The following is a 53,126-nucleotide window of genomic DNA, read 5'->3' on the forward strand; positions in this document are numbered from 1 at the left end:
GTGGGGGAGTTCATAGAAGAGTTAGATTTTTTTGTTGGGCATTCTTTGCTTTTACAGCTTTAAAAATCTAAAAGTATTTAAACACATTTATGCTAAACCTTCTTGCGACTGAGTCATCCAGATAGGAACACTACACGGTGGTATTATTGCATGGATGATGCATCATTGGAGCAGAATACAAACCACTATGCAGAAGTCCCCAATGGTAACTACTAATGCCTCCACCCTATTAGCCTAATATTGCAGTTTTCTTACCTGTCATTTTTTTAAATATTTGGATTGTATGAAATTTAACACAGTGGTGTTCACTGAGGGGCTACGGGTGTCTGACCACCTGCAATCAGCATAAAGGGGATGAAAGTGTTCTGTATCTATGAAGTACCTGGTATCAGGATTCATCCTTAAAATGGTTTAACCCCCTCATGACCAAGGCCAAACCAAACCTTAACACCCAAACTCAATTTTGCAACTTGGTATAAAAACACAAGAAAAGGGAAGCGCAACCTAGAGCAGTAAACCTTTTATTACCACTTAAGGCCCGGAAGGTTTTGCCCCCTTAATGGCCATTTTTTGCGATTCAGCACTGTGTTACTTTAACTGACAATTGTGCGGTCGTGCGACGCTGTACCCTAATAAAATTGATGTCCTTTTTTTCCCACAAATAGAGCTTTCTGTTGGTGGTATTTAAGCACCTCTGGGATTTTTATGTATTGCGCTATAAATAAAAAAAAGAGCGACAATTCTGAAAAAAAAAAAAACATTTTGCACTTTCTGCTATATAACATTCCCCCCCCCCCCCAAAAAAATTGAAAAATCAAATTTTTTCATCCTTTTAGGCCAATTTGTATTCTGCTTCATATTTTTGGTTAAAAAATCCCAATAAGTGTATTTTGATTGGTTTGCACAAAAGTTATTGCGTCAACAAACTAGGGGAAAGATTTATGCCTTCAACATTGCGGAGGACAGATTGGACCCCTAACTGACATTTTTGACACTTTTGGGGGGACCAGTGACATTACTACAGTAATCAGTGCTAAAAATATGCGCTGTTACTGTAATAATGACACTGGCAGGGAAGGGGTTAACCCAGGGGCCATGAAAGGGTTAAGTATGAGCCTAGAGGAGTGTTTTCTAACTGTATGGGGGAGGGGCTTGTGGAATCAAGAGACCTGTGATCCTAAATAGGAGGAACACAGGCGCTCCGTGCTTATTCCAGAGAGAACAACAGCAGACCGTCATTCTCTCTTCATGGGGAGGGATCGCGGGTGCCCGGCCCGTGGATTGGCTTCCCTGCTGCCTAATGGGGGTCGGCGTGCGCCCCCAGAAGTGCTCCCGCGAACCACTGTACAGGTACGGCGGTTCATGCAGCCGAGCCAGCCTGCCGCAGTATATTTGCGATGGGCGGTCGGCAAATGGTTAAGCTGACATAAAAGCACACATGATTGCACTCACATGGTTTAAAAGTGAGACACTTCCTAATCATGTCCATGACTCCTTATTTTGAATAAATGCAAAGCATTCTCTGATTGGATGAGGTGAAAAGGCAGGGCGGTAATGTCATGCTCTCAGCCTCGTCCAATCAGAGAACGCTTTGCATTCATTTAAAAATACAAAGCAGCCACTGAATGGAGCTGTGCTTCACAATGCAGTGTGTTCACAATGCAGCAGAGCAGCCAATCAGCACAGGACCCGGAATCAAGTGGAGATCACTGGAGTTGTGGTGTCTACTTCTGTGGTTTCCAGCTTCTGGGGGCATTGGCCAGGTATGGTATATGCATAATAACATTGGTCCAGGCTGGACCAATGTAACTATGTATAAAATATCCATAGTTGGAAATATTTTTAAAACAACCTGACCTCTCTAGCTGCATGTACTGTGAAGCTAATCATCCAAAAGATCATAAGAGAGACTCTAAAATTATGTTTCAGTTGATTTCAATTATATTTTAGAGACATCTATACTGTATTCATTTTGATTACCATCAATATTACTTTTGTAAAAACAAGGAACAAAGCCATACTCCCTAAAAGTCACACTATGACATCTAATCAATGTAGTTGGCTTCTGACACAGCCCTGTTCCTAGGCTGGGCCCCTCTAGAGGGACGTGGCCTGCCCCGAGTCAGAAGTCAACTACATTGATTAAACTTCATGGTGTGAATTTTATGGAGTATTGTTTTTCCTTGTTTTTGCTATATATGCCAAGCAGGATGAGCTTCTAAAAGCCTTCACCTGATGCGGTGGAGGACCTGAGGAACATATTCAGAACTTGAAGTGGTGCAAGCTTTTTACAATATTACTTTTGTGTTCAATTTTACACATTTCATTCTGCCACATGTGGCACAACGCTCATTGAGGTTGATAAACTAAAACTGGAGAGTGCAAAATCTGGCGCAGCTGCACATGGTAGCCAGTCAGCTTCTCACTTTAAGTGGTAATAATTTATTTATTTTTTTTAAATAACAAACATGTTATACTTACCTTCGCTGTGCAGTGGTTTTCCAGTGGCTCCAAACCTCTTCTTTTTGGGTCCCCCCGCCAGCTCTCCCCCCTCGAACAGTGCCCTCAGAGAAAGCCGCTTGCCCTGGGGGCACTGCTGTGTGCTTGCTCCCGAGCTGCTGCTCTATGCGTCCATAAGACACATAGAGCCGTGGCTTGGTCCCGCCCCCCCTCTCTCCTCCAATGGGCTCCCGCTGCTGTCTCAGCCAATGAGGAGGGAGAGTCCTGGACCAGCCAAGGCTATTGTGAACATCACTGGATTGGATGGAGCTCAGATAAGGATTGAGGGGGGCTGGGGGGGCCGCTACACATAAAAGGTTTTTTACCTTCATGCATAGAATGCATGAAAGTAAAAAACATTCAGTCTTTAGAACCACTTTCAGCTTGTTCAGTTAAGCCTTTACAAAAATCCTGGAAGCTGATTGGTTTCTTTGCAGAACTCTACCAGATTTTGCTCTCTCAAGTTTTAGTAAATCAACCCCGGTGGCTTTTTAGTACATCCTTTTCTAATAATCCTGCTTGTAATTTGGGCTTGGTATATTGTAGTGACATTAACCTTGTATCCAGTTTTATTAGTAGTACTACTAGTAAAGTAGTTAATAGTACGTTTTTTCATTTTACGTTTTTTCATTTAAGTATTGTATTAAGTAATATGAAAACACATATGATAAATAACATATACATAAAGAGACTGCATTCAGCCTTCTGTAGAGGAAATCACCAATGTTCATTTGTTGACCTGACTCTACATTTGGTATAGTCTTTCAGGTCTCTGGGCCAGTGTTAGACTGCATCCCTGAGGTTAGTACTATAAAGATCATGTATATTTTAAAAAAAATAGTGTAACTGAAGTCCACCCTTGACTGCCAATGGGGTCATGCTGATGCACCAATGACCTTACACTGTACTGCTTCTTACATCATGGTTCACTATAGTAATTTAATACAGATCAACTGCTCACCAGATGTATGCTCTACCACCTTACACCTGATAGAAGTCTCACACTTTTAACTGGCGTAGTTTTACTTAAAGCAGTAATAAACCCAAAAGCAAACCTTATTATATTGCAGCTTACCAATTCTTAGATGTGATGGCTGCATTACTTTTCTCTTTTTAGACTTTCTTTCATTTTTTTTTCACCTGGTGATCCAGCCATTAAGTTTGTTTTCAACAGAACAAGCTGTCCTACAAATGTAGCTCCCAAGGACATCACTCTGACGAAACGCATAGGGCAGAACTTGTAGCATCATAGCGTCACTTCTGATTTCGGACACTCCGGTCCTTGGAATGCAGGGCATCCCGGACCTATTGTTGATTAAATTGCTGTGACTTTCCAGTATAATTGTAAGTGCGGTTTTTAGCATTTGATCTTAAAAAAAAAAAAAATTATCTATGGACTTACGCTATGAGATGCCTTTTTATCCACCCACCCCTATGTGAGTGTTTCCAGTGGCCAGACCTGGCGAGGAGGAGATATTGGATTGTCAACAACTTATGTGTTGGGCACGAATGGAGTTCACCCATCTTTCACCAGTGATCAATACTGCTCCTTGTTATTTATGCACAAGTCACTTGGAATTGGGATCACTTATATGGTCTTATGGAATTTTTTGATATATTTATCGGTTGATGTAATTTCTGAAATTTTTGGTTGATTGATTTTATTTATGAAATCGGTTTCAGTATATGGATTTCTTTGCACATTAAGCACTTTATCTTGAGTTTCATTTTATTTATTTTTTTGATTGCTAAAATGCATATGGATTTACGGATTCTTTGTGATACATTTATATGTAGTTTCTACTCAATACAATACACGTGTTGTTTTGCACATTAAGCACGTCAGCACTTTGTTCTCTGCATTATATATAATTTTTATTCAGTTGAGTGTATTTAACACATTAGGGACTCGCTTGAGGAGACATAATCATTTACTAGTCACATTTTAAGAGACAGTACACATTTTTTGATTTATCATTTATGAGTATTGCTCATTAGAAAGACCTCTACCTCTCTCCCTACATATATCTTTCTATATATCTCACGTCTGTGGGATTTCTAAGGGAAAGCAGCAGCCACATTGTTTAACCTTAGCTCGGAATTTAAATAATGTTTTGCTCAATGATTAACTTTTCTTTATTCATGTAAAACCTTTATCCCGAAAGAAAAAAAAACTGCTGTAACTGTAGTGCGAGCTGGAATTTGGCTTCAGTTTGTTAGTGTATCTAAATCTGCTAGTCCATCTAACACCCCAGATTAACAATGCTGCTATTTAACCACTTGCCGACCGCCGCACGACTATCTACGTCGGCGGTCAGCCCCTCACAGGCAAACTAACGTAGGGCTACGTTGCTTGCTTGTGAGGGTCTAGGGAGCGAGCGCGCGCCCCCGGAGGCGCGCTCCCGCTCCCGCGTGGTCACGGACCCCCCCCGCGCGTGTGACCAGCGGACCCGATGTCCGCCGGCCACTCGGCGATCGGTGGGGGAGAGGGAGAATGTCAGGCAGCTTGTGTAAACAAACTGCCTGTCATTCTCCTCGCTGCAAAGACACTGATCACTCGGATCTAGTATGTAGATCCGTTGATCAGTGTCCTTACAGCTAGAGCCACAGCCACAGCCAATCACAGTAGAAACCACGCCCCTAGGGACACACACAGCCCCTCCCTCCCAAATAAAGTTAACCCCTTCACTACCAGTGTATTTTTACAGTAACAGTGCATATGTATAGCACTGATTACTGTAGAAATGTCACTGGTAACCCCAAAAGTGTCAAAAATGTCAGTCAAGGGTGCGATCTGTCCGCCGCAATGTCGCAGTACCGCAAAAAAAATCGCAGATCGCCGCCATTACGCGTTAAAAAAAAAAACAACAAAAATGACAAAAATCTTTCCCTTTGTTAGTAAACGCGATAACTTTTGCGCAAACCAATCAAAATACGCTTTTTGCGATTTTTTTTACCAAACATAGGTAGCATAAAACAAATTGGCCGAAAATTTTTAAAAATTTTGATTTTTACATTTTTTTTTGGGGGAATTTCATATAAAAAAATGTGAAAAATATTGCTATTTTTGCAAAATTGACGCTCTTTTTTTGTTTATAGCGCGTGATCAAAAAATCGCACAGGTGATCAAATACCACCAAAAGAAAGCTCTGTTTGTGGGAAAAAAAGGACGTCAAATTCGTTTAGGTACAGCGTCGCACGACCGCGCAATTGTCCGTTAAAGTCACGCAGTGCCGAATCGCAAAATACCCCCTGGTCGGAATGGGGGTAAAATCTTCCGGGGCTTAAGTGGATAAAGATGCCCCTATGCTCCTTCATCCAGAGTGGGGGCGCTCTAAGGCAGGAAGAGTGTTACTGGCCAGATCATCAGGTGAAAATAGAGGGGAAAAAAAACCTACAAAAATATAACTAATCCAGCAATCACATCTACTGAAGGCAAAACTTTTTTGTCAGTTTTAGATAAAGTGGAGAGGGATTCGGTTTCTGTTGCTGTGTCGCGTAAGCACGCGAAACGCGTCGACATCACACGTTGACGCCCCGCCCATCCTTCGTACCCGCAGGAGATCGCACTTGACTGGCTGAACACACCCACCACGACCCGGAAGCAGCACCGGGATTGCACCCGGATACGGAATCGAGTCTGCCCCTGCAGCTTCCTTGATGGTGAAGGCTACAACGCTACTGGCAGTAACAAGTCTCTCGGACAGCCGAATAACCCATCATCTGCTTCTGTTACCCCTGACTGTGACCTAAGTGCGGAGTACGGTACCTCTATCCCTGAAATCACGGATGAGAACGGGTGATATCTGGTAAGACCAACACCTTTCATTATACATATCCAACTTTGGATCACCAGTTAAGTATGGTCGCTACACCACATCCCCGATACCCCTAGCAACTCCAGCCAATGGTCTGACCGGGACTTCTCCTATGCAGACTTAATACTTATGAGCTGTCCCAGTACTGCCACGTTTTGGAATAGCCAGCCAGCAAGCAAGCATCTCTGGCGATCAGCCACCATTTGGGACTAATTTATAGTCCTCTTTCCACCTACACGGGAGATCTCTTTTTGGAGACTATCATTCACTCATACTGCTGTTTAAGCAAATCGCCTGGTTAAGCCCGGATCCCCCCAACACATCTTACCATACATTGTTATTTGCTGTTTAAGCAAAACGGCTGGTTAAGCCACGATCCCTCCAGCACTATTTTACCGTGCACTGCCCCATGGGGCCAGGTTTCCTTGGAGGCTCACAGCCAGGAAATGAGAATTACATCATAGGAAGTTGGCCCGTGCTGTCTGTTACCACATGAGACAATGATGCCTTATTTTGCCCTATTTCTGTGATGCACTGATGACATTTCATGACACTATGTCATATATTTAGCGATTTTTTTCAGTTGCCACTCTATACTTCATGGGCATGCCTATGTGCTTTTTTCTCTTAGGGCTTACTATAGTCCCCTTCCTGGCCATAGCACTGTTGCTCGGGCTTCCAGAGTGATTTCAAGGTCGTGTGTCCTCGACCAATCACACCAAGCCCGTCTACAACAGTGCCTTACTGGGACTGGGTGGGTGGGGACCTCAATGTGTGTTATTGCTGTCTGTACCACCCTGACCCTCTAGGGGTCCACGGAGTCAATCAGTTCACCTGATGAGCTTCCACACCTTTTTACTGATTAGAATTACATGTATATATTGTTTATGTGTGTGCATCTTCACCAATAAAGCCTTTCTGTCTGCACCAATATCCCTGTGAGCCCCTCATTGCAACCATTCACGGAGGGAAACTCTTGTCCCTCCACCTCCAAACCTTTTTTGTCCCCATATCTCAGGTTGCGCTGGGTTCCCGGTCCCTATTGACCGTGTGGTACGTGCCCTACTTGATTCTCGCCGACCTACCCAGTCTGGCTTGAGAATACCTCCTTAGCTACTCAGTTTTTTATATTTTTTCTGCTCTGTTGCTGTGTCCCCTTTGAGAAGATTCACCCATTCTATTTGTCCTTGTGACCTATATCAACAAAAACGAAAGAAAATTTATAGATTTTTGAGTGGTCAACATAAGAGAAAAAGGGGGAAAATAGTTTTTGTGATCCTGGTGACTAACAGAGAATTGCCTCCCTTTGGAGGGATTTCTTCTCTTTTCCTATTGTGGCTAGGGGACAGAAAGTGAAGAGAGACCTCCCCAACAGGACACACATGACAAAATATCCTTACAGGGGTTATTTTGCCTTCAGTTCTACTTTATAGTTTAAGCAGTATTATCCAACAACATATGGCCCTGGATTTACCATCTATTCAAACCAAAAAACAGTTCTACACGATGTTGTAAAAGCCTGGTAACAATACTTCTGTCGGATTTATGAACACGCCAAATTCCACTGCAAACTGTAATTTTAGTATTAAATGGCTCCAGCAAGCATGTTGTTTTCCCCTGCTGACTTCTTAACATGTCAGCAATGCAGTTCCAACCATCCCAAGTTCCAGCTAGTAAAAGGTCACTATGAGTAATAATATATATATATATATATAATATTATACAATGTGCTGACATACCTCAAACAATCCACATCTGCTGGCTGGGTCCTAAACATAAAGTCTACCTTGGGCAGATCTTTTTTACTTAATGTAGTGGGGAGTCATCTCCAACGCAAGATTTTTAGGGGGAACACAATGGACAAGGTTTTTGCTTGTGAAATTGGTGTTCCTCCAAGGGGGCAGCAACTCCAGATGTGGTGACTGTCAAATAACAACTATGTGTAGGCTAGCGTAGTAGAAGTATTTTGGAAAAATGTAAGCAAAGGAGATTGCTCTTTTTGCTCAAAGCAAACAGGCATTTCAGCTGTTATTTGAGTAGTGTGGATGAGAAAATTAAAGCAAATATCTGAACAAGGTATTTGCTTTTATTTTTTACCTACAGCAACAGCGATTGTGGTTTTAAAAGTCTGCTTAGCCTTGTACTTCCACAAAGAATACATCTCTGCCACACAAATATAGGATTTGCTTTTCCTATACAATAAAGTGTGATTTGCATGGGGCTTCCTTTTCAAGATAAAGTCTGTAAAGTACTTCTCACTCTCCGTGTCCAGTGATCCCCTTCATAACCGCTGGCCACAATACCTTTCCAGGTCTGATGATGTCAATGTCATTCAATAACTTCCTGTGAACTTAGATCCCTTTAGGCACAAACCTCGGGGGGGTTCTTTGCAGCACTGAGGACCTCCTTCTGCCAACATCGGAGATAATAAGGAGGGGCCCCAGCTTGTCACGCGACAACAAACCACTTTCCCTGCCTCTAGTTCATAGGGCATGAGAAGCTCTAGCTGAGCTGTCTTGTCATAATGAATCCCTTGCAAACACGTCATCAAGCACTCTGTGATAAATGATTATATCTAAAATATATATTAATAAAACAGTGATCAATTATCAATTTGTCAAACCTAAAAAAAAAAAATACCAAAAACATTTATTTTGCCTTTAATGCACACTAAATCAAAGCAGACAGTTCACCTGTTCTTGTGGCTTTTCACTAATCTCTTGCTGTCGGGGAATACTCCTACCTGTAAAGTTCAAGTATATAAAAGTAGCACATAGCAAGGATCTGAGAAATACATAGTTAGTAGTCTAAAAATACAACCTTTCTTAAATTGATGTCATAAATGTGTCAGATATTAGACACTGCGTGACAAGCCTATCTAATCTTAGAGTTCTTTCTATCTCGCCCAGTTTTTAATACATTTTGTAGCAGTCAAAACTTGTTTTTATTGCCTTAAGACTCTAAAACTGCATATTGTGGCAGTTAGATATTTGTTACAGTTTATTTCATTAGTATAAAGAATCCATTAAAAATATAATAATAAAGAGGAGTAGTACTGTCAAAGCAGGCAGATGGCTTGAAACCAGTATTGTCTGTGGAATTAGGAAACTGATCTGATCTTTTCTGCATTGCTGTCTTATCATGCCTTGTTCTACACTGTATCACTGTGTGGATGTGGACATCTTGATAGAGGCAGGGTTTTGCTTCCTTGTGTCCTAGCCTCCAGCAAGGAGAACAGTGAGCAGTAAAGTAATGACATCATTAAATCTCACTCCAAATCTTTTGAGACTAAAGGGCCGTACACACTTGACGAAAATCGGACGAAATATCCTCCGATTTTTCTCTGTCTGCGTTCATTACCGTTTTTAGTCGACAGTGCATAAATGTTCACGAAATTTCTCGTCCGATTTTTCTTTTTTTTGGCACATTTGTTCTTAGACTTCTGGGTTGTCAGCAACTTCAGATCATGCGTGGTCTTTCGTATCTGATTTTTCACGGACGTACTGCATACACATTAAACGAAAATCGGTCATCTGCGGACAGACGAAAAAAATTTTGGTGTTTGTCCCTCCGAAAATGTCGGCATTGGCTGCTGAACGTTGTGTACACACTAGGTGAAAATCGGACGATTTCACATCAGGGCGGGAATTTTCGGCAGATTTTCTACTAGTGTGTACCCTGCTTTAGGCCTCATGTGCACTGCTGCTGATAAACGTATGTTTAGGAGCAGTTGGGAGTTTTTTTCAGCAGCCCCTGAACTCTCCTCTATGTTATCTTATCTGTCTGTGTACACTGAGACGTTTATAGTTGTTTAGAGGCAGTTGAGTTTAGTGGCATTTTTTTAAAGCAAAAAAATGCGTTCAGACAGAAGCTTGTTCACAATTGAAAGCCAAATGCTTGCAACTGCGTGAAAACGTGTCTAAACGCGGTAACTCATGTTTTTTTTTTTTTTGAAAGGTGTTTATTTAAATTTTTGCATAACAGTAACAAAAAGAAAACACAAGGGCAACATTGCCCATAAAACAAGTGTAAGGCAAGCATGTAAATTACACAAGGGTATCAGAAGACATTCTAACCTAACACCCCAGAAGGGGAGGGGGAAGGGGGGGGGGAACAGAGAGGGGCCCGAAGGCCCAAAACAAGGGGGGGAAGGGGAAAAAACGTGATGCATACCACAAAGAGCCAGGAGGGCCAAGCAACTGCGAGGCTACACTCCCAACCGGTTGTCACAGAGATGGGGGGGGGGGGGGAGGAGAAAGGAACACACCAACAAGACTAACCATACCATACACACCCACACATCCACATTCACACACCATCCCCTACCTCCAGGTACCCACCCCCCAAGATAAGGGGGGGGGGGTATAGAACAAACGACTCATGTAATAAAACAAATATAAATCGCATAACATCCGGGGCTACTCAGACTCAGTCGAGAGATAAGCTGGAGGGCAGAGGGGCATCTGCCCAATACGAGTCTTCCACATCAAGCCAGGGCTGCCAGACATTAGTGAACTTTTTAGGACACCCTCTACTCTTATAAATTAGCTTATAAAGCGGAACATCACTGCGCACCAAAGTATAGAACTCCTGCATGGTAGGCGGTTCAGCCCTCCTCCAATGTAACAAAATAAGTTTCCTGGCATAGAACAGTAAGATGCGGAGCAGGATCCTAGGGCGTACACGATGTATAATGTCATTCAACACTCCCAGCAGGCCTACCTCAGGAGTAAGAGGGACCGACAGGTGCAGTTTATTAGTAAAAAAGGCAAAAATAGATGTCCAGTAACCTTTAACATGGGGACAGGACCAGAACATGTGGAGCAAGTCCGCAGCAGGACAGCCGCACCTAGGGCAAGCGGCTCCCGGGGCTACCCCCATACGGACCAACTTCTGGGGTGTATAATGCAGATGATGGATAAATTTAAACTGTATTAACCTATTATTCGAACTAATGAGATCCTGAAAACAAACCTCCGTGGCCTCCTCCCATGTCTCCTCTGTCAGGCCGGGCAAGAGCGCGACCCACCGGCCCATGGCCGTTTTAAACGGGTCAGCACCCGCCGCCTGCAGCCTCATATAAAACGTAGTGACCATTTTATTAATCCCTTCAATAGACAATAACAGCTCCATCGGGGATTCCCCGAGCTCCAGGGTCAGTCCCGCAAACTGTGCACGGGCGGCGTGGCGTAATAACAGGTATTTAAAGAAAAAACGGTTGCTCACACCATGGTGGGCCTTCAGGTCATCAAAGGAAACAAAATGAGACGACCGAAAGACGTGAGAGACATGGGTCACCCCAAGTCCAGACCACCAGCCCGAATCCGGATGACCATAGAGCTCGGGGAAGTTATGATTATCCCATAATGGGGCATTGGGAGACACAGCAGGCGTCCCCACTAACAACTTATTACCAGCATGCCAGGCCAACCACCCTACCTCCATAGGAGAGTTACGGGAGCAGCGTCTAGGGACAGATCTGTGCAGGGCATCCGTAGCCTGTGCCTGCGAGCCATGCATGGCCAATACGAGAATGGTGGAGGAGATACCCGGAGAATCGCCGAGGCCATCATACAAGTACGTAAGCTGGGACGCAATGAAGTACTTATAAAGGTCTGGACACGCCAGGCCCCCCTGGAATTTGGAGGCCTGGAGAGAGGACCTGGCTATGCGAGGGCGGGAGCCCTGCCAAAAAAAGGAGGTAAGGGCAGAGTCAATTTTGTTGAACAACCGCCTAGGTAGAAAAACTGGGGAAGCCCGAAAAACATAAAGGAATTTAGGTAAGTAAATCATCTTAAAAATGTTAATCCTGCCAATGAGATTCAGTGGCAGTGAAGACCAGGTACGCAACCGAACCTCCATGTGGGCGATAATAGGCTGTACATTCAAAGAGCTATAGACCTGGAGATCCGTGTGTACCCGTATCCCTAAGTATTTAAACTCTGTAGAGAGGGAGACGCCAAAACGCTGTAAAAAACTATAATCCGCGGGTGGGCCAAGCGGAAAAGCCACCGATTTATCCCATCCCACTCTAAGGCCGGACACCCCGCCGAACTCCTCCACCACTCCCAGCAAGGCTTCAAAGGAGGACTCGGTGCCATCCAGATAAATGAGGGCATCATCCGCGTACAGCGAAATTTTCTCCTCCAGGCCGCCACAAAGGATACCACCCACCGTCACCGTCTGCCGCACCGCCAGAGCCAACGGCTCAATGGCAAGGGCAAACAGTAGCGGCGACAGAGGGCAGCCCTGCCTAGTACCACGGTGGAGGGAAAAGGTCGCAGACACATCCTTATTCGTACAAATTCTGGCTAGCGGCCTTGAGTAGAGCAGACGCACCCATCTGATAAACTGGAGGCCAAACCCCATCTTCGACATAACCTGCCAAAGGAAGTCCCATCGCACAGTATCAAAGGCCTTCCGAATATCGAGTGACAACACCAGGCCACTCCTCGCCTCCTTAGTTGCAGTGTATTGGTGTACATGGAGCCTGCGAATATTATCATACGTGCTCTTCCCAGGCATGAACCCATTCTGATCGGGATGGATAAGGGTAGTGATAGCTTTAGCGAGGCGGGTAGCCAAAAGTTTTGCAAGAATCTTCACATCACTGTTAAGCAGCGAAATGGGTCGATATGAGTCACACAGTAAGCCGTCCTTGTCCGGTTTGGGGAGTACCACGATGAGTGCCTCCCGCATAGATGCCGGGAGTTCACCCTCATCCAGGGCCACCTTATATAGGTCCCGCAATCTACTGGCAAGATCCCCGGGGTACTCCTGGTACCATTCCGCGGGCAAGCCATCGAGTCCAGGTGTCTTATTAGATGGCAGGGAGCCAATAGCCGTCTCGATCTCCTTAGTTGTCAAAGGAGCGTCCAACATCAGCCTGTGGGCATCGGACAACACCGGAAAGACCAGCGAGTCCAAAAACCCCACAAGCTCGGTCTCGTCAACCGCCCCCCGCTCCGAATATAAATCAGAGTAAAAGGAGCGGAATGTCTCATTAATTCGCAGTGGGTCCGCCACCACCGAACCATCAGTCGTTCTAATCTGGGCAATCGATCGGTCCACGTAATCCGCCCGGGAGAGAAAGGCCAGAAGTTTACCATTCTTCCCACTATGTTCATGCAGTCTAGCAGCAAGATACAGTTGCTGTTTACGAGTCATGTCAATCAAGTGTAGTTTAAGGGCCGTATGAGCCCCAACCAGGGCATCCCGGAGCACCGGAGTAGGGTCGGCAGCGTAACGAGCACGCGCAGTAGCCAGGGAGCCTTCCAGTTCACGCAAAGCAGCCCGGCTGGAACAGCGATGGGCCGCGATGCGGGAGATGTAGGCGCCCCGAGTAGAGGCCTTAAAGGCATCCCAGCGGGACCCCGCGGTAGAGGAGTGAGCATTAAATTCCCAGTAGGAATTCATATCCTGGAGGACCAAGTCCCGCAGTTCAGGCGCAGAGACCCATAAAGGGCTGAGCCTCCACGTCCGAAAAGCGACCCTGTGGCCCAACATCAATTCAACCGTAAGCATAGAATGGTCCGAAAGCGTCTGAGCAACGTAGTCCACAGTGTGAACCAAAGGTGTCATGTCAGAGGAAGTCAGGGCATAGTCAAGCCTGGAAAGAGCATTGTACGTTCTAGATTGGCAAGAATAAACCCTCGCCACCGGGTGGCGCAGGCGCCAGACATCAACATAGTTACCCGAGGCACACCACTGACTGAACAGCCTAGACTCATGCTGGAGGGGCCGCAAGCGGTCCAGGATAGGGTCCAGGACCGAATTAAAGTCCCCCAACAGGAGAGTAGGAACACAGGGAAACTCAGCCAACCCCACACTCAGGTCCGAGAAGAAGGCAGCCGTAACAGGAGGAGACACGTACACCACCACCAGGAGGAGCTGTACCGCATGTATTTGGCAATGTAAAAATATGTAGCGGCCAAACGGGTCCGTGAGCACCCTGGAACACACAAAGGGCAACCCCTTACGGATCAGTATGGAGACCCCCCTAGCGTAATTAGAGTAAGTGGAGTGGTAGGAACTAGAGACCCAATATTTGTGTAGCGCACGGGTGCGAGAACCAGTCAGGTGCGTCTCCTGCAAACACAGGACATGCGGCTTATGGCTCTTCAGGAAATCAAACAACATGGCCCTCTTAAATTTGGAGTTCAGACCCCTCACGTTCCAGGAGACACACGTGACCCGTGACATAGATAAATCAACAAATAAGCAATGAAGGGCTGTAAATCCCAACAAACCAAATCCCCAGGTATTACAGCGTGATCCCGGAGGCAGAGGAAGGCCACAGAAAAACAGTCACACACATACACCTCAGACACACAAACACACACCCAACCAAACAGAAAAGACATAAGACAAGAGGGGGGACAGGGCTCACAAAAAGAACAGCCCCAGCCCCCCAGCACACAAACAATCAGGGAGAAAAAAGGAGGGGGGAGGGGGGAAAAAACAAAATAACCCCTCAGAATCCCCTGCCCGGACGCCCAAAAGAGAAAGAACAAAAAAAACAAACTAGGCGCGGGCTTTATCCCAAAAACTTGAACTGGAAGCGAGAGAACGTGGCCAGCCAGGGTCAGTCGGCTAAGGCCAACCTGGGCAATGTCCCCAGCATGTAACCAAAGGAAAGTACACAACCGTAGTGTTCAACAAGTCAAGGGGAAAAAAAAAAAAAATGTAGAACAAGGGGGAATCAAAAACAAGGCAGCCCCTAGCTCTAGGAGGGGGAGCTCCCCTCACCAGAAGGGCTGTAAGGCATCCTAACACTCCCAGAAAAAGAGTCCAAGTGGTCCTGGGCGGGAGACGGCCATCACCAAACTGAACCAAAACAGCATCCGAGAAGACAGATCAGGTATCAGGGGCTCGGTGTCCAGACCCCCGGTCTTGGCGAGGCAGGGACTCCAACCAGGAAACAACAGCAGCAGGAGACTGGAAAAAATGTGCTTTATCTTGATAGGTGACTCGAAGGGTAGCAGGAAACATCATGGAGTATTGCATAGCCCTTTCCCGGAGCATCTGCTTGGCTTGTTGATACTTAGCCCGCAGAGTGCGGACCACAGGAGAGTAATCTGGGTAAAGAGAGACCACCGCATTGTTAATCTTCAGGCTCCCTTTAATCCTGGCAGAACGAAGGATAGAGTCCCTGTCCCTGTAGTTCAGGAAGCGAATTATCACTGTGCGGGGGGGGCTGCCCACAGGGAGAGGCCTACCTGGAACCCTGTGAGCCCGCTCAATCACAAAGCATGCGGACAGGGAATTTTGGCCAAATTCCTCCTGGAACCAGCTTTCCAGGAAGGACACAGGGTCAGACCCCTCAACCCGCTCTGGCAGCCCCACCAGCCGTACGTTATTACGGCGTAAACGGTTTTCCAAATCGTCCATCTTGTCCTCCACACTTTTAAGCCTCTTCCCGCACTGTCTCAAATCAGGGACCAGGGGGTGTACAGTGTCCTCCAAGTCACTAATGCGACGTTCCGTTTCAGTAACCCGGTCCCGGACTTTGCTCATGTCCTGGCGCATGATAGTAATGTCCAGCTTGAGCTCCGCCACCTTCCCCATAAGATCGGAATGATTTACCTTGAGGGCCTGCAGAACGTCCTTCAGGGTGGGTTCCTGCACCGGATCGTCATCCATCCCATCCGCGCTGGGGGACGTCTGGGAGAGAAGCTCCGGAGGAGCCGAGGCACCCGGTGAATGCGGTGGAGAGGCTCCGGATGCCTCCCCAAACAGATCCGGAGTGGAGGCCGGGGAAGGCAGAGGCATGGTGGAGCGGCGGCCATCTTGGCAGGACCGGGTGGTAACGCTCATCCTGGCCGGAGGCTGCTTTTTCCTCTTGCCCATCCACTGAAATGGCAACCGGAGGCACCCAGAACACTGCACCGAACTCCCGCAGCAAGAACAAACGAAAAAGGAGCGTAGGATTCCAAGGATGGAGCAGGATTACAGCGAGGGGAGCTCAGAGCCGCCAAAAGCACGTCCGCTCACATGTCCCGCTAGCCACGCCCCCCCGCGGTAACTCATGTTTAAAAGCATTTTGTTTATAGGGGTTTTCGATAGGGATGCATTTCTGACCATTTTACAATGTAAAATTGCTTCTAAATGCAAATGGAGCTAGACGTGCATAAACGCGGCATTTAAATGAGGCAAAACTGATGTTTTTAACATGACAATGTCAATTACTAGCTGTCAAGTTCCAGCATTCAGGAGAGCTTTTCAAACGTCCCGTGTATATGAAGCCCAGAGGTAGAAGGCAAAAGGTAAATTTTTCCCTGCAGTGTTGGGATGCCTGTCTTTACACGCAAATTCCCATAGACACATTCCTAAACCTTGTGGACAGCCTTCCCAGAAGAGATGAAGCTGTTATAGCTGCAAAGGGTGGGCCAACTCAATATTAAACTCTACAGACTAAGACTGGGATTCCAGTAAAGTTCATGTGCGTGTAAAGGCAGGCTTCCCAATACTTTTAACAATATAGTGTATATATAAAGAAACTCCAGGAGGTTTTTATCACTAAAGGTCCCAGTGACAAAGTGTTCATAAACAAACAAATAAATAAAAAAATAAATTAATCAGACCCTCTGAAGAAATCCCCTCCCAGGGGCACAGCTTGTCAGGGTGGAGCCAAGGAGTGACGTCATCACATACAGCCGCTGGTGGTCTGTTTCGGAGCAGCAGTTAGTGTTGGTTTGATCTCATTCTAATGAGGATCCAGGCTTTTTAACGGTTTTATTGTGCCGGCTTTTTAAGTTTCTTGCTCGTGAGTATTTTTGGTTTGTGCCTATGAGGAATAAAGCATTTTACAGAGAGCACTAGATGTGGTATTATTATTATGAGGAATTCTTGCCACATTGAGGTTTTCATTGGGGTGAGCAGATTTACAAGCATTTGTGATATTGTTGGAAGAGTCACACATTGCGGCACTAAGAAACATCGTTTGAAGACACAATTTTATATTGGACTTAAATATTTTTTTTTCCCTTTATGAATACTTTGTCACAGAGACAAAGGGGGCTTCTTTTCTCTCTCTATTTATATATATATATATATATATATATATATATATATATATATATATATGTGTGTGTGTGTGTGTGTGCGTATGTATGTATGATTGTGTATGTCATTTTGTAATATTTCACATTTAGCCCAGGAAGTGCTGGCAGCTGTATCACAATTTTCACATTTTTTTGACATATTGTATATGCACTTTTTTTTCTTTAATAATTTGATTTAATATCCACTTAGTGGACTAAGTATTTAAAAAAAATGTCAGAAAGCACATCGAGGATGCACACCTTACTCTTAACAATAGGAAATACAATTTACTACCAAAGTGTAATAACTAACTGTTACCCAATTTTTGCTAAATAAAATCATAATTCACTTATTTGGCTAGATGTAAAGAGCAATCTCAGGCAACAAGTGAAAATTTGTAATAATTAGTAATAGTAATCGCTAATTTAATGTACCTAAAAAGCTGGCTCTACAGTGCAGGCTAAATTAAAAAAATTAAATATCTAACAGATTCTTTCATCTACACTATACAGTGCAAATGGACGAATCCCCCTGCTGAGCTACAGTATTCTGACTATCCAACTAGGAGCTGCATGTAATTGTATGTAGCCACTGTTCAGCCAACAACTTTCTGCCTGGAACCTTCGATTTTTTAGTTGAACAATTTCAGGCGCTAGTGGGCTGACAGGGCTACCCGCTAAGCCAATTCATTCAGTCATCAGAAGCTGGACAAAATTTACAGTGTATGGCCAGCTTAAGGTTGGGTGCCAGAATTCAGATATCACCTCACTGGGGCACTAGGAATGTGCTTCCTAAAGTCTGGATTGTGAATCACGCTCTCTCAGCTTACTGTATCATCTATCGAATTCCATGTGTTTAAATGTTAGAAATTGTCCTTTTTATTATTAGGCCCATGGTACACTAAAGATCCTGTCATTGGTGGAAAACAGACTGACGTCTCACTTTTTCCATCAGCAAGGGAGAGATGCATGGAATAGATTTTTCTGCCCTGTACGGTAATTGTAGGACTGGCAAGTTTTCCCAAACAACATGATCACTAGTGTGCTATGGCAGTGGTTCCCAACCCTGGTCCTCAGGGCCCACTAACAGGCCAGGTTTGCAAGATAACTGAAATACATCCCAGGTGATATAATTTGCTGCTCAGTGATTGCAGTACTCTAGTCTGCATCTCCCCAAGGTAATACTTAAAATCTGGCCTGTTAGTGGGCCCTGAGGACCGGAGTTGAGGACCACTGTGCTATGGTACTGAGATTTTCCTAATAAGGCTTTCTGTATGTGAGAGACAACAAAGAGCCTATAGTGGATGGGTTTGGGAATTCTTACTTCAAAAGCAGAGGTTCCCAGATTAAAAAAATCACTGACTAGATAAACTCAAATAGACTGGTAAAATTACAGCAATGTCTGGATGAAAAACTGAGGTCTACACTTCCTGTATGTATCTCTAGATGTACAATTCTGTTTTGAGTGTACCTTTAAAAAATAAGGCAATAAAATTATTTATTTATATCTGGAAAAGAGGAACGACTCTTTCTATAGAGCTTCTGCAGATAGGACACATGTGGTTAGGAAGAGCCTGGTAACACAGAAAGCAGCAACATACATGCCCACAAGGCAAGATCACACATTCTCGTGTTCTCGAAATGCAGATCACACATAGTCTTTCAGAATCGACTGGCTCCTCATCAAAGTCCATAGTCTGAATTTGCTGCTCATCCAAGCCTTCTTGTCTTTTGTGTTTCTCCCTATATCGCTGATAGGCTCGATACATGGCAATGCATACCACAACAGTCCCCAGAGCTCCAAAGAACAAAGCTGCACCCCTCCAAATATGAGCTAGATATTCTTGTTGATGCAGTATGTCTTCATATCCAGAAAGGGATAAAAAGTATGTACAACCATCTTCAGGAGGCTCCAATGTAATTTCCCCTTTATTATTCAGGGTCAATTTTCCTATTCCAGTTAGTATGGCGCCCACAGGCAGAATCTCCTCTGTTTCCAGCACGCCTGTAGGCTTTTCCCCACTGAAGTAGTGCCCTAGTAACTCACCTAGGCCCAAAGAGGCATGATGAAACCGTTCATGGACAATCTGCAATGTCAAACCTGAGGCATTCTGCGGATCACAAACTAGCACGGACACCTCATTACCCTCCAGAGGACATAGTTGGAAGGGAATTTCCTTCACACGCTCATAAATTACTCGTACATATTCACTCCTGTAGAATGAAAGCATGTTAGGTAAGTCACAAGCCTTAGTCATAAGTCAGTTATCCTACTATCCTACTATTTTAAAGCTGCGCCCTATCTTCAGCATATGTTAAAGACCAACCTGCTGGCAAAAGTGCCAGCATATGAACACAAAAATCTAATTCAAAGAATCAAAAGCTTTTTAAGCTAAATTTCAATAAATGCTGTAAATTCAAAATCAGTTTGAAGTAAGATTCTGGTCATTTGCAAAGACTCTCCTACATTTCCTCATATGATGAGCCACATCTTGTACTGTTGTACCTTTTTGGAAATATTTAAATGAATCCCATAATGCATTCTTTCAGTAACTGTTAATTATGCAATACTAAAAAAGGGATTGGTGGAGGGGGTGTCACAGTCTGGGTTTAAAAAACAAAAAATGGCAGCGGTTATTGATCATTTTTTATACCTCAGATAGCTGAGCCAGGTTTTCCATGTTTCCATGTGTAAAGATCACCTATTACAGTTCTTGCGGTTTACTAAAGACTACCCATAACAAAAAAAAATAAATAAATAAAGTATAAACCCTTTTGCTTCCTAAACCATTTTTGGATTTTTTTCATGTTAAAAGTATGCCTATTTTAATTTTTCATCTTAGTCTAGATGTATTTATGTAAATTAATACCAAATAACTGAAAAGCTAATACATAACAAACACATCTAGACTAAAACCAAAAATGTAAAAAGGCATACTAAACATACAATTAAAAAATTAATACATGGGGGCGAGACCAAGATGGGGAATGTAGTGGACATGTGATAGAGGAACTGTTACCATGTTAGCCTTTTATGATTTGGAGCACTGGCAACTATCGACAACATCCTATGACTCAGCTTTGCCTGCTCATGATGACCAGGCAAACTTCACAGCTCTTATGCAGGCAACATCCGGCTGGCAGATGACACTTGCCTCTAAAATAGACTTTCCAGACAGAAACCAGATTAATTCATTAGGATATAAAGAAATGTTGCAACCTGCTGTCTGAAGTAGAACGCCTATGAGGAACTTAGCCCAGCTGCACACCCTGTGTACCAAGGTTCAGTCTCTGAAACCTAAGGCGGAGGATGCGGAGAACTGCAATCACAGAAACAACCTTTGCAATCTGGGGCTGGCTGTGGAGGATCAAGACCCAATATCTTTTACTGAGCGCCTCCTTCGCACTCTGCTTCTGCAAGCGCCTTTTTTATCTTTCTTTATCAGTGAGGCTCTCTCATTGGATGTCGGCTGTTAGAGGCCCCAGGGAACCCCGCCGCGGACCTTCCTCCTCTGCCTCCTTAAAGCTGAACTCCGGGCAAAAAATGTTTTTTCTATGCAGTATGGCAGTGCATGCTGCTGGGTTAACTGCTTGTTTTTTTCTAGGGGAGAGGAAAGCAGAGATATGCTTACCTAATCCTCCGATCTTCCAAGCACAAGACCATTCTAGCACCCCAGTGGTCTTGAATAGTGAACTGTTCCTGACACCATCACGCCCAGAGCACACTCCATAGACAAGTAACAGATCTGGGCTTTAACTTCCATTATTCGGACACTGCCCTTTGTGAGGCAATGAAACAAGAGTACCTTCACTACAAAGCTGCCAAGTTGATAATCTTTGTGGATTATTCCTTTGATACGCAGAGGCTCTGTAGGTCTTTTGACCAGGTGAAGCTCGCTCTCAAGGGAATTAAATACAGCATGCTGTTCCCTGCTCGGCTGCAGGTGCAGGATGGGGAATCTACACAATTTTCACCAGAGGATGCTTCCCACTGAATTAAGATGCTACCTAGAAAGTGAGTGGCCCGTTAATGCTTTTTTTGTCACTACCTAGTTGATGCTGCCCTCACCAGCGATGGCGACCATTTTCAGTTTTTGCACTATTCCTGGCTTGCACTCTCTTCCCACTTTCTGTAGAGTCCTATATTGTTATGCCTCTGTTAGGTTAATACATAAATATATCTAGACTATGACAAATATATCTAGACTATGATAAAAAAAATTAAATATACATACAATAAAAAATGAATTCATAACAAATGCATCTATACTAGGAGAAAAAATAAAATAAGCAAAAACTGTATACATGTGACCTAACTTTACTACTTCATCCGTTTAACAAACTAATGAAGACTGTTCTTTAACTGCTAATGTGAGGATTAGGATGTATTGTAGAATACAGGTCTTAATTATTAAAAATATTTTCTGCAGCATTTAATTTAAATGCATCTTCAGATTTCTCTTAGTCCCTCTGCAATGTTTCACAAATATCTGTTGAGGCTGCCAGTGAATTCCACCTAAAGCAGCTTCCTGTGATGGTGTGGCAATGATGCTACACTGCTCTGGAATTCAGAGCAGAGTTCTCCCTAACATGTAGGTAGTCAATCAGAACCTGGCCACACCTACTCCTCCCCCATACTTTCTGGATGGGCAACACTGCCTCAGCTTCTGAAACCACCCCGCTATGAGCTGCAGTGCCTGGGAGAGATGTGTGGTAAGATTACAGTAGTGTCAGTGACCCCATCACCGCACATGATATTGTTTACTTTTTTTAAAATGAACTTTATTGAAATATCAAAGAGTGACATTTCATTAAGTTCTTTTGGCTTCAGCGCAGTGCGAGCCACTGAACTTTATCACACCGCGCTGCACTGAAAGAAAGTACTGCATGTCTACTTTTTCTCAGCACACCCCAACACAACACAGTGTTGTGAACTGGCCAAATTAGGAGACACAAAATTTTGTCTTGTCTTGTCTTGCAGTGGGACTGCAATGGAATAGCCACCTAACACACTTCTACTGCACCTGGTGTGAATAGGCTCTCAGTGAAGGTAAAGTACATTTTCTGTTTACTTTATGAGACTTTTTTATCACCTACTGGATTTAGGTGCTATTTAGACTGTCATACAGGAGACTTTAGATACTTAAATACTTTAAATAAACCTAAAGTGATGCTAAAAACGATGTTAGATTTTCCTGCTCAAGGTTGCTTTCCTTCTCTTCTGGCATTCTATGTCAGCTATTCCCTCATTCAAGTGCCTCCTTTAGCAAGCTATGTGCTAAGGGGGCACCCGCGCATGCGCAGTCCTGAGACAGGCTTTGTTTGTCGTTAGATGCACACTGTGCCAGTAAGCCATGCTCCTGCTCACTCCTCACAGGAATCTGACTGATGGCAGCAGGGCCAATGGCTCCACTGCACAAAGTTTCTCTTGTCAAACAGGAAGTGAGGGCAGCAGGGCTAGATGCGGAGACAGCACTAGAGTGGTGACTTGGAACCAGGTAAGTGTTTAGGGACAAAGGGGGGTAGGTAGGACAAACAGTGAGGGTTTTTTACCTTAATGCAGAGAAAGCCATTTGGGTAAAAACATATTTAGACTTTATTACCATTTTAAAGCACAAAAGGCTTTATTTAAATGTATTCTCCAATAGCAATAAAATCCCACACATTTCATAAAAAAAAAGTATCATCACTGGGTTGCATACAGCCTGTGCAGAAAGCACACCTGTAAGTGAGACCCAGCAGGTCCACCCTCTACTGGGGAGAATAAACCAGTCACCCTTGTACAAGAATAAAGAGCAACAGTGAAGCGTCTTTATTACAGAAAGTTCAGAGTTGTAGATTACCGCATTCATCTGATATAACCACACAAAGAACGCCTAAATTAAAGTACGTTTACACAGGACTCTTGTATTTGTACAATATTTGTTTAGCCTACATTGCAGCTTTAAATGATCCAGATATCTTGTATTTTTAGTCCTTCATGGAATTAATTACTTTAATTTTATAGCCTTTGTGCTGGACACACTTCACCAAACCCCCGCATCCTACTCCACTGGGCATTCAAACTATTAAAATGTAACTGTTATTTCGATTGCTTCTTTAAAACTCATTTTGTCCATTAAAACTCAGTAGACCCTTTCTCAACTTATCTCAAAATGTAGTAGCAAAGTACTCTCACCTGGCTCATTTCTTCTATACCATTCCACGGCTCTCTTTTTTTCACCACAGTAAAAGACTACAAAAATAAGTGCTGCTAAGAGGTTATAGAAGAAATAAGCCATACAAGATTTGTTTGTCAGTAAATTCAGAATGGCAGTGAGAGAAAGGTGTAGAGGGTATTAATAAACAAAGTGAATTTTAGAGAAGAAATAACAGTCACGTTTTTATAAATTGCATGTCCAGTGAAGTAGGATACAGCAGTTTTGGTGAACGCAAACTTTATAAATTTAAGCATATACTTAGCATGTGTAGTATAACAGGGAGATAATATAGCATAACAGGGAGATATTATACTTCTTTACATCCTAATTTTGTGTAGGAATAGTAATGCAAACAAAAGGTTTATATTTGCAATTGTTTTAACTAACTGTTTTTAATTTTACATTACATTAAACTATTTTATGATGTCGTTCTTATTGTTCATTATTATGTATATTCATTACTTAGGGCTCATTCACTCAGGCGGGTGCCTAGTCGTAGAACATGAAGAGCAGTTTGCATGTAAGCATTGGCTGTGCAGACTATCCCGCACAGCTGAGTTTGATTGATATGCAATGTGTATCCATTCACTTTATATAGGCTGCCTGCACGCAGTTCAGTGCTAGTACAAAAAGTAAACAAATGGCTCTTTATGCTCTGTGGGGGGGGGGGGGTAACACCTGTGTGATTGAGCCATTTAACATACAAGCCCTGATGTTACAGTATACATATGGCCTTCAGTGAGCAGACTTGTGACTTTCTGGAACGCTTGGATAATGACATAACCATTACATAACAATTAAGGTCATCTTTTCACTCTTGAAAGATGAACATTACCTTCATTCTTGCACATCAAAAAAAAAATCACTTCTATAGACATGACAAAGGCTGGCCACAATGTTTACAAGCTGGATTGCTTTTGCAAGGTTAGCCCCTTCATTGTCATTAAATGTACATCACACATCATAAGCTACCTTGGAGAGGGACAATCATTACGTACGGTATAAATTACTGTCAGGCATAGGGTTAAAAGTTGCAAGCCCCTGGCTGTCATTCCTATTCATCCATCACTAGTTATCAAGTCATTAAATTGAATGAGGGTGCAAGTCAGGTGTCCTGATAATTCACTGATGGCATAAGCTTGTGCTGAGTTTACGATAAGTAGTGAAGCAAGGACAGGTGAAAGGCTGCATTCGCACTGGCATTTAGCTATGGCACAAATCTAATGATTTCTGTTGCTGGGATAGACAGCTGCATGCTAGTAGCAGTGGCCGTCAAGCCCATACACTGGAATGACAGGCTGTTGGCGGCCCCAGTTATTCGTGCCTATTTGCACAGGCAACAATTACCTGCCGAGATCATGGCTGGATGTGCTTTGTGTAGGTCTAGGATTTTTACCATGGCTAAACGCCTAAGTTATTGCATCCCAACAGCTCCAAAGCATGCACATTTTTCTAATCGAATAGGTTCCCTCTGAAGGCCAAAAATAAAAAAATGATTGTTAGCAAAACACTTGTGTGGCTAATTAAAAAAAAGACAGCACCCTACATTATAACAAATACATTTACCAAACTCAAGAGATTAGAAGTGGGGTACCTATTTAATGGATATTAACATTGGACATAACGAGACGGCAAAATGGTGAGTTAGCCCCCATTGTATAGTGTGTGGCAGGTCAAGCCCGTGCCACTCCTTAAAATGGTGGGGTCTGGGTCAGATTTCCTAAGAAACAGGTACACTAATGGTGCAGCTGTGTGCTGGGTTTATGTTGGAGACAGCGTTAGAGGTCAGAGGCCCCACCCTGCTGACGGGGTCAGTATGTGAAGGGAGCTGTGAGGTGCACATCCCTTCATACTGTCCAGGTCAGGACAGACAAAGGCCTGAGCCTGTGAAGATACAGCAGCTGGGAGCTGCAGGAAAGACAGTCAAGCTGACCAAGGTGCAGCATTTTGTGCAAGAGCCCTGGGACTGTGTGTGTTGACAGTCTGGAGGACCAAGACAGGAGGCCTGAGCAGTGAAGCTGCAAAAAGAGCCACGAGGCTGAATATTGTTTATTGCATTGATGATGAGAATCCCCCTTTGTGGGAAGATATCCATGTTAACTTTTGTGTTTCTTTTTGCTTTGTTTTAAATAAAAGTGGGCAGATAAAGCCCTGAAACATACTTTGGGCATGGAGTAAACTCAATGTTTGGCGCTACTAATGAGCTACAAATTTCTCAACCTGTCACAAGTGTTTTTACAGCTAAAGTGAACTACAGTTTAGTAAATATGTACTTAACAAAACTACCAAATGGAAGTCTTGAAATTAAGTGGTACTTTGGATGCGTCACTCTTCTACACAATATAATAAAAGATTGGGAACTATTGGCAGTAAAAAATTTCCAAACAACCCTTTACAATAATGAGCAGCACAAGATGAGGCTCTAATCACTGTCCTGTCATTCAAATACAGGCCAATTGCTAGTGCTCTAACTGCCCAAAATGCTCATCTCACCAGCTTCTGGTTAGGCTGTTCCAAAACAAGCGGTGCTCTACCATTTGGTGCTTCTGAATCACAGCCTGGAGATAGGGGTGGTTCTCACTACTGATAGCTTTACCCACTGACTCCACTCTTCCTGTAAAGAAAAAAAATAGGATTTATTTACTCTGTTAGTGTATTACAAGAAAAAGAAACATGAATGCAAAATTAGGGAAGAAAAAAGCAAGAAAATCTCCCTATTGCTGATTGTGGTATAGCAGTGTAAAAAATAGTTTCACAAAACCACCAGGAGGTTACGAGTTTCTTGAAAGAAAAGTCAACTAATCTATTGCTTGTTTTCCTAACCAGCAATTATGGCTTAGTTTAAATTAAAAAAAAAAAGTTTAGGATGTAACTATCAAGTCATCTACTGTAGAAATTTTAGTATACTCCACTATTAAAAAATGATTCCGAACGCACAAGCCATGCACAAGCCAGATAAAAGACAAGGATAAAAGTCTGAAAAATGTTAAGGGAAATGTTTTATTTACATAAACCAATAAAGTAGAGCTTAATGCAAAAGGTAATACAGTAATTCCCCTACATAAGAACATTCAACTTGCAAATTTTCAAAGATGCGAACATGTGTTTGCATGACCAATCCTGTAAAGCTGGGTAGACACTTCATTTTTTTCGTTCAACCCAGTGGGCTGATCTCCCCTGGTGGCCCTTTGTGTTCTAAAAGGGGGACTCCCCCCCGACCAAAACAGACTGATCAGCTTGTAAACAAGCTGAACTTACGAAAGAGCTTGCAGAACGGAACTCATTTGTAAGTAGGGGACTTACTGTACACAGTTCAAATATTTATATCTGTACTGTTTTTCCTACCAAAGAATCTGTCATTCTGGTTGGACATTATGGTTATACGCACATCTGCATAAGATCAATACAAAGCCCTTTTGAACAAAATAAAAACCTGAAATAGATACCACATTTCAGTTTAGGCAGCCACTCTCATCTTTCTGGAGGCCTAGAGTGATAGTTAGAGCCTGGAAGACCCCCACAGTTCCTTTTGCAGAAGTCCTACCTTCCATAGAGACTCCCTAACAATGTACCTTCCATGGATCGTGACATCTTTGCTGTCTGTTTATTCAGGGGTCTTTAATTGAACCCCTGGAGTGATTGTGATATTACTTGATAAATGTTACTCCTTGACACCATCTCCTCCTCTTACTCTAATCTTTCCCCTTATCTCATTGCGCCTCCCTCTTCCCCATATCCTCTTGATTATCGTTTTTCCTCTACTCTCCATTGCCCCCTTTTTCTTCTTTTCTCCCTCCCTTATTTCACCATCTTCTTATACTTGTAGCCTAGACTCCTAATGTTAAACTTTTTTTTGTGGTAAGTCTTGTGATAATTTGCAATTGATCATTGAGTTAATTTGTGAACCATGATTTTATTTCCTGACAACCTTTTACTATTGTATAACTTGTCAGAGCAATTGTTTTGATTGTATCATGCATGACAAATGTTTGGAATACTTTGACATTAGTTTTGTTTGAAAATACAAATTTAATAAACATATAAATGCACCTAGTCCAGATAGTGGAGAGAAATTTCCATAGGATGCTTTGGAGCAGAAGACAAGGAAGGATAATATCCTGATTAAAGGTGGAATGCAGAGACCACTTTTGGGAGACTACCGTATCTAAAAAGCCTTGTTCTTGTGCAGCACTAACAAGGGCTCTGGCATACAGAGATCCCAGGGGCACACAGGGTAACAAGGTGTGAGCTACTAACAGAACAAACTAGAGAGTGAGAGGCTAAAGCCTGGTAGACACTAGTCATTTTTTTTTGTTCAACCCAGTGGGCTGAACGAAAAAAAAAAACTGAAGAGCTCAGGAGGAGCCAATGTACTAGTAATCAGATGTTAGTACAACGATCTCCCCTGCTGAGCTATTGTGTTCTGACAGGGGGGCTGCACCCCCACCAGAACACACTGGTCAGCGCTTTCATCCATTGACTGAGAGCGCTGATCCGGTGCCGAACAGCAGACCATTTTCGGTCATGCCTCTTTGACGGGCTGGCTTCTGTTGGTCTGCTGCACACATGGGTCGAATATTGGTCGGTTTCTGTTGAAATGGCTAATGCTGGCTGATTTTTGGCCCATGTGTATGGCCCTTAAAGGTCTCTGAAACAAAATGGCCAAGGTCGAGATTTGTTCTCTGAAATTCGAAGGCAGTTTTTTGCTATAGGAGGACAATATATGCCCCACAGAGTACTTTTTGGGCTGAAAAATCTTAGACTTGCACCAAGCATAGTACAGTGCATCCAGAAAGAATTCAAAGCGCTTCACTTTTTCCCACATTTTGTTATGTTACAGCCTTATTCCAAAATGGATTAAATTCATTATTTTCCTCAAAATTCTACAAACAATACCCCATAATGACAATGTGAATGAAGTTTGTTTGAAATCATTGCAAATTTATTAAAAATAAAAAACGAAAAAAAATCCCATGTACATAAGTATTCACAGCCTTTGCCATGAGCCATGACACTCAAAATTGAGCTCAGGTGCATCCAGTTTCCACTGATCATCCTTGAGATGTTTCTACAACTTGACTGAAGTCCACCTGTGGTAAATTCAGTTGATTGGACATGATTTGGAAAGGCACCTACCTGTCTATATAAGTTCCCACAGTTAACAGAGCATGTCAGAGCACAAAGCAAGCCATGATGTCCAAGGAATTGTCTATAGACCTCCAAGACAGGGTTGTATTGAGGCAAAGATCTGGGGAAGGGTACAGAAACATTTCTGCAGCATTGAGGGTCCCAATAAGCACAGTGGCCTTCATCATCTGTAAATAGAAGACATTTAGAACCAACAGGACTCTTCCTAGAGCGGGCCACCCGGCCAAACTGAGCGATTGGGGGAGAAGGGCCTTAGTCAGGGAGGTAACCAGGAACCCGATGGTCACTCAGAGAGCACAAGCATTCCTCTGTGGAGAGAAGAAAATCCTTCTCTGCAGCACACCACCAATCAGGCCTGTATGGTAGAATGTCCAGACGGAAGCCACTCTTCAGTAAAAAGCACATGAAAGCCTGCCTGGAGTTTCCCAAACGATACCTGAAGGACTCTCAGACCATGAGAAACAAAAATTCTCTGGTCTGATAAAACAACGATTGAAATCTTTAGCCTGAATGGCAAGCGTCATGTCTGAAGGAAACCAGGCACCTCTTACCACCTGGGCAATACTATACCTGCAGTGAAGCATTATGGTGGAAGCATCATGCTGTGGGGATGTTTTTCAGTGGCAAGAACTGGAAGACTACTCAGGATTGAGGGAAATATGAATGCAGCAATGTACAGAAATGTACAGAGACATCCTTGATGAAAACCCGCTCCAGAATTCTCTGGACCTCAGACTGGAGTGAAGGTTCATCTTCCAACAGGACATCGAACTTAAGGACACAGACAAGATAAAGTAGTGGCTCTGGGACGACTGTAAATGTCCTTTAATGGCCCAGCCGGAGCCCAGACTTGAACCCGATTGAACATCTCTGGAGAGATCTAAAAATGGCTGTGCACTGACGCTCCCCATTCAACCTGACGGAACTTGAGAGGTCCTGCAAAGAAGAATGGAAGAAACTGCCCAAAAATAGGTGTGCCAAGCTTGTAGCATCATACTCAAAAAGACTTGAGGCGGAAATTGGTGCTTCAACAAAATATTGAGCAAAGGCTGTAAATACCTATGTACATGTTACATAGTTACATAGATAGTCAGGTTGAAAAAAGACACAAAGTCCATCTGCCTCAACCAATTAAAAAAAAAAAAAAAACGTAAAGGAAACCCAACCATACAATCCCATATACACAATCCTATACCTACAGTTGATCCAGAAAAACCCCAACAAAGCATGATCCAATTTGCTACAGCAGGGGAAAATAATTTCTTCCTGATCCCCTGAGAGGCAATCGGATATTTCCTGGATCAAACCTTTCCGTATTTGGAGAGGATATCGGTTTTCCTCTAGAAGTAATGAGTGCCCCCTTTGTCCTCTGTGTTGACCTTAAAGTGAATAACTCAACATCAAGTTCACTATATGGACCCCTTATGTATTTATACATGTTGATCATAACCCCCCTTAATCTCCTCTTCTCAAGAGAGAATAAATTTAGTTCCTCTAATCTTTTCTTATAGCTGAGCTCCTCCGTGCCTCTTATCAGTTTGGTTGCCCTTCTCTGCACTTTCTCCAGTTCCTCGATATCCTTTTTAAGAACTGGTACCCAAAACTGTACTGCATGTGATTTATTTCGTTTTTATTTTTAATAAATTTGCAAAGATTTCAAATAAACTGCTTTCACATTGTCATTATGGGGTATTGTTTTTAGAATTTTGAAGAAAATAATTAATTTAATCCATTTTGTCCAGGCTGGAACATAACAAAATTTGGAAAAAAGTGAAGCGCTGTGAATACTTTCCGGATGCACTGTAGGTTCTCCAGGATGTGATCATAGACTTTACAAGAAGTCAACTTCTTAGCTTTTAAGAGGATATGGTTGACAGAATCTGAAAGGCCCCTTTCCCTAAGGTCGATGCAGGGCTTCAACAGCTATTCCATTAAAGCCAGTGACTGGGAAGAAGGAAGGCACGCTGGCCTTTGGGACAGGAAGTCCAGACAAACTGAAAGTGTACATGGAGCGTCTGCCAGGAGCTTGAGTATGTCATAATACTCTATTCTCTGAAACTCAGTGCAATAAAGGCCATAGTATGCCCTCCTTCTCAATCCTGCAAAATGGACGAGGAAGACAGGGGCAGAAAGGCATAAATTAGACTGAACTGATTCTACAGCATCACCAGGTGGAGACTGTAGTCCCATCCTCTTTTTATAGATGAAAATCCCCCAGTGCCTGCAGAGCAAGGCTGACAGCCTCCTGTCCCAATGCCAGACCTTTTTCTGGGGTTGTGTCAGTGGAAACCGAGATAGTCCCATCTACTACTATAGGAAATCCATCTTGTGTTAGTTGAGGGCAGAGGCCAGCAGCACTCTGCTCTGTTGCAAGCTCTTCTGCTAGGTTGCTGTCAATATAGACCGCAGTCCCATCCACCTATATCAGCTCAAGCTGCAGTTGTGAGGTGCTGATTGCATTCTCTCCCTGGAGCTCCTGATGAGTTGATTGATGTGGTGTCAAGGTCTTACCTTGCCTTCCTGTTGGCAGCCATCTTGGACATGTGCAGACTGCTGTCTCTTATAAACTCTGTTTGCATCATCACTTGCCTTCTGCCTGGGCGTCATTCTGATGATGTTGCACACCTGACTATATATATCACCTGATGGCATGCAGTCCTTGCCCTTGTGTTTGTGCTCCAAGGTGCATCACTGCTAGCAGTCTTCTGTTCTCCGTGTTCCTCCGTGCATGACCTGGTTTGGCTGACGACTTTCCTTGCTCTCGATCCCGCATCAGTAAATGACTCCGCATTGGCAGACTACCCGCTTCTGGACTTGACCCCGGTTGGTTGACTTCCCGCTTCTAGACCTGATCTCGGCTTGGATAAATACCCACTTCCTGGACTTGACCCAGGCTGTTCCTGATTTCGCTCCTCACTCTTGCTGTGCGTTTATTGTTGTTGCTCTAATAAACTGCTATATTTTACTTGCATCTTTGTGTGGTCTGGTTTCCTGGCACCCTGACATGTGGGCAGAGGGCAGAGGCCTCCAAGCCAGACCTCGACCTGAATCTTCTGCCCGATCTCCAGGTTCTGATCCACAGACAGTCCTGTGGATTGCTTAAAGGGCGATTCACAGCAGCCCCTGCAACTCTGATGCCAGGTCCATATCTCTAATGGGGTGACCGGGATGCCAATAAAAGGTCATGTGCGTGTAAAGGCAGGCATCCCAATACTTTTGGTAATAAAATGTATGTATACAGGGCAGCAATGCTGGGGGGTGGGGGGGGGAGGGGGGGTTGTGATGCGCTGGTGCCCTGAATTCAAAGAGGAAAAGATGCAGAAACCTCCATCAGAGTAGCGCACTAAGCAGTTTTCAGTTTCGCAGGCGCAGCACAGTGCCACAAGCAATGAGGAGCGCCCAGGGTCCATTCAGAGGGACACTCAAATGGCGGTGAAATTAACCCCGATCATCCTGAACTATGCCATCTAAAAGGTGGAGGGTGGTAATGCCTCACCCTCAAAGGAGAACCCAACATGACACGACTGAATGTTTAAAAGGTTTTTCGACCTGTGTGCTCACCACATTAGTAGCAGGGATTAGCAGGAGTTAACCCCTTTCTGGCTTCACCCTTTGCACAAGGAGCATACCCCTCAAGGGTTTTCAGAGACTAAGCTCTGCGCAAAGCAGACCATAGCTCTGGCCCTGTAAAGCACCCTGTGGCTGACAATGTCAGGGTGCCAGGAAACCAAGACAACATAAAGATGCAAGTAAAATAAAGCAGTTTAATATAGCAACAACAATAAATGCAAAGCAAGCCATCTGGCCTAACAGGGTGTGAGCCTCATGGCCTCTGAGAGATATGTCAGATTATTATGATCGGTGAGAATGAGAACTGGAACCACAGAACCTTCGAGCAAGTATGTCCACTCCTTGAGTGCCAGGATAATGGCCAAGAGCTCTCTGTCTCCAATCTCGTAATTGCATTCAGGTGGAGACAGCTTCTTGGAGTAGAACCCACAAGGAAGTAAGGGTCCATCAGGTATCCAACGCCGAGACAGGGGGGCGCCTACTCCCTTCTCAGACGCATCTACTTCTAGGACAAAGGGAAAACCAGGATTGAGATGAGACAGAATGGGAGCCAAAAGTGAAAGCAGACTTGAGGGCCTCGAAAGCTTGGATGCAGCAGGCGTCCATTTGTGGGATTTGCTGCCCTTCTTGGTCAGATCTGAGATAGGTTTGGCCAAAGAGGAAAAGTTCCTGATAAATTTCCGATAGTAGTTGGCAAACCCAAGGAAACACTGGATGGAACGGAGACCACTAGGGCGAAGCCATTGTAGAAAAGCCGAAACCTTCCAAGGAACCATGGAGAACCCTTCAGCAGAAATAATGTAGCCCAAGAATGTAACCTGAGACAGGTGGAATTCACATTTCTCAAGCTTACAGAAAAGCCCATTCTCACGTAACCGTTGCAGCACCCGACTGACATTCAGGTAGTGTGATTCAATGGAGTCCAAGTAAATCAAGATGTTGTCCACATAGACTACCACGCATTGCTGCAACATATCATGAAAGACATCATTAATGAACTCCTTGAAGACAGTGGGCGCATTGCACAAGCCAAAGGACATCACTAGATTTTCGTAATGACCGGTTCTGGTATTAAAATGCGGTCTTCCACTCATCGCCCTCCTTGATCCTTATGAGGTTACACGAGGCCCTTAGGTCAAGCTTGGTAAAAACCGTTGCTCCCTTGAAGCGGTCAAACAATTCAGTAATCAAAGGAATCGGGTATGCATTCTTGACCGTGATGCGATTGAGGCACCTATAATCAATGCAAGGTCTCAACTCCCCCCCCCCCCTTCTTCTTTACGAAGAAAAAAACAGGCATCCGCTGGAGAAGTGGACTTGCGAATGTGCCCCCGGGCAAGCCCATCCACCACAAACTCCTCCATGGCCTTATTCTCTGCAACCGAGGGAGAATAAACCCTGCCAAGAAAGGGAATGGCACCAGGTTGCAAGTCTATGGCACAATCATACAGATGATGAGGAAGAAGAGTACCAGCGCGCACCTTGTCAAATACATCTTGATACTCATGATATTGAGTAGGTAACACTGAATTCAAGGAGGTACAATGTACCTTAACAGGCCCATGGATACAAACAGCGCCGCAATGTGGAGACCAAGAGAGGATCTTGACCGACTGCCAATCAAAGGTCGGATAGTGTTTCTGAAGCCAAGGGTACCCCAAAACAACAGAGTAGCGTGGGGACGATAAAACCTGGAAACAGGTTGACTACCTGTGAACAGACCCGATCACCATGTCAACCGTAACAGTCTAGTGGGTAATCTGTGCCGGTTGCAGGGGTCTGCCATCAATCGCCTCGATGACTAGTGGAGAAACACGGGGCTGCAAGAGTATGGAATACGCAGCAGCAAAGTACTGTCAATAAAGTAACCACCAGCACCGTAGTCTACCAACGCCTGAGTAACCACCGAACCTGCTGCCCAGGAGAGGACAACTGTGAGTAGCGGTTTATCTTTACAGGAAACCGGGGACGAGGAAATTCCACCTAAAATCTGCCCCCCGACAGGACCTTCGGTGCAAGCGTTTACCAGACAGGTAGGACAAGATTTCAGGAAATCCCCACCAAGGCCGAAATGCAGGCACTGGCCCTCCCTCCTCCTAAAGGCCCGCTCAGCCACGGAAAGGCGAGTGAACCACAGCTGCATGAGTTCACAGCCAGACGCACCATCCCCAGGAGGCATGGGACGTGAGGGAGGAATAGGTGGAAAAGAAAACATAGGAGCCAATCTGGTAGGAGGCCTCCGCAGGCGCTCCTTAAACGATGGTCTCTCCCTGAGCTTGGTATCGATCAAAATCCGGAAAAAAAAGAGAGCCCCAAGCTTGACAGGGAGATCCTTGGCCGCAATCTCACCCTTCAATGCATCGGAGAGGCCATGAGAGAAGACAGCCACCAGAGCCTCATTATTCCAGCCCACCTCTGCTGCCAGGGAAAGAAATTTGATGGCATACTCTGCAATGGTTCGTATACCCTGTTGAATGGACAAAAACAGCTTAGCAGCAGAGGCAGAGCGGGCAGGCACATCGAATACCCTACGAAAGGAGGCAACAAAACTCAAGTAATCGAGTATTATAGGATTATCGTTCTCCCAAAACGGATTTACCCAGGCTAAGGCCCTGTCCGAGAGCAACAAGATTAGGAAGCCCACCTTGGACCAGTCAGAGGGAAACGCCTGAGGAACCAACTCAAAATAAATGCCCACTTGGTTTAGGAAGCCACGACACTGACTCGGTTCACCCCATAACTCTGCAGGAGGGGGGCTGAACCAGTCATCCCTCTGGTAACAGCAACTCCAGCTGAAAGAGCAGGCGCGGCAACTGTAGAAGCAGCAGGAGGAACCAACGGCCTAGCAGCACCAGGAGAAAGGTGTGGTGTGCGTTCAAGCAACGTCTGCAACGCTTGAGCGAAGTGACCCAAAAGGTGATCTTGGTGATCAAGCATGGTAACCAGCATGGGGAGCGTAGGAGCACCTGCATCGTCAGGATTCATGGCCTTTGTGTACTGTCAGGGTGCCAGAAAACCAGACCACACAAAGATGCAAGTAAAATAAAGCAGTTTGTTATAACAACAACAATAAATGCACAGCAAGAGAGGAGCCAAATCAGGAACAGCCGGGGGAAAAAGGACAGAAGCGGGTATTCATCCAAGCCAGGATCAAGTCCGGAAGTGGGTAGTCAACCAAGCCGGGGTCAAGTCCAGACGCAGGTAGTCAGCTGATGCCGGGTCATCTGCCGATGCGGGATCGAGAGTGAGGAAAGTTGTCAGCCAAGTTAGGTCATGCACGGAGGAACATAGAGAACAGAAGACTTCTAGCAGTGATGCACCTTGGAGTACAAACACAAGGGCAAGGACTGAAAGCCATCAGGTGATATAAATAGTCAGGTGTGCAACATCATCACTGATCGACACCCAGGCAGCAGGCAAGTGATGATGCAAACAGAGTTTATTAGAGACAGCAGTCTGCACATGTCCAAGATGGCTGCTAACAGGAAGGCAAGGTAAGACCTCGACACTCCACATGCTGCATTATGTGCCAAGGGGGGCGTCCACAGCAGGATCCAGTGCATAGCAACATTACAGGCCAGCATTCCATTAGGCAAGGTTCGGGAACAGTCCCCCAAGGCTCTGCCAAGGAGACCACTGAACCAGAAGCTGCACGGAATGTTGCAGTGGATAATGTGCAACTAACGAGTCATCTTGGAAGAAGTCATCCAGAGAAAGAGAGAAAATTCTCCATAAGAAGATGGTTAGCTTTTCTTAGTAGAGATAAAAGGTCTTTCACACCTAAGGACACTTGAAAAAATTACGCTAGCCAAAGGAGGAAAAGTTATCTAGGGGGGTGTTCCTGCAGCCTTTATTTTGTCCAGTGTCTAAGTACTGTGTGTCTGCAGCTCTCAGAAAAGAACAACACTCCCTCCTGCAGGGCTATGGGGTGCTCATCTTAATGGCTGTCCATATCATAGTACTATGTTGTAAAAACAGGACAGAGTCGTGTAAAGAAGTAGCAGTTTCTTCTGTTATTGTAAATATGGCCCACTGGTATGTTACCAGAAGAGAGGCATCGTTGGTTGCAAACTGGTCTGTGAGATATGCACTCCTGCACCCCTGTCTGCAACTCACCTCTGCACTTCATATCCACTCACTTTCCCCCTTCCACTGCTCACCTCTGCATCCCTAGCGATAGCTAACCACTGTCTACAGCTCACCTCTGCACCCATCTTCAACAATGTATCTCTATATCCCCCCGCCACCACCTGTTTCCTCCTCAACAGCTAAATTCTGCATCCTCCATCCCCTTCGCTCTTCTCAGCTATGCTTTCTGCACCCACACAGCTCTCACCTCAGTAAAGTTGGGGTAAGACTTCTTCCAACAGGCAACAGATCTCATTCAGTGTAACTTAAGAACATTTTATAGAAGCTGACACCTATCTATACAGGGCAAAGTAATAGTATCTCACCAATAGTATATCACTAAAGAGCCTCACAACCCCCTTATACTTTGCAGGTGGCTATAATAACCGCCCTTTTCAGATCTGGAGGAGTATATGACCTCCTCACCTGTGACAGTTATCAGGATTAGCAATGAATCTTTAGGCCTGAGCACAGTCACATAACACATTTACTAAAGCCCCGTACACACGTACCGATCGTCGGCCGACCGATCGGCCGTCTTTTGTCCCCAGGCTGTCGTGTCCGCTGAAAAGTGCAAAAGACTGCACACGAATTTTGTCTGCCGACTGCAGAAGTGATGTCATGTGATGGTTAACTTTCCCTGTGTTTTTTCTTTTCTGAGCATGCCTAGTCTTGCAAATCTGCTGTCTGTCGGCCGAATTCTGTACTGACTGGCGAACAATCGGTCGTTCTGGTGTCGGCATACAAAAATTTTAATGCTTGCATGACAGATTCTGTTCGGCCGAAAGTGCGCTGTCGGCTGTCGGAAGCATCATACTAACAAGCCGAAAATCGGCCGATCGGTCGTGTTAGTAAGGTTAGTATTGGGGGGGGGGGGGGGGGGGATTGGACTTTTGCAGAAACCATTTCAATTTCCCCTGAATGGGAAAAGTGACAATCTCTTTGTAATGAAAGGCTGTCAGGCATGCGCTCTACTGTAGAGTACTCCATTTAGTGGTACTGACCAAAATAAAGTATTGATCCTATCATTTATGTATCTGTTTCTGCAGAAGTATGGAGAATTCAAAGTACACTTTTCTGCATAAGACTACTCACATAAAATTGCATGAAAGATCAGTCCAACATACCCTATTGTAATGAGCTCATCCCTTACCTTCCAACGCCACATAACTAATTTCCTGTGTTGTTTCCATAAACTTCCGCAGTTCAGCACTCACCTGTAGCCTGGGAGCTGCCTGGTGATTAGAAACACAAGAGACAGATCAAGGAGGTGATGGTCGTACAAGTTCTATATCTACTATTAAAAAAAAAAAAAAAAAAAAAAAAAAAGATTACAGGCCTGAGGCAAGAATACTTGCCCCCCACCCCCAATCAGATGCACTAGTCAACATATATAATCCCAACACTTCAGACAGTAGTGCTGACTGCTATAAATAATAAATGATCACTTTAACCACTTACCGCAAACTGGGTACCTTTGCAGGGTTATACCGGGATAATGCCTCTAGGCATTATCCCGGTACCGTGGTTTAGTGCCAACGGTCAGCTTTCCGTCGGTAACGAACGATGTGGCTCGTCCCCCCCCCCTCCCGCCGCCTAACGTGACTTTTAACGGGGCTCCCGTCCCACCGGGAGCCCCCAGCACCCAGCCGGCACGTCTGCCGGCTGGATGGAGTCCCGATCAATGCCGGAATCGGCTTCAATCGGGTCTCCGATGACGTAACCCGGAGGCGGCGTCCATGACGTCACTTCCAGGTTAGTGTGCTGCAAAAGGCGGCAAATTTAAAAAACGTCTGTATGGTGTCACAAGTTAAAAAAAAAATAAAATAAATAGGAAAAAAAATAAAAAATTTTAGCCGCCGCCGTCACCATTAGCTCGCGCACAAAAAATCTTACCGTTAGTTTACCGGTAACGTCTTTTCTCATGAGCCTTCCAGGACGGCCCAACATGAGAGATGATAGGCTCCTCCTACCGGAAACACAATCAATTAAAACACAGTTAAAAGGCCCCACCCTTCCCTCTATCCTCAGTTGTAAAAAAGTATCTTCCACAACCAAATTCCTTGAGGGAACCGTGTATCACAGTCAATTCATAGGCACTTACCCTTTTTAACTTGTTTGCACCCTTTGATAGGGCGGGTAGGCCGGCCGTCCTGGAAGGCTCATGAGAAAAGACGTTACCGGTAAACTAACGGTAAGATTTCTCCAATCGCCTTCCAGGACGGCCCAACATGAGAGGATACTAGATTACCCTCAGCCTACCTTAGGGTGGGACAGCTGCCTGCAAGACCTTGCGTCCAAAGGTCAGGTCCTGTTGAGACAGTACTTCTATCCTGTAATGTTTCAGGAAGGTGTTCTGGCTGGACCAAGTGGCTGCCATGCGGATCTGTTCCCAGGATGCTCCTGCCTTCTCGGCCCAAGATGTTGCTAGGGCTCTTGTAGAATGAGCTTTAACTTTAACAGGAGCTGGGACACCTGATGCCTCATAAGCGATGGTAATTGCTTGCCTGATCCATCTAGAAATCGAGGGCTTGGAAGCCTGCAATCCTTTCCTAGGTCCAGAATGAAGGACCAGAAGATGGTTTGACCTTCTAAAGTTCTTTGTCCTGTCTAAGTAGATGAGTAGAGCTCTTCTAACATCAATACAGTGGAACTTTTCCTCCTTACTGTTCTTTGGGTTGTCACAGAAGGAAGGTAAATTGATCTCCTGTACTCTGTGAAAAGGAGATGCCACCTTTGGGAGATGTAGTGGATCTGGTTTTAGGACTATCCTGTCTGGGCATACAGTCATAAACGGTTCTTTGATAGAGAGGGCCTGGAGATCCCCTACTCTCCTAGCTGAAGTGATAGCCAGCAAAAACGTCAGTTTTAAAGACAACCGTTTGAGGGAAATCTGTTCCAAAGGTTCAAAGGGAGACCTAGATAACGCCTCTAGGACCCTTGTCAGGTCTCAAGGAGGGAACCTGTCTTTAGACAAAGGAGTAACTCTTTGTCTGGCTAACAAAAATCTGCTTATCAGTGGCTCTCTTGCCAGACGAGTGTCCAGGAACACCGAGAGAGCCGCAATTTGTACCCTAAGAGTGTTAATGGCCACACCCTTATCCACCCCGTCCTGTAGAAACTCTAGGATTACAGGGGTAGAGGGGGAGTCAAAGCCTCTTTGCTTACCCCAGGTACAAAACTTTTTCCATACCTTAGTGTAGATTTTCTTGGTAATAGGTTTCCTGCTCAGCAGGAGAGTATCTACAACTCTCTGTGAGCAACCTTTTGAAATTAAGAGTTGGCTTTCAGTAGCCAAGCTGCCAACTGAAAAAATTCCGGGTCTTGGCATAACACTGGACCCTGGGATAACAGGTTTTTTGAGACCGGCAGATGCCATGGGGGAATCATTGCCATGGTCTTCAGAGTGGCAAACCAAGGTCTTCTTGGCCACCAAGGGGCAATTAGTATCAACCGGAGGTCCCCCGAGTGATTCAGTTTCTGAAGAACTCTCGGGATCAACATTAGAGGGGGGAAGGCGTAAGCCAGACTGAAAACCCAAGGTTGGGCCAGGGCATCCAACCCCATCATTCCTCTGGACCTGGTGAGGGAGAAGAATTTTTCCACTTTCTTGTTCTGCGCTGTGGCAAACAGATCTATTTCTGGTGTTCCGAACCTCTGTATTATCTTTTGAAAAATTCTGGGGTCTAGCTCCCATTCTCCTTCCTGAATCAGATGACGACTGAGGAAGTCTGCTTGCAGGTTGTTTTCCCCCCTGATGTGGACTGCTACTAGAGAGACTACTCTTTCCTCGGCCCAGGTTAGGATTGCGGAAGCTAGATCCAAGAGGGGTCTGGATCTGGTTCCTCCTTGCCTGTTCAGGTATACTACCGTTGTAGTATTGTCTGAGAGAATGAGGACCTCCTTGTTGTGGATGTTCTCTTTGAAAGCTTTCAAGGCTTCTCCTACAGCTTTCAACTCCCTGAAATTGGAGGAAGCTTGAGTTGTCGCCAACTCCCAGATCCCCTGTGCATGAGCTCCTTCCATGTGTGCACCCCAGCCCTTGGTACTGGCGTCTGTAGTGATCTCTACAGGATCCCATTGTCCCAAGGGCCTGCCCTTCCCTAGGTTGGTCTGTTCTTTCCACCATATCAGGGATTCCCGGGCCTGAGGGGTGAGGACGACTTGTTCGTCCAACGAGTCTGTTTTTCTGTCCCAAGATGACAAATGGAAAAACAGAAGTTCCCTTGCGTGCAGTTGTGCCCATACCAAGGCTGGTATGCTGGCTGACATCAAGCCCAATACTCTCAGAACTTCTCTTCTGGAGCAGGATGGGGAGTCTTCTAACCCTTGGACTGCGTGACAATCTTGTGCATCCTTTCTTGGGTTAGGAATAGTTTTTGAGCCTTTGAGTCTACTAGGAACCCTAGAAAGTTCCGAAGCTGGGATGGGACCAAAGCTGATTTTTTCAGATTGATAAGCCATCCTAGGCTCTCCAAAACCTCTATTACACGATGGGTATCCTGGTTTACCTGGGTCTCTGATTTCCCGAAAATCAGTAGATCGTCCAAGTAGGGGATCAGGGCAATCCCTAACATGTGTAGGTGGGCTACCGCTTCTGCAAGAACCTTCGTAAATATTCTTGGACTGGCAGCTAGACCAAAGGGTAGTGCCCTGAACTGCCAATGAGTCGTTTCCCCATTGTTCTCTAAGGCAAACCTCAGGAACTTTTGATGTTCTGGGTGGATGGGAATGTGTAGGTAAGCGTCTCTGAGGTCTAAGGTGGTCATGAAGACATCCTTTAGCAAGTTCTTTCGTACTGAATAAATTGTCTCCATTGAGAATTTTTTGTACGTCAGGAAACTGTTGAGTTTCTTCAGGTTTATTATTAGGCGGAATTTGCCTGATGGTTTTGGGACCACGAATACATGAGAATACACCCCTTGTAGATGCTGATCCTCTGGTACTGGGGTTATTACTAATTGCTCTGCCAGTTCTTGAATCCCCTGAAGAAGAGCTTCTTTGACCTGAGGTTTCTTGGGGACCTGAGTTATGGTAATTGTGGTGGGTGGTATTGAATTGAATTGAAGGCGATAGCCTTCCTGAATGAGGTTGTAAATATATGGGGAGACTGAAATTTCTCCCCACTGAGGGAGAAATTTTTTCAGTCTCCCCCCCACCTTGATGGTGGCGTCACTTGTCTCTAGAGCCCGCTGAGGAGGGAAAGAGCAAATTATTCCTTTGTTTTCCCTTCCTGAAACCCCATCTCTTGTTGGGTTCTCTTTTACGTCTATTTTGACTATGTTCCTGGGGGCCTCGAAAAAATTTTCTGGGAACATCCTTCCTTTTAACTGGAAATTTCTTCCCTTTTTCTGAGGACCTAGCTAGAACCTCATCCAACCCAGAGCCAAATAATAATGATCCTTCAAAAGGCAAGGCACAGAGCTTCGACTTTGAGGTGAGGTCACCCTCCCACTCCTTCAACCAGATAGCTCTTCTGGCTGAGTTTAAAAGGGCACCTGTCTTGGCCGAAGCTACAACCGACTCAACAGCTGCATCTGCCAGGTAAGTTACTGCCTTCCCAATCAGGGTCAGTGAGTCCTGTAAATCTTGAGTCTTATCCTGGGATAAGTTTTTATTCAACCTGTCTAACCAACAGCAGGTATTCCTTGCTACACAAGAGGCAGCCAAGGCTGGGGCCATGGTAGAGGCATTGGCCTCCCAGGCTTTTCTCAGGAGAGACTCGGCTTTCCTATTCATGGCATTCTTAATGCTGCCTGCATCAGCAAAGGAGAGGTCAGATTTCTTGGTTACTTGAGCCAAGGGTGCATCTAATTTTGGACTTTTAATCAGCTGTTCGATATCTTCCTCCTTAAAGGGAAATCTGCGTTTCCATGACACTGGTTTCTTAAACTTAGTCTCTGGACGCTGCCATTGCTGAAGAACCAACCCTTTGAGGGATTGGTGGATGGGGAAAACTCTAGAAGGAGTCTTACCTAGACCCTTGTAGAGTCTGTCCTGAGCTGATGTCCCTACTTGTACGTCAGGTATTTCTTCAGAGGCATACACAGCTTGAAGAAGCCCTTGCATGTTATCAAGTCCAAACAGATTCCTGGAAGGTTCTGCTTCCTCTGTTTCATCTGAGTCCCTATCTCCTTCTCCCTCTGAATTGGACTGGGAGATTGAGTGGTTCAAATCCTCTTCTTCCTGTCTATTTCCTTGCAAACCTGAAGGTAGACTCTGAGAAAGAGACTGGCTAGCTTGTCCTGCTTTAACAAAAAAGCTCTCCTGTGAAGAGGTCCCTTCCCCTGCCTGAGAGGCTGGGGGTGCTAGGGAAGTTTTAACAGTCTGGATTGTTGTCAGCATTTCCTCCCGGACTGTTTTTAAAAAGTCTTTCATAAGGGCTGATGATTCTTTTCCTGCCAGTTTGTAAATGCATTTGTAGCAAAATGGTTTTGTATGGGAGGGAGGTAATTTGTCTGCACAGTTACCACACTTTTTAGAGGCAACAGATCCTGGCCCTGAGACAGTAGAAGTTTCTTGAACACCACTCTGGGACTCTGGAAGACAGGATACAACATCAATTAGTATCCTGTTCCCACATATGCAAAAGTATGAGGCCCTATAGAAAAGACACTTAACAGTCCTACTATGGGCAGGGAGAGGGAACATCAAGCATTTTTTAGGGAAAATACATCAGCAGACTTTTTCTATTGAAAGTGAGTTTCTAGATGCACTACAGCACTTACCCGGGTCCGACCTGGGTTTGGCTGCCTTTGCTTGGCCCAGCGCTTCTTCCTTCCCTGGTGGGTGAGTAGAAGGCTTCATCTCCCTGGCAGCTGTCCGAGCTCCTATGGCCTGGGAGCTGCACTACCGCATGTAAAGCGGTTCCGGCGTCTCCTCCACCTTCTCCTTCCGCGTTCGTCGGAACTGACGTCACCGTATGTCCGACTCCTTCCGCTCCGACCGCGAGGCTTGAGGCGCTCGCGTCTGACGTCACTTCCCGCGGGAATTTTGAATCTGTCTTCTGTGGAGGAGAGCTGCTGGCGCCGGGAAAAAACTGAGAGAAAGACCAGAGGGATCACCCAGGGTGACCGACGGTTCCCCCGATGGAAGAGGCGACCTGTGAGAGACCCGGGAGGGGTGGCAGGTAGAGCTCTACTCTCAATGGCTTCGCTGAACCTGGCTCACAGGGGGACCATAGGACTATCACAAAGTCTGCAGGTCAGTAAAAAACAACAAACGTTTCGTAGGAAGAAACACAATCTAAACTGAGGATAGAGGGAAGGGTGGGGCCTTTTAACTGTGTTTTAATTGATTGTGTTTCCGGTAGGAGGAGCCTATCATCTCTCATGTTGGGCCGTCCTGGAAGGCGATTGGAGAAAAATGTATACGGAAGTCGAGCCGCAAATGAAATCGCTGTTCAAACCACACATGTGAGGTATCGCCGCGATTGCCAGAGCGTGAGCAATAATTTAAAAAAAAAGAGCTACACTCTAACTCTAAACTGGTAACCGTTAAAAAAATTTAAAGCGTCGCCTATTGAGATTTCTATTGACCCTAGTTTGTCGCCATTCCACGGGTGCGCGCAATTTTAAACCGTAACATGTTGGGTATCTACTTACTCAGCGTGACATCATCTTTCACAATATACAAAAAAAAATGGGCTAACTTTAATCTTTAGTATTTTTTAAATGCAGTGAAATGTGATTTTTTTAAAAAAAATGGCGTTTTAAAGACCGCTGCGCAAATACCGCGTGACAAAAAATATTGCAATGGCCGCCATTTGATTCTCCAGAGTCTTTGCTAAAATAATATATATAATGTTTGGGGGTTTTAAGTAGTTTTCTAGGAAAAAAAACTAATTTTAACTTGTGAACAAAAAGTGTCCGAAATAGGGCTGGGGCTTAAGTGGTTAAACAGTGAATACTGAATAAACTTAGTAGATAAGATGAAGCTGTGTTCATGTGAATCAACCAATCACGAGACAACAAAAAATTCATTTTTTTCTTTTCTTTCCCTTGCACATAATTGGTCATTTAAACTGATCACAGGTTCAGTTTATCTCCTATCATTCACAAAGTGAACAGCCTTCAATTCTTTGGTAAATCAATAGAAAGGAGTTTCAGCCTCATAAGGTTTTAACTTCTGTCTGTATGGAATTATATATAATTACTCATCACTTTCTGGTCAGTGTAACACCGGTCTCCTGGGAAGGAAGTGGGGGAAATCTTCCAAATGGAGATCGGACAGCAAAGTAATCATTACAAATGTCCTAACTCTTTCCTTCTACTAAAAATGATACATTTCTACCAGTGTCGCTGTTGGGGAAATGTTATTTCTACACCTGTTCTGACACCTGTCAGATAGACAGGAACATACAGTAGATGCAGACAGCAATGAAAACTCAGTATCCAAACCTTCTCTACCGAGAATCCAATTTGAAAGGAAAAAAAAAAAAACATTTTGACTGGAGGCGGGATTTAATTCCCATTTGGCAGAGCACCAACTATCAGAATTCAGGTAAGGTCTTAACTCTGTTGCTGCCAATATATATGGCATATTTCCAGCAATCTTAGCTCTTAGATAAAGGCAAACTACTACCATCTTTTCCTGTACAAATGTAAACTAATGGAAACCGCTGGTGCCTTTATCAGTTTGCCTGTCTTTTCAACTGAAAAAGTCAGCCATGATCAGTTCAATCATTTTTGCTATTGAAATCTGGCTGAGTTTGGCTGAAAATTGCCATGTACTCTATATATGGCTACCCTAATGCTGGCCACACATGTAGAAATTTCCAGGAATTTTCAATCAGCTTAGTTTAGGGTTATTGATTTAAAATTTATGGAAGTCGGATCAGAAAAAATTTCTTCCAGCAGAGGTCCGAATCGCATGTTTGTGCATTGACTTGGATCCTTTCCATCACAGCTCCCTCATATATCACAATTCAGTACATCAGTATCCTCATTCCCCCACCTTACATCAGTTTTCACTGCCCTCTTCACATCACATCTCCTCCACAGCACTGACCCCCTTTACATTAACCCCCCCCCCCCACAGCGCTTCTACTCTTTACATCTCTTTCCCACATCACTGCTCCCTTTTTACATCCCTCTCCCACATAGTACTTGCCCCCCTTTACAGTTTTCCCTCACAGTACTTGCCCCCCTTTACATCTTCCCCCAACAGCTCTGCCCCCCCCTTTTATATCCCCACCCCCACAGCACTGCCCCTTTATATCACCCCTCCACAGCACTGTCCCCTTCACATCACATTTCCCAACCAGCACTTGCCCCCTTTTACATCTCCCCCCCCCCCACCAGCACTTGCCCCTCTTTACATTTTTTCTTCACAGTACTTGCTCCCCTTTACATCTCTCCCCCCTACAGCACTGCCCCCCCTCCTTTACATCACCCTCCCCACAGCACTGCCCCTTTCACATCACATTTGCCCTCCAGCACTTGCCCCCCCCTCCCTTAGCACTTGCCCCTCTTTACATTTTTCCTCCACTGTATTTGCTCTCCTTTACATCTCCATCTCTACCTCCCACAACACTGCCCCCCCTTTACATCTCTCCCACCTACAACACTGTCCCCCCTTACATCACCCTCCCCACAGCACTGCCCCCTTCACATCTCCCCTTTCCCCCAGCACTTGCCCTTCTTCACATCTCTCCCCCCTCCACCAGCACTTGTCCCGCTTCACATCACCCTTCTCCTAGAGCACTGCTCCCCTTTCACAATGCCCCCCCCCCCCCAACAGCAATAATGTGATCTGCCCTCTTCACATCTCCTCCCTCTTTGAAGTCATCCCGCACCCCCACAGTACTGCCCTGCCCCCTTTATGTCACCCCCTGCCCCCCCCCCCCCCCACCTTCACAGCCATGTCCTCATGCCCATGCTCTTCTAGCTTACACAGAGCAAAAAGCTGGAGGCACAGCAGCATTAAATGGAGGGCAGAAGCTGCTGGGGTAACTTTTCATGTTAACAAGCTGCTAATTGGTTGGACTGCCTGGTGTCCTAGTAACCAATCACCTGCTAGTTATTCTAAAAACCTTTTTTTTTACTTTGATTATGGATAGAATGGTGAATGGTAAGAGCCTTTGTCAGGCTTTTATTGTGGTATTTTTCGCTGCTAGGGAAATTCACACTTACAATTAGTCTTGGTGACTACAGTCTCTGGTACAGAAAGGGCAGGAAAATCCAAAATGTGTGAGCTGTCATAGGGAGATCTGTTCTGGGGGACAGATGTCTAAAAGGGGATACACCCTCACTTTGGAGAGCCTGCTCCTACTGCATTCTGTGTCTCTGGGATAGGAATGGCTGAAAAATCCAAAATGTTTTAGTTGTCACAAAAACATGAGTCAAGGGGGAAATTTGTGCTGGTGACAACTGTCTAAGAGGTGTATTCCCTCTCTTTTGAAAGACTTGCCGTGTCCCTAGGACAAGAAGTAAATGAAAATTTCCCAAACAAAACACAAACAGCAAAAAAAACGCAGCTAACTGGTCTTTATCATTACCTTCCCCAAAACTAAATATTTTTGGCTTTACACAAATTTTAAAGGAGTTGAAAGTCAGAAGGTTTTTTACCTTAATGCATTCTATGCATTAACCACTTCAGCCTCCGAAGGTTTTACACCCTTAACCACTTGCCGACCGCCGCACGCCGATCTACGTCGGCGGTCAGCCCCTCACAGGCAAAGTGACGTAGGGCTCTCAAATAAAGTTAACCCCTTCACTACCAGTGTATTTTTACAGTAACAGTGCATATATATAGCACTGATTACTGTAGAAATGTCACTGGTAACCCCAAAAGTGTCAAAAATGTCAGTCAAGGGTCCGATCTGTCCGCCCCAATGTCGCAGTACCGCAAAAAAAAAAATCGCAGATCGCCGCCATTACGCGTTAAAAAAAAAAACAACAAAAATGACAAAAATCTTTCCCTTAGTCAGTAAACGCAATAACTTTTGCGCAAACCAATCAAAATACGCTTTTTGCGATTTTTTTTACCAAACATAGGTAGCATAAAACAAATTGGCCGAAAATGTTAAAAAATTTTGATTTTTACATTTTTTTGGGGGGGAAAAATATTGCTATTTTTGTAAAATTGACGCTCTTTTTTTGTTTATAGCGCGTGATCAAAAAATCGCACAGGTGATCAAATACCGCCAAAATAAAGCTCTGTTTGTGGGAAAAAAAGGACGCCAAATTCGTTTAGGTACAGCGTCGCACGACCGCGCAATTGTCCGTTAAAGTCACGCAGTGCCGAATCACAAAATACCCCCTGGTCGTTTAGCAGCCAAATCCTCCGGGGATTAAGTGGTTAATGACCAGGCCATTTTTTGCGATTCGGCACTGCGTTGCTTTAACTAACAATTGCACGGTTGTGCGACTTTGTACCCAAATGCAATTGATGTCCTTTTTTCCCCACAAATAGAGCTTTCTTTTGGGGGTATTTGATCACCTGTGGGATTTTTCGTTTCTGCGATATAAACAAAAAGAGCGTAAATTTTGAAAAAACACCAATATTTTCTACTTTCTGCTATAAAAGATTCCCAAAAAACAAATTTTTTTTTGATCAGTTTAGGCCAATTTGTATTCTGCTACATATATTTGGTTAAAAAAATACCAAAAAGTGTATAATTGGTTTACGTAAAAGTTATAGCGTTTACAAACTACGGGATAGATTTATGGACTTTTTATTTTTTTTTATTAGTAATAATGGTGATCAGCGATTTTTATCAGGACTGCGACATTGCGGCAAACAAATCTGACACTATGTGACATTTTTTGGGGACCAGTGACATTAATACAGTGATCAGTACTACATAATATGCACTGTTACAGTATAAATGATACTGGCAGGGAAGGGGTTAACACTGGGGGTGATTCAAGGGGTTAAATGTGTTCCCTAGATGTGCTTACTAACTGTGGGGGAATGGATTGAACAGAGGCAGAGAGATTGGGGATTCAGCTTAACTTGGCTGAATCACAGGATCTTTCCCTGCCTCTCTGACAGGAGAGCCATCTTACATTGTTTACATACCAGACGGCTCTCCTGTCAGTACTGCTAAAGATTGCGGGAGGCCAGCAGTGATCGAGCCCGCTCCTCCCGCGGTCTGGCTCCCGCAGTGTCTAATCACAGTGGGAGCGCGACTCCAACGGCGCGCGCCGCCAAAACCATGTGCACAAAATTACATAGATCTATGTGATTATCTGCGTGGGGCGGTCGGCAAGGGGCTAAGATAAAAAAACCTTCTGTGTGCAGCAGCCCCCCTAACACTTATGTGAAGCCCCTCTCTGTCCAGCGATGTCCACGAGTGTCCCAGCCATCCAAGACTCCCCCTCCCAATTGGCTGAGACACATGGCTGCCGCTGCTGTCAATCAAAGTCAGCCAGCCAATCAAGAAAGAGAAGGGCGGAGCTGGGTTGGGGCTTCCTGTCTGAACATAGGGAGCTGTGACTCAGCTTGGGTGCCCCCACAGCGCACTGAACAGGAGGGAGGGGCCAGGACAGCAGAGGGAGGACCTGGGAAGATGAGGATTCGGGCTGCTCTGTTGCACCCCTTCCCTGCCAGTGTTATTAGTACAGTAACCGTACATATTTTTAGCACTGATTACTGTAATAATGTCACTGGTCGCCCCAAAAGTGTCTATTAGTTGTCCGATCTGTCTGCTGCAATGTCGCAGTCCCACTAAAAATCGCTGATAACCATTACTAGTTAAAAAAAAAATAAAAATGACATAAATCTTTCTCCTAGTGTGTAGGCGTGATAACTTTTGCACAAACCAATCAATATACACTCATTGGGTCCTTTCACACGGCCGCTCCGTGTGTCCGCAAATCATCCTATTTTTTTGCGGATGATTTGCGGACATAATGTAAGTGAATGGCACTGCGGATGTCAGCGGAATACCATCCACTGACATCCGATTTTCCTCCTTTCAGTTCTGTTCCGTTTTTTCGAATGGAACAGAACCCTATTTTTTCATCCGTGTAAAAAACGGAAAGGAAGGAAAATCGGGTGTCAGCGGTGTCATCCGCTGACATCCGCAATGCCATATACTTACATTATGCCCGCATATCATCCGCAAACGGATGGGATGATATGCGGGCACACGGAGCGGATGACACAAATGTCATCCGCTCCGTGAAAAAAAAAAAAAAGTCCTGCAGCGGACTAAAGCAGCGGAGCGGCCGTGTGAAAGAAGCCATTGGGATTTTTTTTTAACAAAAATATGTGGCAGAATTAGCCTAAAATAATAAAAATTGAATTTTTAATGGTGAATGTTTTTTTTTAGCAGAAAGTAAAAAAAATTTTTTTTCAGAATTGTTGCTCCTTTTTGGATTATAGCGCAAAAAATAAAAATCGCAGAGGTGATCAAATACCACCAAAAGAAAGCTCTATTTGTGGGAGGGAGGATGTCAATTTTATTTGGGTACAGAGTCGCACAACTGCGCAGCGCCGTATCACAAAAAGAATGGCCTGGTCATTAAAGCGGAGTTCCACCCTGGTTATACTTTTTTAATAAAAATACCCCTGGGAAAGTCAGGGCTAGTACATTCCACAATGGCTAGCCTCTGATCTGTCCCAGGTTGCACTTACCTTTTAGGAGAAATACTTACCTTGAAAATGTCTTGTCCAGCGCTGCCATCTCAGGTGTGGGCAGCTTGAAGCCAGCGCGATCCTCTTCTGTGTCCTCTTCCGTCTTCTTCAGTTCCACGATGCACTGCACCGGCCCCGCCGTCACTTCCGGCGCGCGCGCGTCATCCCTCCACAGCTTCTGGGCATGCCCAGAAGCTGTTTAGAAGGGAATGACGCGCGCGCACCGGAACTGACGTTGGGGCCGGTGTTCCGTGAGAATTACCTACCCGTGAGAAAAACCTTCCCTCGTCACTTCCGACAGCTGTGCTGCAATATGAGTCATCTCCACTCCTATCCCTGTCACTTCCCTCATCTCGGCTAGTAAATATAAAAGCGGCGGCGGCTGTATGAGAACATAAATCACGGAGCCGAGACCCGCTTTTATATTTACTAGCCAAGATCAGGGCAGTGACAGGGACAGGAGCGGAGATGACTTATATTGCAGCACACTTGTTTTAATGTAAGTGTCGCGTGGGTAGGTTTTTTCACGGACACCGTGATAATTTCCTACTAGTGCGCATGCGCACTAGTCAGGTCCTCAGCTCTTCCATTAGGTATCCGGGGCTGTGAGCATGCGCACTGCTGCGCTGCTCAGCTGTTCCTGGCCGGAAGTGACGAGGGTAGGTTTTTCTCACGGGGTAGGTAATTCTCACGTTACACCGGTGCAGGCGCATTGATTCCTGGGAGCGATGACGTTCAGCTCCCAGAAATCATTGCAAAAGCCAGAAAGTGACGAATCGCCGTGGCCGCCGAGGGGAGGAAGAAGGAAGTAAGGTAAGTATATTTTCTCTACAAGGTAAGTAAAAAAAAAAAATTAATTTGTGATTATCCATTTGTTTTTCAGGTGACCCGAAGCGAGAAGATGGAGGTAAGTATAAAATTAGGGTGGAACTCCACTTTAAGGGGGGGGGGGGTAAAAAGAACTTTGATTATTATCAAACACTTATGGATAAAGCTCCACTCAAAAAAAAAAAAAAAGACTTTAGTCTGGGTTGCTGTTGGAGATTTCCCCCCACTTCCTTTCCTTTCCTGTGGATTTCCTTTTCACTTGGCAGAGCAATGAAAATCTCTCCAATTGAACCGGTTCTAATCCTTCCCCACAGTCTGGAGCTTTGCAGACTAGTATTAGGGGATGGTGACTAGCTGCCAACACTTGTACCATGGTATAAGCAGAACTGGATGGCAGAGTTGCACTCTGTAAACACTCCACCTTTCATAAGAGTAGAATGGAAACCAAGCTGTTATCAGACTCTAGCACAGGCTGCTGTGTGAAGCGAGTGCTGAAACTTCCACGGGCGGAACTACACAGGCCGGGAGGTTATGAAGAAGCAGGGGAGCAGAATTGTGTGTTACACATCACACCGTACCTCAATACGCCGGACAGCCGCTCTCTGCTTCCGGTACAAGTAATAGAAGAGGCTGGTGAGGGCCAAGCTAGAGCCCACACACACCGTCTCCAGGCCTGACAGCTCCATCATGTCACCACGGACACCTAGCGAGTCAAAATCACTACAAACTACACACACTTCCTTCCCCCCAGCATCCTCCGGAGCCGGGCACTACATCTCCCAAGAGCCTCTACGGCGTTAGGCCCGGCATGCACCGGGCATAGTGAGCTCATGTGCTCTCTGCGGCTTCGCCTCTATATTTACAGCTACGAGTGGCTGCTGGAGTGTAAGCAAAGGCATCCAATGCAATGCACAGTCAGTGCAACTCTATAAGCTGGAAGCTTCTTGGCTTTTCTTTACCATTTTTTGTTTTAGGTAACCCTTTACTGGTAGAGACTTGGAAATGAACTTTTCTTTACCCTTTGACCTCTGGAAGGTTTACCTCTCCTTCCTGACCAGGCCATTTTTTTGCCATACGGCAGTGCGTTACTTTAACTGACAATTGCATGGTCATGCGATGCTGTACAAAAATAAAATTGATGTCCTTTTTTACATAAGTGGATCGCTAAATGATCGCGGGTGCAGGTCTGCTGAACCCACTGATTGGCATCCTCTGTATCCAATCAGCGCGTGATTGCGCCTCTGGCAGTGCACGCGCGTCCTCCAGTGTCTATTGCACGACGTACAGGCATGTCGTTTCGCGCAATAGAGCCAACCTGCCACAGTAAAAGTGCGATAGGTGGGCTGCAAGTGGTTAATGTCAGAATGTCCGTCGCAGTCTTGCTATAAGTCGCTGTTTGCCACCATCACTAGTAAAAACATTTTTAAAAATATCCCATAGTTTGTAGACGCCATAACTTTTTATAGCAGAAAGTAAAAAAAAAAATATATATTTTTTTTCAACATTGTTGGTATTTTTTGTTTATCGGGCAAAAAATAAAAACCACGCTCCGACGCTGTATCCATACAAAATTTATGCCCCTTTTTCCCACAAATAGAGCTTTCTTTTTTTGATCACCTCTGTGGTTTTTATTTTTTGCACGATAAAAAACCAACAATTTTTTAAAAAAAATTTTTTTTTTACCTTCTGCTATAAAAAGTTATGGTGTCTACAAACTATGGGATATTTATTTTTATTTTTTTTTACTAGTGATGTTGGCGAACAGCCACTTCTAGCGATACTGTGATGGACATTCTGACATTAACCACTTGCCGACTGCCTATCACACTTGTACTGGTTAACTCGATTGCTCGAAACCAGTGATACATACACAGTGATCAGTGCTAAGAAAATATGCACGATCACTGTACTGACACTGGCTGGGGAGGGGTTAACATTAGGGGCGATCAAAGGGTTAAATATGTGCCTAGCTAGTGTTTCTGTGTACTATGGAAGATGCTTTTACTAGCAGAAGACGTGGATCCTTGTCCCTACTTTGCAGGAACAGAGGATCAATGCCTTCCCTTCAATGCATTTCATAGTGAAAAAATGGAAATCTGTCTTGTTTACATAGGCAGACTGCCATTCTGCCTGTGTAATGAATGATCGCTGTGTGCTGGCCGACTTCAAGTCTGGGGTACCAGCTGATCGGCTCCCCAGCTCCTGCTGTGTATCAACAAAGTGGGAGCCAGGCAGTGCGCCCCATACCCGAAAAAGCTGGGTCACATACAGTATCTCACAATAGTGAGTACAGCCCTCACATTTTTGTA

At 44.7% G+C, this 53,126-nt stretch overlaps 2 protein-coding genes across 2 annotated transcripts; both read right to left on the bottom strand.

The window, feature by feature from the left end:
* Positions 1-18,678: 18,678 nt before the first annotated feature.
* Positions 18,679-51,592, bottom strand: LOC309551703 (mitochondrial ubiquitin ligase activator of nfkb 1-A-like). The gene is made up of 4 exons (XM_082252388.1): positions 51,396-51,592; positions 37,559-37,640; positions 26,053-26,173; positions 18,679-19,573 (listed from the first exon to the last, which is right to left on the bottom strand). The coding sequence occupies exons 1-4, from the start codon at positions 51,504-51,506 to the stop codon at positions 18,862-18,864; spliced, it is 1,026 nt and encodes a 341-aa protein (XP_082108514.1). The 5' UTR covers positions 51,507-51,592; the 3' UTR covers positions 18,679-18,861.
* Positions 41,578-42,783, bottom strand: LOC309550148 (uncharacterized protein; the record flags this gene model as incomplete). The annotated part of the gene is made up of 1 exon (XM_082250584.1): positions 41,578-42,783. The coding sequence occupies one exon, from the start codon at positions 42,781-42,783 to the stop codon at positions 41,578-41,580; it is 1,206 nt and encodes a 401-aa protein (XP_082106710.1).
* Positions 51,593-53,126: the final 1,534 nt, after the last annotated feature.

Source organism: Pelophylax lessonae, assembly GCF_965119305.1.
Source record: "Pelophylax lessonae genome assembly, chromosome: 3".
Lineage (NCBI taxonomy): Eukaryota > Metazoa > Chordata > Amphibia > Anura > Ranidae > Pelophylax > Pelophylax lessonae.

Excerpts from the sequence above, each read along its gene's own strand:
- LOC309551703 (XM_082252388.1), bottom strand. The coding sequence starts at position 51,506 with ATGATGGAGCTGTCAGGCCTGGAGACGGTGTGTGTGGGCTCTAGCTTG. Across the intron at positions 37,641-51,395 it reads CGGCTGTCCGGCGTATTGAG|GCAGCTCCCAGGCTACAGGT; the intron begins GTACGGTGTGAT and ends TCTAATCACCAG. Across the intron at positions 19,574-26,052 it reads AACAGCCTAACCAGAAGCTG|GAGTGAATATGTACGAGTAA; the intron begins GTGAGATGAGCA and ends TTCATTCTACAG.